Here is a 53,902-nt window from a genome sequence, read left to right on the forward strand (position 1 = left end):
TGATGTGTAGATGTTAGCCCTCAGGTAAGGGGAACGTGGGAGCTCCGAGTGGGAGCCGATATCCTCCCAGCATAGCCGCAGAATCAGTAACCAAACATAGGATTAGTCAATGTTGTTTATGCCTTGACCAAAGGGTAAAGAATAGGTATGCTCCTATTTGGCACAATATAAATTGAACTAATTCATTTTATCCATTAACTATAATTTCTTGGCAAGGAGAAGGATGCTTTCTTATATATTGAATATCACAATTAAACGTTATTTTCTATAATTAGTTATTATCCAAATTATCTACTTACTTCAATTGCCTATTAGTGACAGATAAGCAACTTGAACGTCGTTGTAGTTGAAGTATTACTTTTTATTAAATCTTAGTCCGTAGTATTCTATTTCTCCTTGTGGGATCGATATCTAAGACTCCATTAGAGCCATATATTACTTGAGCGATACGTATACTTGCGTTGACAAATTCGACTTTAACATTATTGAATATTATAACTATACATCTTTATTAAATCAAACATATATATATAAAGTCGCAGTCAAGTTTTTGGCATCGTTGCTGGAATTTAAATCTTCTAGTAGCGTCATCAAATTCTTGTAATTGTTGATTTACAAAAAAAAGTCGGTCAAATGATTGAAGAAGCGTAGGCTCAAAAGAATTCGAGAGGATTTTTGGGCAGTGGGGTGGATTTCTCAAAGTTGCCATAATAGTTTGACATCTTTGACCATGGTAATGCATGGACATGGGGGAGACATGGGAGGGGCTCTAAGCTGATTGGAGACTCCTTAGGTGAATAATACATGTTAGAGATGATTGGGTTTGACTCACCAAGGAGTGGTCCAATTTGGCTTGGGCTACATAAAATGTATGGTGACATGTGTCCTCTCCCTCAAGATGACCCTTGATGAATAGTGGCAAGCCACCAATTAAGGGTGAGTTTGGGTTGATTTGGCTTGATGAGTCACCCATGTCATGCTAGGTGGCGATTGGGCCATGGCTAACACAATAAGAATGGGTCATTGGCCATGAACTTTGGGTTGGTTAGTCCTTTGGGCTTAAGCCAAATTTCAGGCCCAAATGGAATGTCATAACCTCTTCAATTAATTAATTAAGTGAATTATGGGGGGCGATCCTATGGTGTCAATTGGGTCCTTCGTATGGTGTTGTGTCATGATGGGGATGTCGTCAATTGGTTGAAATTTGGTAAAAAATTGGGTAAGCCCAATTTGTTTTGACCATCCCAAGGTGCCACCAAATTTTGGGTTCAAAAAAGGCACATTAGGGTTTAAGATGATTTTTAGGGTTTGGTAGGGTTAGGGAAGCCTTTGGTGAGGCCAGGAATCAATTTAGGTGGACTCCTTTCCCAAGGTGGATTTGGTGATCATAGTGGTCACTAGGGTTCATGGAGAGGCTCCTAAGGTTTTGGGTTGATTTGGGTGTCCTTAGGGCTTATAGGCAAGTTCCTAGGATTTTCAGTTAATTTGGGTGACCTAAAGGTCCGTAGGCAAGTCCCTAGGGATTTGGATTGATATGGGTGCCCTAGGGCATGTCTAGCCCCTAGTGGTCAATTTGGCATCCTCACCCGGTCAAATCCCTAAACCCACTCAACCAAGGGTTGGGGGCTTACACTGGTGAGGCCAAAGAAAGGCACAACTCTAGCTTAGGGTCATGTGCAAGTAGGTGGGGTGAGTCCTTACAAAAGTGAGATCAATAAACGGACCCCCATATGCATGACGTACCATATATGTATGTTGCAAATATTGGTGTTGACCGAACTATCTAGTGAAGTCACAAAGCATTTCAATATGTCAAAAATGTTTCGGGAACGAGCCATATATATGTTGAAGTTTGTCACTGAGGATTCTGGTGCAGAAATTTTCACAAAAGATTTAGCTAGCTCGAAAGGGAATGTCGCTATTCCATGTCAGTTGGGTCTTATATTTTTACTAGAGCTTTTGGAGAAGTCATTGACAAGATCAGAGATGTGTGAAGGGGAAGAGGAGGTTGTGAGAAGCACTAAATTTAAAGTTCAAATCCCTACTTTTAGTAAACCCGGAATTTAGGGTTCAACAAAGGGGAAATGAGATTTAACATTCGATTGTATGGTTACAAGTAAGATTTAACTTAAGTAGAATAAATATTTAGAATTAATAAATATTGAGATTGTTGAATCTTGGAACTATTTGGTATGATAAATGTTAAATCTAATTAAATCCTAACAAATAGTTTGACATTTTATTTTAAGATTAAAGTTTTTTAATTCAAATATTATTTTAATATTAATCATTATTGATTGCATTTTTTGAAGTGAATGAAATTTTAAATTTTTTATTATTTCTGAAATTTTATTAAGCTACATAATTATTTTTAATTAAATGCCAACAAATAGTTTGACATTTTTTGAAGTTTGTATATTAACTAATTATTTTTTAAGCTACATAATTGTTTTAAAAATTTTACTGAAACTATTAATCATTAATCATTAATTATTAATTTATAATTCATTTATTAATAATTAATCATTTTTTACATTTAGTTTTTGTAGTTTAATATACAATTTAATCTTTAATTACCATGTTCACATCCATTAATTGATCATTAATTAGTTATTTAAAAAGTGATATAAATTGTGTTTACATTAAATAAAATTTTGTTACATTAATAGAATATATGAATTAATTGTTAATTATTATAGAAATAATTAATTAAAACTTAAATTAATTTAATTAAATTAAAATTGATTTAGTTCCTAAATTAATTAAATTTGAGAATTTTATTTACCTTATTTAAAGTTTTCTTTGATCAGACTTCTCTTTTTTTAAAAGAACTTGTGAATTAAAAGCCTATAAAAAAATATCACAACAAAAATTATGCAATAATAAATATAACTTCTTAAATTTGATTTATATTATAAAACTTATTATTTAAGCAAATTATTATTTAAAATTAAATATAATTTGTTTCTCACGAATTCATCAAACTTATCTATTTAAAGTTAAAAAATCTTGTAATCACAAAGAGGGAATTATTAATGTTCGGCTTCGACGAATATGAGATGCACTTTCAATTCTCAATTTTGATGAATGATAGAATAACCCTCAATGTGAAAAGTGATGGGGGCAGTTTCGACTAATATGTATAATTAAAACTATACGTATATTTATAACTTTATAATCCTCGTTTTTCATTTTCACAAATTCGTGTTAAGGTAACGTCTAATGCGGTGTTGGGATGTATCACATATATATTCGAGCTTGAAAAAAATTCATATATATATTTTGTTGTGTTGGAAAAATGTCGAGGCGTGTTAGTATCTCATACATCCCCGACACGAGCGCTGTAAATTTTTAGAAGTGAGGGTAGTGCATAGGTTTCACCCTATTAATGGATGAGAAGATACAACGACGAGGACGAAAAAGATTTGAAACAAGAAAATTGTGACAAGAGCTTGAGGGTAAGGTAGCCCTTGTTCTCCAAACCTCATGGGATTTCAGAATCCATATGATCTAAAGTTGTCATTTTTTATGTTTGTGAGAATTTTTGCAGGATTTTATGAACAATTAAACTTGATTCAATGCTAAATATCTGGTTGTGATTGCATCTTGAAAATTATTTGGCATAAAAGATGTTAAATCCATTTAAATTCAATAAAATTGTTTGACAATTTATTTCATGATTTAAACCTTATAGTTCGAATTTAAATTAAATATTATTTTATTAAGATTAATTTAATTTAATTTAACATTTTTATTTTAAATTATTTTAATGATTAATTATTTGTTCACTAAGTTTATTAATTGTTATTAAAAAGATTATGTAACTAATATATAAATAATTAAAACTTTAATATTATTTAATTAGTTATTGAGTAATCATTTATTATGTTAATCAATTATTAATTGAAGTTTTATTTGACTAGTTAAATATTTATATATTTTTAAAATTAATCATAAATTAATTTTATATCAAATTACATCAATCATGTATAAATTAAGTTAAAATGAATTTAAATAATGTATTAATTAATCATTAATTGATAATGAGTTAAATGAAATTGATTTAACTTTAATTATTTGAAATTGTGTTTAATAACATAGAAATTTATATGTATAGCACATATATATTACATATTTTCATATATCACAGTTAAACTTTTATATTTACCCGCATAGCCCTCGGTACTTAATTCACATTAAAAATATCACTATTATCATATTTTTAAAATAAAATAATTTTTTTCATGCATAATTTAAAATCCCAAAATGATATGTATATAAATATGGAATTTTAGGAAATTATGTAGTTACAAAAGAATTATGAGCTAGGTATGTAACTTTCCCTTAAGACGAAGATTCAACTAACAATCTTCCTCTTCCTCCTCGTGCAACTTTCCCTTAACCCTGCTCTCGCCCGCACTCCGCTCCTACGTGAGACATCTAGGTAACATTCGCCTTCCTCCCACACCCCTTCGAACGCTTCGAATTGTGCAAAACGGGGGTGAAACAAGATTTACAAGTTAGGGGTTGTATGACAACGAAAGAGATTTAAGTCAGTAAGATTTAGTAAATCCTGTAAATTTAGGTTTAGTAAATCCATAAACGGTTCAATTCGAAAAACTGTTTTGCAACAAATTTAATAAATCATGTTAAATCCTATAAAACTATCTGACAATTTTTACGAGAATTTAGAAATCTATTACGTTCATTAGACTTCAACAAATAATAAGATTTTGTAAATTTTGTGAATTACTTAAATTCAAAATTTTGAAATATTCCAAAATAACAAAACAATTTTGACACCTTAAATTCATTCAGTATTTTATTTCAAATTATGATGATTAATAATTATATATTTAATAAATAAATTAATTAGGTATACAAATTTTATTAAATTAATTATTAAATAGAAGTTTAACATTTATAAAAGAATACTAAATTTGTTATTAATTATATTAATTATTAAATACTTATATTATTGAAAGAATAAAAAAATTAGTATTTATATTTTATTAGATACTAATTAAATGATAAATATTAATTTATTTACATATAATTAATATTATAATAATTATAAAATACTCAATTAAATTAATAGAGTTAAATAAAATAAAATTAAATTAATAAAAGCCTCGCCTACAACACTCCTCTCTTCCCCAAATCCTCTAGCATGTCCCAACCCCCTCTGTATTTCGTCCCAAACCATATTCTTCGTCACGGAACCCTCGCGAAACAGTCGCAATAGGAGCTAGCTGGGAACGCAACGACGGGAACGCCGCTTACAGTGATCCGGAACTCCCATTTATCTCCTCCTTCCGCCCCTCTCCCGCCCGAAACCATCGAGGAAGGTAACTTCACGTCTTCTCTTTCGCGCGAAGCGGTCCTCCCGGATTTACTAATCCACTGATTCACGAGATTTAGTAAATTCGGGTTTATGAAATCCGAGGCTTTATTTTGTCCAAAATGACCGCCTGGCAAGATTTATAATTACTGCTTAAACCCTTCTCTAAATCCGTTACCAGAAAGGCCCTTAAAGTTGTCACTTTTGCAGTTTGGCAAGATTTAGGTTAAATCGTGCTTAACTTTCTGCTCAAGTCCTGCTACCGAACAGCCCCTAAATTTACTCCTTAGTAGAATCATGGGAAAGACGAAGCCAAGAGTCTCCAAGAAGCCCAAGCGTGGTCTGGACTTCAAAGTTTGTTTCTTTTTCCTCCCAATTTTTCTGTATTTCAAGCTTTTTAAATGCAGTTTCTTTCTAATTTCCTTATTTATGTTAGAAAATAAAACGTAAAATTGGGAGGAAGTTGCCTCCTCCTAAGAACTTCACGGATACAAGCATCAAATCCAAAGGTACAATTCGTCACCGAGTTTTGGAGTTCTGCAATTTGTCATATAATATATATTTTTGATAGCAGAGGTTCTTACTCATTTCATTTGTTCGGGCATGAACAGCAATTATTCTTCCGGAGCAGAGCGTTGCTACTGATAAAGCAAGTTTGGCTGTTAACAATAAGGGTTTGACTTTGAGAGAGCTCCTTCAGCAGACATCGCATCACAATGCTAAGATACGGAGAGGTAATTATGTTGTAGTTTTGTTAAAAGCTTAGTTTTGATTTCTTCTGTTCTTCTTGTGTTGCAAACCTTTGTGTGGACATCAAGGAGGATTAGTTTTTTGGATGCTCTGATTTTTAGTGAAAGGTATGCAAAAAAAACTGAAAAGACCTTATATATGGCTGCATATTTTAAATTAATGGTATTTTATTTAATGTTGTTCAGTTTCCTTCAATCAAAACAATGAATGTTGGTTTCAGCTTGGATTAATGGGTTCAGGGATTAGATCTCCTTTATTTTTTAATTCATCCAAAAACTATTTAAGACCATTTGGATTCCTTTTTTTTTCCTTAATCCTTTAATTTTGTAATCACTCAAACTCTTAGAGGTCAACTGAATCCTATAAGAGAGTGAGATTGAGAGGAATCAGTCAAAGCTTAAGCATATTGATTGCAAAAATATAATGTTTTGTCACCATTCCATGCACCTAAGGGAGTAGAGCCAAAAACTTTGAATTTTAAGTTGCCAAAATTAATGCTAAAAAAAATTATTATAGAAAACCATGCAGAGATTGAAAATTTCGACCTCTAAACAATTAAATCAAGTGAGGATGCGGTGATGCTAATATTCTATCCTAATCTCTGTCATGAATCTTTCATCCATTTATTGTTATAGCTCCTAACAGAGAAACATTAGCAAGTTAAATGAGAAGAAGGATTTAGATCATCATTGGGTTTACAAAGGGATCAACAGACTAGACCCTTTTAAAAGATGTAACTTTCTTTGTTAGGTTTTATATCACATCTAGGCCTTAGAATAAAAGCAAATTGTTTGAATATAAACCCTTCAAAAATTTGCTTAAAGTTTAAATGAATCTCAATTTTTACGAAAATGGGGGAAGGGGAGGGTGGGGGCATGCAAGGAAATGAAAAGAAAGAACTACAAAACTTAGGATTTATTGATTGCAAACATTTTGGATAGAAAAATCTTTTAAGATATATTGTAATCACATAGTACAAAAGTTCTCTCTCTTTGTTAATTGGAAATTTTTGGAAAACTTCTAAAGTTCTTCTTAGTGTCGTACCATAATACGGGTATCATAAATTTAGGCTGAATCAAAAGGTTTTATAATAAAAAATAACTATAGTGATATAATAACTAACTAGCTACAATGAGCACATGAATAGATATATGGATTGCTACAACAAACCATGAATCTCAATTCTCATATTTTTTCTTTGTGGTTTGAGCTAGGCTTATCTCGATTCTCTATGGAAAAAAATTGGAGTACTGGACTACTAAAAATGAAGGCTGCCGTTGATCTCCAACGTCTGGTTCAAATTAAATATTGTATTTGTATCTAAATATTATCAATAACTAGTCTTTTCTTATTATTATCTTTAGTGGCTCAATCATCAATAATGCCTTCTATCTTCAATTGATTAAGTATCTCCACTGACTCGATTATCAAGGATGCCTTCAAATTTGGTTATATGGATGTTGCCTCCTTAGTTGTTGTAGTGTTTGAATAGGAGACTAGAGAACCAAAGAATATGATAGAAGGAGAAGCTTGGAAAGGAGAAGGATTGTATTTTGGGTGAAGATGCATGGTAAAATGTGGAATTATTCAAAACAATCTTCAAATTTATAAACTAGCTTTAATTCATGACATAAAGAGGATACAAGAACAACAATAACAACAACAAAGCCCTAATCCCACTACGTGGGGTCGGCTACATGAATCCTTTTTCTCTATAGCGTCCTATTTAGTGTCATATTTTCATTTAGTTCTAGTAAATTAAGATCATTTTTTATACAATAAGCCCAAGTCTTCCTAGGTCTACCTCTGCCTTTCTTAATTAACCTTATTCTATTATTTCACAAAAGATTGGAATAAGAATTTCAAATGATCTTATCATCCAATTATACCTAATATATATGAATAATAATTTTCTTTTTGAATGACTGATTATTTATATGACAATGCAATTTTTAGTGTTGAAACTATATGATATGGGGAAATTTCTTTTTGTTGCGCAATGCAATCATGAAAATTATAAGTAAAAATTTGTCAATTACAATGGGAACCTCCTTTATTTTTGGAGAAGTAGATTCATAAACCAACTTAGTAGCTAGAATAAGGATAGTGATGATTATGTTTCTACATGGATTTGAGGGATAAATGTTGAAGAAGTCAACGACAATGGCAATCAAGCTGTGTATTAGAAATGAGAACCTTGAGATGGATTTTTAGTAAAATTAATGGTAGAATTGAAGTTGTTACATTATATAGATGATTTGAATAACATTCTTTAACCATATTACTTTTAAGATAAAATTAAGATAATGTACAAATAATGCAAGGCGATTGAATTTATATGAAATAATTTAGAAGAAAAATAGACAAACTAAAGTTTAAACAACTAGAAGTGAATAAAGACTTGTACAAACTAGGTTAAATTCTCAAATTGAAATTGGACATGAAATATTGGAGGAGTATTCATAAAGACAACAACAAATTGTTTAAATATTCTAATGATTATAATGATAATTTTCACTAATTGAAACTTTTTGTTGAGAAAAATCTGCTCGCTGATATGCTTGGGTTGATATTAGCGTCAACACTTCAAGCACATATGTTATTTTGAGGGAAGAGTAAGTTGATCTTTGGATGTCGAAGATGGAAATTTTAGGCCTTAGAAGAGTGTCGACGATGGAAATCTTAGGCCTTAGAAGAGTGTCGAAGATGGAAAATTTGGCAATTTCTATTTCAACATTTAATGTATACTCAAGATCAAGCTTTTGAAATCATATAAAATGATGGCGGATGTGGCATAGATAAGTGATTGATTTTATTTTAACTCTTTTTTGACTTTATTTATAACTTTTATTGAAATTTGATATTGTTTATGTGATCAATTTAATTCACTTCATGATTACTACATGTTTAAATGCGGCTACCGAGGAAGTATGATGTGCAGTTGTGCCAATCTTAATTTACTTCATTGTTTTGACAGGATTTCATGTGGTTTTTATTCTTTTTCTCTTGCTTTTTTATCAGCTGCTTTAATAGGTATTAAAGATTTGGTGTCAAAACATCCATCAGAGCTTAAACTTCACAAGCTTGCCCTGATAGAGAAGCTAAGGGACCGGGTTTGTGACAAAGACAAAATGGTTCGTGAAACTTTGTATCAAATTTTAAAGACAGTTATCTTTCCTTCTCTGAAAGAGGTAATTATTTAATTTGTATTCTTTCTTCATTGTCATCGACATCTATGCTATATTTATTCATGGTCCTATGATGTGATTAGCTAGATTTGTAATGTGTTTTTTGGTATATTGCTCTGAGCTGCGATGGCTATAAATTTTTGTTGCTCCCAATCATATTGCTTTTTCTTCTATCTTTCATACAACTTCATCGTAGTTTTCCTATCTAGCATGATAAACCATTTATTGAACTATTGATTTATGAATGAACAAAGAAAATCTATATTTTCTTTTTGTATGCTTTGCAAATTTCCTTATATTTTGTCAGCAATATAGGTATTTAGGTGGCTGCATTGTTATATTAGTGCATTGAGAGTTTCAGATAAAACATAAAACTGCTTATGCATTTGTGGAGCTGGTTTTATTTTGTTTCTTGTGCTTCTTGTATTTCTACAATAATTAGTTTTCCTGATTACTAATTTTTATCATTGGGAATTTATTTTCCTTAAGTCTTTGAGTTAGGCTTGGAATAATAATTTTCGAAAGCTACCAAAACATTTCCTTTTCCATTCATTGCTATTTGCAATTTTGCATTTTGACTGACATTATTTGTCTGTTTAGGATAAAGCTTTGCTCTGATTTTTTTCTTTCATTGGTTCTAATTGTTTACCTGGTTTTTTTTTTCAGGATGCAACCGGGCCTTCAATCTCTTTGTTAATGGTTTATGTATTCAGTGCGATGACACATATTGCAGTTGATATCCGTCTGATGGCTTTTAAGCTCTTCAAACTCGTTGTTCTGAACTACCCCTCTTCCTTTACCATATATACTGGTCAGGTTCGTATACAAGTGCTTTTTAGCATGGTATGTTTGTTTGATACTTATATAAATCAGATTGTAATGTTTATAAGTGTTTTGGCTTCTAATATATGCTGGCTTGATTCTTGAACTAATCAAATTATTACGTCATTAATAACATTTTTTTGTGTTATGTGGGACATGCTGTTGCTTTCTTTCTCAGTGTTCTTAAATTTTCATTTGTTTTTAAATTTCACTCTTCAAAATTGACATTGATCTTGATTTTAATTAATAATTTTATATGATAAGATATTAGCTTATGCCGCTGACTTAAGACATTTCCAAACTATCAATCAAACCTATGGGTTCTCTTTTATTTATTCCATGCTTCATGCCAGATGACCCAAATGAAATCTAGACATCTTTTTCGTCGTGTTGTAGTTTTTTTATGCTCTGTTATCCTTTGGTTAATGCCTTGGATGAACTCTTTTTTTTTGTAATTAACAAATATGTTTTGCATTAGAAGATGTTCTCCACTTTTAGAGCCTTTAGGTTAGTGAAGATGTTTGTGCGGGCTTATTGGGGATTTAATTGAGTTGTATTTCACAGTTTTTTTATTTTTCATTTTCTGAATGTATTTACATGATATTTTTAATTTCTTTATTTTCTAGGCTGGATTGCATAGCTTGCATAATATAATCTTAATTTTTAGTAGTGTGTAATGATTTTGTTGTATTTTTCTTGTTCTTTACTTCTATGCTAAAACCACTCTTATAAAAGTTTGATGTTTTTTTTTGGCTAATCGAAGAATTGCTGAAACAATTGGCCATCATAAAATGTTTGAATCACACCATTTTGTTGATTTTAGTGCTTTGATTGTGTTTTAGCTACGGTATTATTGTCGGATATGTCATTTCTTTTAATAATAAGTTTTACTTTATTTTTGATAGGTTATTGACAACTATATTGATATTCTCAGAAATCATCTAAAGTATCTACAAGAAAAGAGCAACCTCAGGAATGCTCTTGGTGGATTAGTTCATTGCCTTTCCCTGTTGGTCAGCAAGAGTGAGGAGGATGATCTCAATGGACAGGTATCGCTTGTTTTTCCTTCTATTGGTTAGGATCTCATGTAGACTATGTAGTATGTTGTTTTTTTGGTTTATTTTCATCTTAATCAATTTTTCATTTATTTTTTTGTTGGCTTTTTATGATTTAGTTTCAGTTTATTCTCTTGCATGTTCTAATGAAATTAGAATATATTGTTTTCTTCGTGAAACCTGTGCTTTTGACATACTTCTGGGCTTTGAAATAGCATTCACTGGTGATGATCGACTAGATAAAAAAATAAGAAATAAACTACTCTAGGCTTAGTTGAAGAAAAATATTTATAAAATTTTTATAAGATTTCTCCTAAATTTTATAAGAACTAAAAACAATATTTTTTATGCTGTGGTTTGAGTTTTCTATAAGAGCTAGTTCCTAAGGTCAATTATATCTCGAGCTCGTTCCTAAGGAACAATTGGGGGAACATATATAGGGTTAAGATAAAGGACATTGTCTAAGAACTCATGCTCACCCTTACTTGGGGTCGAGCTCGGAAAATATGGTACACTTTCAAAGAAGGAGACATCATCACTCACATAATTTTTGTTAATGGTAGGATCAAGACACTGATACCCTTCTTGAGTGGCGGAATACTCAAGGAAGAAATATTTTATGGATTCGAGATCAAATTTACTATGATTGGGGGTAGTTTTCCAAACAAAAGCAGTGCACCAAAAAATCTTGGGGTCTAAGGTGGAGAAGATCTGATTAGCGGGGAAGAAAGACATCAGGATAGCTAGGGGGTTCGAAACTTGTTGATTTTAGATGACTCTTTTTATGCGATATTTAGCAATGAGAATGACATCGTTTCAAAACCGTTTAGGGACATTAGATTGAAACCTAATAAAGTGGACAAAGTCATTGAGGTGATGATTTTGTCTCGTGGCTACCCATTTTATTGAGGAGCGTCAGTACATGAGCTTGGATACCCTTACTCACCAAGAATTCACCCAAAATAGAGTTGAAAAACTCACGACCATTATCGGTTCCAAAGACTTAAATAGGAATTTTGAATTGAGTTAAAATAAATGTATAGAAGTTTTGGAAGGTGACAACCTCAGATTTGTCTTTTAAAGTATAGACCCATGTCATTCGAATGTGGTCATCAATCAAAGTCAGGAACCACATTTTATTGGTGTATTTTAGAGTGCGAGAGAGTCCCCATAGGTCACAGTGAATGAGAGGAAGAAGTTGAAGATGTGTAAGTGTGGGTTGGGTAATAGACTTGATGGTGTTTGACTAACTGATGTTTCACAATTGAAATTAAAAAAAAAATTATTAGAAAACATCTAATGATACGAATTTTTTAAATATTGAAAACTCAAATGATCTGAAAGATAATGCAACAATATAATGAGACATTCAATGACTCGAGGTAAGCTAGAACTCTCGAACGACGATTATGAAAAACACAACTTTCAAAGAGAAATTAACAACACAATTAATATCATTCGACAACTTGCTGACATATAACAAATTACATTTCAACCGGGGAACATGTAACAGAGACTCCAGAGTTAGATCTCTTCTTCGTACAACCGACCATTTATCGGAAATGGAACTACAGTAGCCATCAACAATTCTTAAGGTATCATTTCCAAAGCATGGATAATAAGTCGAGAAAACTTGTGAGCATCAATTCATGTGATCTGTGACATCTGAATCAATAATCTATGGACTAGAGGCGAAATAAGTCATGAAAGCCATAGGAAGAGTATCTTGTCGGATGTAGGAGGTCAATGTACCCGTTGAGACTTGATGGGCTTCAAAAAGCTTGATCAATTGCTCAATCTGGTTTTTTTAGGGATTCAGAGGATTCTATGATGTTCTGTGTAGGAGTCGGTTGAGCCATGTGGGCTCGATCACTGCCTTGAGTCTTTAGCATAAGAGGATTTGACCGAAGGTTTGTATGATGAATCACCTTGAAAATTCCAACACTTATTCCGAGTGTGGTTAGGTTTGTGGTTTCGAGCCATAGGTGAATTCCCTTAGGATCATGACGAACAGATACAATTGCAGGAAAGAAAATCTTTGAAGGAAACACCGGCGTTGGACAACTACCAGACTCCTTGCAGAATCGGTGGCTGCGCTGGAACTGATGCACCACGGGAATTGAGGATCTTGTGGCTTATGTAATTGAGGATCCTGTGTACAAGAAAAGGCTGCTGCTTCTGGAACCCGTAAGGAGGATCAGCGACACTAGGGAGACATGGGTCGGTTGGAGTATCAGCAGCTGGAATTAGCGGCTGGAAGCAGCGGTTCAAGGAATTGTATCGGTTGGAAGCAATGGGGCAGAAGGAATAAGCGGGAAGTATTGACTAAAGAAATTGTACCGGTTGAAAGGAGCAGCATCTGAAGGGGTCATACGGGAAAACCTACGACAGAAGGAATTAGCGCTGATGCAGAGCAACAACGATTATAGTTGGAGAAAAAACGGTTGAAGGAACAGCTGGTTGAAGGAACTTGCCGAACAGATGTTGGAACCATAGGCTGAAGGAAAAAATAACATACTAGGTAGATGCTAGAAGGTGGCTGTCGGCCAACTAGGGTAGAACCTCTATGGTTAGAGTCGTGGTTCTCATACTATGTTGAATTTGTGATTAGATCAACATAATTCTTATTAATACAAAGAGGGGTATTTAAACCTTTACAATCCTTAAATAAAGGAAGAAATAAAAATACAATCAAAGAAATAAAATCAAAATAACAATTAAAAAGAAACTACATAATGGAGAATAAAAATAATTAGTAAATAATAACAACTATGGAAAACCAATAAATCTAATAAATCCAATACTTATTCATGTAAGAGTTTTTTATTGTCTTTCCTGTGAGTACTTGGTTCACAACTACAATCAAGTCGAGGGAGATCCATGGAGGGGAAGAAGCGGAGGATGGAAGAAGTCGACAGCCCTAACGAGTTGCCATGGTCGAACATGACGCTAAAATCGATGATATGAGTGATAATCTTCCTCTTTACTTCTTTGGTTCGCATTCTCGTCTCGCTTGACCCATATTCCGGCGAGGCCACACCGCCTATGTACAGGGATTGCGAGGTGCGACACCATTGGATGGATATATCACTTCATATGCCAACAAGAGAGTGGTATCACAATACAAGCAACAATAATTTTTCCTATAGGGGTCTCAATTGTCCTGCGCTCACTGCATATCAAAGCCTTGCGCCCTCCTTGTAAATTACTCGGTGCCCAACTACCTAAGCTTGATTACCTCACGCGGTTTCGAATCACATGGATCGAAGCTTCTGATGAGGCGGGCGATGCTTGTTTCAGGTTTTCTTGTCTTCCGGATTGCTATTTGTTTTACAATTGTTTACTGCAGAAAATTTGGCGGCAACGGGAGAAGGGTCTGTGCCATGGTTATCGGCTATGATTTTGCTTAATCCATTCTTGATCCTCGTTGACCATGGTCTTTTCTGGTATAATTGTATAAGCCCGGGGCTTACACTTGGGGTTATTGCTTTTCAACCTTATAATCAACCACAAGCAGATGAGCATGTACTATGCCCCTGCATTTTTCATTTATCTTCTAGTGGTTACGAAAGATGACTGTAGGTGGTCGAGGAGGTGTCTCAAGGTTGCCGAGAAGAGATTTTCTATCGACATGGATATCAAGGACGGACTTTCACTTTTCTCTATACTTGATTGGTTGAGGAGTTGTGGATTGAAGAGGGTCTATGAGAGAAAGGTGGGGGCGGTCAGAAATGTGGCGGCACTTGTGAGTGCATCAAAGGAGGCATTAAGATATGACTTATTTTTGGGGACCTTTGCTAGAACTTATTTCTGTGGATGAATTGATTGCTGCTATTTGAGGGCATAGAAGAACTGCAGGAAAAAGTTTTGGAGCTTTTCTCGTAGACGGTCCTCAACCGGAATTCTTTTCAGCAGACCCTCCTCGAGAGTCTTTTCTTGAATCAGACCCTTCTTTGGAGCTTTCTCTTACATTGGGCCCTCATCCGGAAACTTTTCTGTAGCAGACCCTCCAAAGCTTTTTTTGTAGCAAGGCCAACCTCAGGACCCTTCCCTTTTTTTGCAAGTCATACCCTATAGCTTTTTTTGTATGTTGTCTACTTTCTTACAAACTCCCCTGTAACATTACCTGTAGGAGTCTTTTGCCTACCTACATACGCTGCTGGAACTGTAGTCAAAGACAAACAAAGTTATCTATTTCCTTGCAAACTCCCCTTCAACATTACCTGTAGGAGTCTTCTGTCTATCTACAGACACTGCAGGAACTGGAGTCGATGACTTCAAATTCTACGTCACAAGACCTTCCTCGCTCATTGTTTGATGTTTTTCAAAATTCAAGTACATGATTTTCAATCACGTTTTGACTTGAGGGGGAGTGTTAGAAGTTATATTAGGAAATAATTTATTTTTGTGAGAAGTTACGAGGAATAAGTTATTTTCTTTTGTATTTTATATTTATTTTCTTGGATTAGGAGTTATTTTCTTGGATTAGGAGTTATTTTCTTTCCTATTTTATGTTATTTTATACATCTCCAAATAATTAATATGAATTGTTTATTGGTGATATTAGGTGTTATATCTTTGTTTTTTCTTGTTATTTCTTTATATTGTCGTTTCTATTCTAGGATATTCTAGGATTCATGTAAGGGTATTTATACACCCATTTCATATCAATAATATTAGCTCGCTTTCTTTCGTATTATTCTAAATTTCAACAATAATAAATAATATGTGAGGAGAAAATGTGGTGGTATTGTGGGATATGTTGTGGTTGGGTGAGGGAAGGTTTTAATTTCTCTGCCTTTAGGTAAATTTTCAGTTAAATTTGATATCAAACTAGTTGGTGCAAAATAGTAAATAATTTATTGAGAATGTTACTTCAAAGTTAGAGTCATAAGATGACGAGCTCTCCTTGATGCATATAAATAACTTACCGTCATCATTCTCAGATGCTTAAAAGTCCAATTAAACTCCTAGATTTTATATTAAAATAAAAGGATATGAAAAAATGAAAATAATGAATTGAAATTTAGAGATTATTTGGTGTTGTTATATAAGAAGCATATAAAATTGTGTGGAGATTATAATAGATAAGTGGGATGGAGCAGTAAGAGGCCTTGTTAAGAAGTTAATAAGAATTAAGGGTCTATTTGATCTCATGTCCATGACTTGCCTATCGCCATGGTCTCTTTGGCGGAGCCACTCTGTTGAGTCCATTTACCGTATCCATGTGTCTTATTTCAATTATGTAGTTTTCTCTGCTATTTTCCTTACTTTGTTGGCCTTCTCTGTTTGATTAACCTTCTGCCTTCTAAATGCCTGTAGATCTTTTCTTAGCTATAGACCTCTTGATTCACATGCATCGCTTCATGTCATTGAAAAGGAATAAATAGTTGTGATTCTTTTTGGCATTTGATTGAGATTGAGTTGGCCATCCTCCAATTTACTTCAAGATGAGTATAAATGTCTTACTTCAAATAAATTAGATGGAATTTCCTTTAGTGTTTTGAAAAATAGTTTGTTTTAAATTTTGGGAATGGTTATTTTGGGCCATGGTTAGTGATATCTATAACACGGAGTGCTCTCTAGGCGATACGACTATCCGATCTCCAAGATGCTAGGCTCCATCATAGCATATCTACTGAGCGCAACATGACCTAACAAGAAATTGTTATATAACTTGTACTTTTATTTTAATAATATTTACTTGAATCATGTTGGGCATAATGACGAATCTCTAAATTCCATCTCATTCTAAGTTTGAAATCACGCTAATTTATCATATATACATTTAAACTAAAATTTTGGCGTGCATATCTTATGGATAATATAATCTTCATCATTTTGTATTTAATCTTTATCATCGTGCATGTTTTTTTTAATGCTTTCATTTTTTGTTATTTATGTTTTCCTTTATCTTATCGAACTTAACCTTTTAATTTTAATGATTTAATAATCTAGATCTTCACCACCTTGTGAATAAGTTTTTCTAATATTATTTTCAAGAATGCATCATTATTTCTAAAATTTTTGATGCTCTATGCATCTTCCTATATCAAGTTACCATCATAAAAAATAAGCTTGTTTTCATCATTAAAACATTAGCATTTATTTTTTAAATCAAGGTAAGGCCCTTGTCTTCCTCTGGTATTCTCCTTGGCTTTAGTAGTGTTACCTGCCAGATAAATGTGCAAGGCACTATTGTCCTGACTAGGCCAATTAACCTTTAGCATTAGTTTTGACAATGTTGTACCAACACAATGGATCACCACCTCTCTTTCAACTTGTAAAATAAATAGATTTTTGCAGTATTCAGTAAAAATTTAAAATAACCTATATTTAAGATATCAAACATATTTTCTTACATATAAAAATATTATTATAAAAAGTGATTCTCAAACTGCCCCCAAAAATCTAAGATAATTGTTTCGAGCTGTAAAGAGATGTTTTCAATTTTGTTCTTACACTGGAGGATTCTCATTGATTAAATATGCTACTTTCTTGGCCTATTAAAGTATGAATACTTTATCTTTTGCATATTTCCAATTTTGCGCATTGATTGCTGATAAAATTAGTTTCTGTAGGATATATGCATAGTTTATGAACATGTTAAATATCTGTTTATTAAAACCTTGGTTGATATCTTGGAACTCACAGAAGAGCTATGGTTGTAGAGATATAGTGTTCAACTTATTATGATATATTTTATGCCTTTTCTTGAATCAGCAAATGTTTTTTTTTTTTTGCGAGCAATGTGTTAATATCTATACTAATACTGTCAATCACATCCTTTTATTTGTCATTTTTTAAGTTATTGTAAATTAAGTGTGCTTAATGTCACCTCCCAAAAGAGCCCTTATGAGTGGTGGGCAGCCCAGGACTTAAATATTGCTTTTCGGCCCTACACCTAGCCGATGTGGGACTATTTGTCCATGACATTCTACTCCACCCAATCACGTGACGTCCTCGTCACGGATCGGCTCCACCGAGGGTCCCACTGGACCATGGAGAGTCCACACACCTGGCAGGCAGTAATATGCTCTGATACCACTTGTCACCTCCCAAAAGAGCCCTTATGGGTGGTGGGCAGCCCAGGACTTAAATACTGTTTTTCGGCCCTACACCTAGCCGATGTGGGACTATTTGTCCATGACATTAAGCTCATTATGTTGAATTCTGTTGCTTGCTTTTAATGCCTGATCCTTTTTAATTGAGAATTAAATAATTGGTGGGTTTCAGCTGCTCTTGATTAGATTCTTATTTAGTTGTTAATTATAATGTTTTTTATTCATCTGAATTTTATCTTTTTTAGAGCAAGGACTCACCGAATATTTTATTTTTTTTCATTTTTAATGTATGCAGAACATCAATGAGAAAATGTGTTTACACAGTTACAAAAGTGAAGCACGCTGTGATGATGCAGGTATAAAGTTAGGGGCATTTACATACATACCGCATAATTCTTATGTATTTACGTATATAACACCTAAACATTCATTTTTACCTGTTTACCAATGAGATTTTTAACATCATCTAAAGTAGCACTATCACTAACTTTTTAAAAGTAAGGTACACCTTTTCATGCATAAGTTTGTTACACCAAGATGTTCTAAGTGTAAATATCCAACTTTGGTTGTTAGATATGTAAATATATAACAATCATGTGGTATGTATTTAAATTTACCATAAAGATATTGTCTTAAATTATGCCTGTCATATATTATTTCTTTTATTGATTAGATGCAAATTTAAGATGAGATTCTCATGATTATGGTGCCATTGCATTTTATTGTTTAGAAAATTTGTTTGAGATTCGGACAAGGCATTCAAAATATCTATATCGATCTTAAATTAAAATTGCTGATATGTATCCTTAGTTTGATAATTATTCTTATTAAGGTTGGTAGTATCACCAAGAGCAACACAAAAAGAAGATTTGGTGGATAATTACTTTAACAGTAACACTATTAATTCAAGTTCTGGCAGAACTAGCGCTTATTCTCAACGTGTATGTGGATTTGACTGAAATATATTATTTTATGATCTATAAACAAAACACTAGGGCATATAATATAGAGAAAAACAAAACCTTGAAAGTTAATGATTGTCCAATTTCTCAGAACATTTTCCTTCATTATTTTACATTCATCCTACAACATTTCTCAAAATTTACTTCTCTAAAAAATTCCAAAACCCTCTTGAAGCCTTTGGCCGAGCTAGTGATCCTCTTGACCTAGTTTTGGTTTTTTTTTCTTCATTATCTCTGAAACATCTTAAATCTCTATGATCACTTTAGATCAGATATTCATTCTCTCTCCTTACACTACACAGCTTTTTCAGCCCTTGAATACACTTTTAAGGCTCTATACTAACTCACTATTCTAAGATTAATCAAATTTGTCCAAGTTAGGCTACTTTTGGCCTATAAACCGCTTGAAATTTTATCAAATAATCCCGACCATATTTAAATATGTTACCATAATATTCCTAAGTTTATGTCTAGAATCCTCTACCATAAGAAACTTTAGATCCAAGTCCTCAACGAAGACTTAGTGTTGGCAATAAGCTTACTTAGCCGACACCCTTATTTTTCAAACACTTATGAGTGTCCTCTACATATAGGCTATTTTGTTGTTGTTCTTGTGGTTATGTCAACAATAATCAGCCATCTTATATTTTTTTTCAAATAAATCTGTTAATCTGTCTTTTTGATTTTTGTAATGCGCTTTCACTTTGTGGATGTTATTAATACATCAATTTTTGTTTTCCTAAATTTTTGTTAAGTAGTTTTGTTGGCTGTAAAGAGGTTTCAAGATCTTGTGCCAGCATTAGTCAGCTGTTTCCAAGAATCCAGTTCAGTGATCCGGTCGATGTCTACAATTGATACAGAATCTTTTGATTGCTTTTTATTTATGCTTCAGTGCATAAATCTGTCAGTCACTCTCTATGTTAAAAACATAAATAAATTTCTTGTAATGCCTGCACACTCGACTTCGCTGCCTGATGGAGGTCCTTATGACATGCTTGTACTTCTGAAAAAGTTATGGGAAATATTTCCGATAGTCAAAATGCATCGATCTACTCCAAAGGTTTGTTTTTATGTTTTTTTTTTTGTCCTTTTATCAGTGCATGTACATATCAGTGCATGTACATACATAGCACACAATTCTTTTGTATTTACATATCTCCTAAACTTTCATATTCACACGCATAGCACTTAGATATTTAATATCATATGAAAATAGCACTATTATCACTTTTTTAAAGTGAAACACACACTTTCATGCATAAGCTTAAAGCACCAAAGTGCTATGTATGTAAATGAGAAAGTTTAGTTGTGAGATATGTAAATACATAAAAATTGTGTGCTAGGTATGTAAATTTCCCTTTTTTATTATCCATTTATTTTAATTTGCCTTGCACTTATGTTCATGTCACTTGTTCTTTTATCCATTTGTTCGCCATGACATTGTAGTTGAGGTTTGAATTATGTTATATGAACTATTCATAGAAATATAAATTCTTTAAAGGCTATCCAATTTCTTTAAACTTTTAGTACTATCTAATGACTTATTTCTATTAGATGAATGTGCCGGCCTGAATTTAAGATTTACATGCTCATAAAAATTCCCTTTTATAGCTTATTCATGTAATTTTGAATATTAGGCTGCTATTATTTTAGGATCTGGCTTGGCATCTTGCAAAACAACATTGTAGAGCAGGTAGCCACTGTAATAACTGGATTTTTTATTTTATAAAAAAAAAAAACACAAGTTCTCATTTCTAAAACTGTGAAAGTTTTTCTCTTGTTGTGCATGATTATTGAAGGTTTTTGTATTTTCTCCTACATGCACGGACACTGTTGCAAACATGTCCAGTCAACACCCCCTCTCCCTCTTCCCAAATAACTGGTAGTCCTATTTTCTTTGCTCATTATTATTATTATTTTTGGACTCTTTGCAGGATGATGAGAGGTATTTGCTTTTGAATCTTAAAATTACAGAGACATTTTTGCACCTGTTTCCTTGGATCAACGACAGCCCATTTCCAATTGAGAAATTTCTAGGGTTCATTGAGAGTTCTCTTCTCGGGGAGGTTGACATTCATAACATTTTTTTTGAATTTGCCATTTGATTTATACTTAAATTATCTGATAAAGAGCATGCTTGTTTACTCTTGTTCTTGTGCTTGCTATATATTTTATTTTACTTGCTTAAGTTATCTGTGCTGTCATCTTTTATGATTATACACAACTCTAAATTCTTCACGATTGCTAATAAAGTTAGTGCCTGTTTAATAGTTTTTTTTTTTTCGATTTTTTTTGCCGCTCATTCATTATTATTTCCAGAATCCATCTTTTATGATTATACAGAATTAGCTGATTGACGACATACTTAGTGTCATGTCCAAGTCATGATCAAATCTGACGTTTTTGGTGGTGTGGCTAAGAAAATCCAATGACCGGTTGATATCGGGGTTAACCAAACACCAATGACGCACAAATATTATTTTTGAATTCAAATAGGAAATTACAACTTAACATAAATATGAAATTGCTACAAACACAACACATGATACTAAATAGGGGTGGATCGAGAGTGGAGGGGTGTTGGCTAGGGGTTTTAACCTCCAAAGAGGTTGCTAAAGGCCGGTTAGGGGCTGGAAGGATGGGTGACAACAAGGGGATGATGGTGGACTGCAGAAACAACAAAAAGGTGGTTGTCTTGGGTGGCGTCAACAAAGAAAGGCGGCTGGACTAGCAAGGGAGTGAGGCGCGGCGCGCCGCGATGCTAGATTGATGGGGGAGAGGTAGAGGAAGGATAATCACTACCTCGAAAGCGAAATACATCTGGAGCACTAGAAGGGAAAAGAGAGATGCTGATGGGTGTCCCAAATCAAACAGACGAAAAACTTAACCCTAAACCAACAGGAACTTTCTCTAATGTGATAGCCTTGACAATAAGTTGTCGGTCATGATATATATTTGCATGCATTACCCAAGTTTGGCTTATCCCTCTCTGAAGTGAAGGTAGACTGAACTTTCTCTAATGGTGATTGCCTTGACAGTAAGTTGTCGGTCGTGATATCCTAAAACTCTCTTTGTAATAGCTGCCCTGTGTCTGATATCGTCTCATATGTCTCATTAACCTTGAACATCACCAAAATTGATCTCACTGGATTGCTTTGGCAGTAAGTTGTCGGTTAAGATCCTGAAACTCTCTTTGTATTAGCTGTCCTATGTCTGATATTGGCTCATCAATCTCATTACCCTATAACATCACCAAAACTGATCTCACCGACGTCTCTCTCATGATATGAGAACCTACAGCCGCAAACTCCATAGAAAGTAGGAGAACTATGCGCTTTTCACCCTTGACAAATGAGTAGGTGCTCTTGAACCCGCATGCCACATTTGATGATCAAACTGTCACTTTCTTCTCAACATAATATGGTAGGCATCCTTGGGCACAACACCACATCACACGTGATCCTACAGTTGATTCCCAATTAAAAATTCCACAAGGCATCTATTGTCAATGCTAATCCTATTCTCCTTTTTCAACCAAGTCAGGGAATATGACTGAGAATGTCTCTGAGTGGTGAGACTAAACTTATCTACAAGCTGTGTAGACGCCGCATTCTTTCTACTATGTTCATCAATGATAAGGCTGCACACATTTTTCTTCATAGTCAACGGGCATGAAAGATGCGGTGAAACCACATCTGCTCTCTTCTAGCCTCATTCTGAAGGACTGTCAACCACCAACATCTAACTCTTATCACCTAGAAGTTGGTACTCCTACACATTCTCACTCTCCCGTCTCCAGTACCACTGTCCAATTCTTCTACTACTCTCTGCTCAATGAAGAAATCACATATGGTAGTGTGCTTATGAAATCTATAACACTTTATTGCGGGCATTGTGCTAGGTGTATTATTCTTTCGGACTTCTTTCCACTTTGATCAACTCTATTATCTTTATGGATTGTTTCACACTATTCTTAGGTGTACTGCTGGCTCCTTCTCTTGTAGGTGGCAGTCTGAATGAAGACGGGGTCATGACCTGTTTAAGCTATTTCTCTACCTTCAATGCTAAGGTTTGAACATCATCCAATGACCAGTACGACTTTAGTTGGACAATATTGCTGATGGAGGGCTTCTGGTCTTTCAAATATTTGGTTGTACTGTCTTCCTCTGGCTCTGTTATCTCACACTTCAACATAAAATGCTCAATTGCTACTGTAAACTCTTCCACCATCAACTCTCTCTAATGTAGGTGCTTGAGCTTCAAGAACATGTTCTACCGGCAGTGCAAAGGTAGGTATTCCTTTGCATGATCTTCATCTTCTCCCACATAGTCATCTTATTCCAATCTTTTCTTTTTCTTTCTGCAGATTCTCCCACTATAAAGAGACGCTCATCTACACTTTTATGGCAACAAGCTTCACTCTTCTATCAGCTGACACTTCCTCATACTCAAAAATCATCTTTGCAGCCACTCAGTGAAGTTATCAGGATTTATTCTCCCCTTGAAAATAAGTTTACCTTCGCTCCAAGGTCTTTGTCCTTCAACTGTTACTTCATCCCTCGATCTCCTTTAATACTGAATTCCAAAATGTTGTGGCCTACCATCCTCTTCACTTACCATCCTCATCACTGGAATAATTCTGTTATGATAGCTCCTAAGGGTAATTTAGTCTGTATTAGCGTGAGAGTAATTTTTTCATTTAACATTTATTATTGTCTAGTATACATAATGCTAATTTTTTTCGGGTTATGCATGAGATTGTGGCTGTGAGTCTTAGAGTTAAGGTTTGTGAGAGATTTTCTACCTCTCGAATGGTAGAATTTGAGAGAGATCACCTTCCTCTCGAATTACAGGCGTTTATCTTATGTATTCGTATTGAGTTGTCTGATGCTCTTACAATAAAATATTTGTTTGCCCAGATTCCTATCAAATGGTATCAGAGCATTTCGATTATGAGAAGCAATGATGGAATTGTCTTCATGACCTAATATGGTGGTACAGTCTCGCAAGCGAATTGAAAGCAACTTCGGGATCACGATACCATCGCTTGAGAAGCGAATGAATCAGATGGATTGAGCCTGAAAGCCAGTAAAAGTATCTGAAAAGTTTGCATCAAGCTTGGGAAGAGGGATTGTGGCGTACATAACACTCGATTTGATGATCTGGAAGCAACTGTATCACGACTTACAGTAGCACGATACAATCACATTTTGTCCCTGGGAAGAGAGATCGCGACTTACAATGACATGATATTGTCACGATTTACGCCGTATGGGGAGTCGACGAAATTGCGACATACAGTGATGTTATACTGCTGCGATTTCAACTTTCTGGGCAACCGACAGGGTTGCGGAGTACAATCTCCATCTTGTCATCTGATTGAACCATGCTATATAGTCACATTTTGAGGGAGCAGATAGGATTGCAACATTCAGAATTGTGAACTAATCACACGACCCTTTTTTATTACTGAACCGCGCAAGTAAATGATTAGATTTCAGGGTACATAAATTTTGCCTTTGTGCTTGAAAGTTTTCCTTGGAGTAATGATGGCTAAGAAAGTGGATGTTGTGTAGACAAAATATAGAAAAAAAGGTGTGCCAAGTCAGATTAAAAATGGAGAAGCATTTCTCGTTCATTGAGTGACAGTTCACAACCCTAGAAGAAATGATAAAGAATTTCATGAAGTTTCAAACAATATCACCTTTGCATGCCGCAGAATCGAGCGAATGCATCAGGAATTGACGCGTGCAATAATAACCCAAAAAATTTGCGTGACATTAGGGTAGCATAGTTGCTTTAGGTTTAATGGGAGCTGCAATATCAAACAAAGGAATCAAGAGTTGACTCAAGTGACAACACTCGAAAGAAATCGTGCAACATTTGGATAGTTAGAACAAATGGAAGCAGACATTATCAAGTGAAGGAGTCAGGAGCGGATTTGAGCGGTAGCCTCTAGAGGGCATTGCACGACATTGTGAGGTTTGAAACAGGTGACAATAGGTAAAATGAGATTACATGCGATTTGGGGCTGGAGAAGAAAGCTTCGAAGAATTTTGGCTGGAAACGGGAATCATGTTGAGTTTGACCCTGGTGGAGGGCTGCATCCAAATTTACCAGTGTCTTTTGTGGCAGCAACCTTCCGAGCGGAAGACGATTCAAAAGCAATGATTTTGGGACTGTAGGGTATTCAAGAGGGAGATAAGATGGTGTTGCTTCGCGATGATCATAATTTGTGCAAGACGTTGGTGACGTTGAAGACTATGATTCGTGATCGAGTTGCATATCATGAAAAACACGCTTGATACGAAGTTAATAGAGATTTTAGGGTTCGATAAGCTACTGGATAAGTTGTTTGGGGCGGCAATATTCTTTAGGATTGACTTGAAGTTAAGGTTTCTGCAGATTCGGATTTGACCGAAGGATGTCTACAAGAATGCATTTCGAGTCAGTGAGGGTCACTACGAGCTTCAGATTAAATGAAAATTATTGTCAGATGATGATGCCACATGGGAGTCATACGATCTGATCCAACGACAATTCTTTTCACCTTGAGGACAATGTGTCTTTTTGGGAGGGGAGGACTGTTATGACGAAGTCTAATGGTAGTTTAATCTTTTATTAGCCTAAGGGCAATCTGATTGTTTGTCATTTATTGTTGTTTAGTATATAAGGCTAATACGTTTAGAGTTAGGTTTATGCGGAGATTGTGGTTGTGTCTTAGGGTTAGAGTTTGTGATAGATTTTTTACCCCTCGAATTGTAGGATTTGATAGAGATTGTCTACCCCTCGAATTATAGGTGCATATCTTATGTATTTGTATTTAGTTGTTTGATGTTCTTATAACAAAATATTTATTTGCCATAATTTCTAATTTTTGCCAAGAATCCTATCACATTCCTACTGAATGGGTTCAAAATTTTCTCCCAATCTCCTCTTCGACTCTTTCTGTCATGATCAATGGTGATCTCTCCATGAGTCATTTCTTCAAATTTATGGTTTTATAGGACATTTAATGTAAAATTAGTCATCCAAATATATTTATAATATTGAAATCTGAATATTCTAAAGGATAATTCTATTATTTGTTAGAATTTTTTTTAATTTATTTGAAAAAAATGACTAATTATGCACATGGTTTGGCATTCTTGGACTTGTCGAAGGGTTGGCATAGCTTGGGGATGGGTTGGCAATGGAGCACAAACTCATGAATTCACTTCCTTTCTCATTTTCTCTCCTTCTAATCATACCATAATAAAGGAAGAGCCTACAATCTAAGGATGTTGACGATAAAATATTAGATTTGCGCTTGATGATGTTTGTAGTGGCATGAGGGCGTAATAGTATGGGTAGGCTTAGATGACTTTTTTTTCGAAGCCGGGTGGCTCTAAGCCTTTTGCTTAAAGACATTTATGAAGAGCTGCACTTAGCTGGCACTAAGCAGCACAACCGAGTTGAAGCTAAGATGGAGACTTGTAACAAAAAAAGGTAAGGAAAACCCCATTGGATTAAATCTTCATTAAATAGTGCAGCATTAAGGTCTTATGGGTGCTTGAGGATGAAGGGAGGAGAGAGGCTCATCGTGGGTGATTCTTTAATGTTTTGGGAGAGTGCTGGAGCAATTGGAGATTATATCCTTTAAAGACCTTTCGTAGATGAGAAGTTGATATTTGCCTCTTTTTAAAGCTTCACTATAAATTGAATGGTTTTTGTTAGGCTTGAGGAAACAGCAAAAGAACTGGTTGCATATCCGATTATTCATGATTATAGCAATGCTTGTTGATCTGACTTGCAGGACCTACTTTATTGCTATTTGGCTCTTGTTGGTTGCTTGCACATTCGGATTTTCACAGTTGCGTGCTAGAGAAGGTACATAAAGGGTTATGATGACATGACCAGGCATGCCTCATCACATGTTAAATGTTAGCTGGCTGAGAAGATGAATAATAGAAGATGTGTGCACCTCCCATCAACATGTTCACGTGAGTCACAACCTTGGCATACCATTGCTTAGGTAGGTAATTGGTGAGATATAAAAATACCAAATTAAAAGTGTGGAATGAGAGATGAAGATAACGAGGTCAAACTACTTAAATAAGATGTGAATCATGAGAGTAAGACTAATTAAAGAATTTATATTTAATTAAATTTTAATAAAATATTATATGAATTGTTACTGAGTTTAATATCATGTTTTTAACTAGTTACATGCTGAACAACAAAAAAGCTTATTCATGAATGTAATTAAATGAGTTGGATTGCATCTATACCTTTTTTATTTAGTCTTCAAGTTTATAAGAAGCGTTTAAACTTGTTTAACTACTAACTTGAATGATTATTAAATGAATTGACTTTAAATTCATTGAGCGCATTGATTAACTTATAACCCTAACCCACATGAGACCTGAACACAGAATAATGCATTATCAAACATTGATTTCTAAATTAATCAATAATTTTTTTTAGATTATTCAACATTGAATCATTCCATGTCCGTGTGATTTTGGTTGATTGAATGTCTTTCAATTGCCTGTGGCTACATTTTGGTTAGATGTATACTGTTATTGTTTTCCTCCATAGATAGTTCTCATGTTCCTTCAAGCTATAAAAATGAAGGTCATTTATGTCACTTATGACAGACGAAGTAATAGTAATAGCGATTATTATAAGAAGAACAAAGTTCTTGTGTTGGTTGCATGACTCACTCGTTATTTCTCAAGTTTCCATTTTAACTTCGGTTCTTCCAAGTGTGCAAACTGTTTGCAATTCTTCTGTTCGGATCAACCCCACCTTTTTTTTTATTTGAGCTTTTGTGCATTTTTAAATGCACCACTATTCTTTTGTGCCTGGATGGATAACTTTTAATGATAATGATGAAAATTTAAATGATTCTATGATTATCTTGCGTGAAAAGCTGATGTGCTGGAATTCATCCTGCAGGTTGTTTGCAGTTCCTCCTGTAACAAAGCATTATTGGAAAAGCATTTATGCCCAATTTTGCCGTTTATTCCAAGTCTTATATCGCAAGCTACGAGCAGCTGGAGGTCTTCCCTTTTAAAGGTTCATTTTTCCATATTTCAAAGAATAACTTGCTTCTTTCATGATCATTTACCATGCAATTCATCGGGACTTATGCTGAGAGGGAAAGTCCTATTGTCTATACTTAGGCAAAAATTTGTACTTATCATCATTTTGTCATCATGAACTTCAATATAGAATACTTTTATCTTTTACATATTTATTTAAGTTGCTAACTTATGTATTGTTCTTGGAAATAGCTGAAGGATGGTTCAGATGATATTTTATTTGAAAATCAGTTGACCCAAATGATTCCGTAGCTAACCAAGAACAACGGGAAAACAAAATATTATTGCTTGACCAAATAGGAAATTATAATAAGACAACTGAAATAGGAAATAAAAGCAAACAAGACACATGAAATCTGAAATTGCAACAAATGACAATACAAAATCAAGTAGTGTGGTGTGGTTGTGGTGATCGGCGAGGGTTTGAAAGGTGGTGGGATGGTGGACAAGGTGCTTGGCAAGTAGAAACAATAAGGAAATGTTTTATCGGGTTCATGACAGCAAGCACACAGCATATGTCAACGTGGAATGACTGCTCGGTTTGATGGCAGTAAAGGGAGATAGCTGGAAAGCAGCGGCAGTGAAGATGAAAGGCTGGAATGGCGATGGAAGCAAGGATGGAAGGCTGTTTAGGGGTGTTGGCAACAAGGAGAAGGGGTAAATGTGGTTCTTGGAAGGCTTTCACAATTCGGAAGGGAGGAGTGTAGGGTTTGGAATGCGGCGGCAAGGTGGACTACTAAAAATACAACCAAGAAGGGCTGCTTTTGGGCTGTTGCAGGTACGGCGACAGTGACATCATAGAGAAGTGTGCAGAGGAAGGAAAAGCCGAGAATAGTCACCACCTTGGAACGAGATATAGTCAGAACTCCATTTGCCCTTTGTATTAAACTCTAAAAGCAGATTTGCCCTTTGGATTAAACTGTAGAAGCAGAAACAGGAGATGTCGAAAGATTGTCCTGACAGAAAACACACCAAACAATTGAAAACCTAAAACCTGAAAAACAAAATATAAGCCGAGTATTTAGGAATGGGCCCTCTCTCACAAGGAGGCCGTAATCACACATAAGATGGTTGATGAGCCCCTCATGCTTCAATTTTTAGCCGATCCATGCCGCCATAGGCTCTCGCTTTCGGTCCAGAACATTGACTTTGGAGACGCTGCAATTGTCGTGCCTCTTTTGACGCTCTTTATCAATCTCCTGGGGTCGGCCTCTTTTTACACTCTGTATCAATCTTCTGGTGTTAGGGGAGCTTTGACCTCATATGTTGAAGCTTTTGTCTCTTCGTGGCATGACATCATGTTGGCCGCGTTGAAGGTAACAAAAATGTTGTAAGCTTTAGGTAAATCAATCTTGTAGGTGGCCTCATTCCAAAACACACATTGATAGAATAAAAATCCATTCTCTTTTGGCACCACCGAATCTAGTGCTATATCTCGGGCAATTTAATCTATAGTTTGCTTTTTTTCACTACTCGTACTCAACTTAGTATAACAGATAAATAAGTTTGTCAGGATGAATCAACTCTGAAATGAAATCTATGGCAAGCTAGACCATATTGAAGTGTAACCACTCAGGAGAGGCCAAGAACCTGAATCCCATTTTAGGATGTTTTTTTTCGCAAAAATCTTAAGGCGATTTCTAGCTCTACGAGTCATCCCTCCTACCTGATCATCTATCCGTGGGCATATTACTAAACTGAATTTAATACCCAAATGACTCCATATGGTTTTCTAGAAGTAGTTAATTTTTTTTTTTTGGATACGTTAGACATCCCTCAACAAAGGATCTGAAAATTTTTGAATTTTTGAATTTCTTACTTGAGGTTTCCTTGTGTCTCATATCGGCTCCTCGATCTCATGACCCCTCTAAATATCCAATGTCAATCCTCTTGATGCTTTTCTTAACGTTTGCAAAAGATAGTTCAAGACACTATAACTTCATGCTTTGCATGAACACCTATTACCTCAGACTTACTATCTTTTTTAACTATTTTTAACCTCGATGTGATATCTCTCAAGGGCTCCACTTGGATTACATGCATCTCTCCTTCATCAGTTGGAAGCCGGTTCTCCTTTGGGCCCTCACCTTCTTTAGTGTCTACTATTTCCTCGTCCATTTCTTCAACTACTCCTGCTCAGTGAAATATTTCATACTTTTATTCGGGTAAATGTACTATGCCCAAAGTTGTGGCACTTGACTCACTTTCTGGCTGGGACGGATTTGAGAATGTTGGTTGGCTCTACATGTTCTCCACTATGAATTAGTTTCTCCTCAGACATGGTGGACTTTGATGTTCTACTGGATGTACTCTTGTTGTTTGATCCTGGAATTTAACTCTGTCAGTAAGATGTTGCGGTCACTCGGTGATATTGCCTCGAGAACATGTCATGTATTATAATGAACTGACAGGTTCTTGCTCTACATCTCTCGTTTTTTCTCGGACTGAATAGTGCTTTTGTTTTTCTTTTCCCGCTGGCGAGATGCTTCAAAATTTCCAACTACGACAACATACTTTTTTTTTTATTTGGTAGCTGCTAGCTTTACCATTATGTTAGGTGGTTCATCCTCGTGCTCAATGACACATTCAAATGCCTGGAGTCATTCAATGAATTCATTTGGATCCATGAGTCGTCAAAATATGGCAAGTCTCCCTGCACTCCAAAATTTTGGCTTCTTCTCTAATATGTTGTCATATCTCCTGGGTATTAGTTTTTCATCACTGGAAATTGCTCTGTAGAAGGGAGTCACTTAATCCCTTCAATTTGATAAATCGTTCGGATTGTCTCCTCTCAAAGGTGACAAACCTCTGTTGCAATTGGAGGATTTTTCTAGAAAGTTCCTTTGTTTGCGCATTTCTCATAAGTGACATTATTTTGTATCCTCTCGATCAAGCTTTCGACAATTGTCTCCTCGGTGGAGGTAACCCTAAGTTAGGACTAGGGTTAAACTAGCTCTAATGTTAACTTATACCAGAGTTAACCAACAACAACAATAAATCAAATATTATTGCTTAACCAAGTAGGAAATTACAACCATACAACTGAAATAGGAAATAACAACAAACACCGCACACAGTAAATCTGAAACTGCAACAACTGATGACACAAACCCAACAAGTTTGGATCTTGGGGTAGTGGTGGTAATTGGCGATGGTTTGGAATGTGGTGGGATGGTGAACGAGGGGCTTGGCTAGCAGAAAACATCAAGACAACAATTTCCTAGGTTCTAGATAGAAAGGATGCAGTAGGTTTTAACGTTGAACGACTGTTCGGGATGATGACAACAAAGGGGGATGACTGCAAAGCAGTGACAATGAAGATGGAGGGTTGGAATGGTGTTGGAAGCGAGGATGGAGAGCTGCTTAGGGGTTTTGGCAGGAAGCATAAGGGGGTAAATGCTGTTCTTGGAAGGTGGTCAGAAGCCGGAAGGGAGGAGTGTGGTGTTTGGAATACAGTGCCAAGGTGAACTCCTGAAAAACAGCCAAGGAGGGCTCTTCCGGGCAGCTACAGCTGGTACGGTAACGACAACAATGCTGGGAAGGATGCAAATGAAGGGAAAGTCAAGGATAATTACCACATCAGAATGAGATATAGCCACTTGCCTTGGGATATAGCTTTAGAAGGGGGAATCGGAGACGTCGACGGCTGTCCCAACAGAAACACACCAAAAAAAAATAGAAAACCTAAAACACTAAAAGCAAATATATAAGCCCAGAGTACTTAGGAGTGGGCCCTTCTCATTAAGGAGACGGTAATCCCATGTAGAAAGTTGATTGGTCCCTCAGTCTTTGGTTTTGTGTTGATCCATGCCACTAGAGGCTCTCACATCTGGCATCCAGTCTAGAGCAGGGTCTAGAACGTTGACTCTGGAGATGCGGGAATTGCCGCACCTCTTTTGACGCCGCTTATCACCCATTCAGTGGAAATATGCTTAGTTAATATAATTAAATTTAGCACCTGAAACTTTTCTTTACAGATGAAATAGTTCAATTTTCCGGATTGGTGCTATTTTCATAAATATTCAGTTTTGGCTGGCATTTGCTTATTTTTTTTTCCTTGCATATATTGCAGGCTGTTGTGCTCGCCGCATGTTTATCATGAAAATTTCGCATCCCCTTTCTTGACTCTATATGCCGGACATTTATCTTCTTTTTTTTTCCTTTCTGTTTTAGCAATGTTTGGTGCCTTTTAAATTGGAAAATTGACTAAAACAATTTGGATGTGAGTGCAGGCCTTTACTGTTGCTTTTAAAGATTGCAAAGTGGATTCTCAGATTTGCCTGTTGTATTTAGGCGCAATAAAAGAAATGCTCCTTCCTGTAAGTTTCTTTTTTTAAGCAGCCTTCTGCATTGATTTTCTTATGATTTATCTTTTTTTTTTAGTTGGATGTTTTTTCGAAGTGGAGAAATTTTGGAGCTTTGTTATCCGTTACATTTCTTAATTTAAACAAAATTCTTAGTCGGTATCAATCTTCCAATAGCCCTCTAAATGAAATCTATTTCTTTTTCTTGAAACATTTACATAGATACCAGCCAATTTCTATGTATTTACATATTTAACACCTAAACTTCCATTTTTACATATATGCCACCTTAGCTTTGCATGAAAATGTGTTTTTCATTTTTTAAAAGTTAAAATAGTGGTCTTTTTAGTGTGATGAGAATGATTTGGGTGGTTTAATTGTAAAACGTAGAGTTTAGGTGTTATATATGTAACTACATAGGAAATGGGTGGTATGTTTGTAAATGCTTCTTTTTTCTTTTCTTTTGCTAGACAACAAGTTGCAGTCTGCAGTTTTGCAATTATCCGGAATTGGTAGGCTTTCAGGTTGATTGGCTTCATGAGCTTCCCAGTGTCCTTTGTCGTGTTGGTGACAGGCACGCGAATATTTCCAAAGTATGTGTTCTGCATGCGCTATATTTCTTTTATTCTTTCACCTTTGTGCTCGGCTTGATAATATTTTTCATTATTTTTACAACCGGAAAATTCTGATAATAGTGATGGCTCTGTCATTAAAGTCTGAAGTTTTCTTGTTTTCAAAGTATGTATTGCATGCTTTCATTGGCTGTTTATGGGTTGCTAGATTTATGACATGTATCCCATGTTTTCTGCTACACCTTTATGGTGGATTTAATAATGTTTGGTAGTATTTTTTTTTGCGTTATGATGTGGCTTTCTAAATTAGAATGCCGTTGTTGATGCCGTTAGGTAAATTATGGTTATTTTGAAAGGTTCCACTTATACAAGTGTTAGGATATCTGTCATATGAAGTGGCAAATATACATTAACTTTCTTGATAATTTGAAAGGGCTACATTTTTAAAGATTAATAGTATATCATTAAGATCCTATGATTTTTGTTGATTTTTGTGACTCATGGAATTTTTACAATTTCCTAAAGATGGTCATTGTTGTTGTCTGATATATAAATCTCACGAGTCTTACATTTTTTTCTTGGAGGGGACAAGTTTAGGTTCAACATTCTTTGTACTTTCCTTGGTTGGTTACTTCTCTTACAGTTTATGAAAGTGAAAATTATGTGAACAATGCTAATGAAGTTAATATTTTCCTCTTTTCTAAGAGATTAGTGAGCATGCTAATGAAGTTAATATTTTCCTCTTTTCCGAGAGATAAGCGTGTTTTTTGAAATCCACAGATTTTGTATGTGTGTGTGTGCGCACGCTCAATTATTTGAAATCCACAGATGCTGTATGTAGAGATTTGTTCTAAGCATAGGCCACTATTTTTCCTAGATACTACATATATATATTCTTAAATTTGATTAGAAGATGGTATAAATGTAATTTTTTCAACAAAAAGAATGAACTAATACTACAACAATAACAACAACAAGCTTTTATCCCACAAAGTGGGGTCAGTTAAATGAATTCTTTTTTCTCCATTGTCCTATTGAGTATAATATTTTCATTTAATTCTAATAAATTAATATCATTTTTATACATTATGCCCCCAAGTCTTTTTAAGTCTATCTCTACCTTTCTTAACCTAAGTAGAATCTAAGACATCTATTCTCCTAGTTGGATCATCATATGGTGGACGTTTAATTTGAACATATCATCTAAGATGACTCTCTCGAATTCTGCCATTAGAGCTGCACCAACCCTTTCACGGATTTATTCGTTTCAGATTTTGTCTCTGAGTGTCTAGTCACTTATCTACCTAAGCATTCTCATCTCAACAACACTTAACTTAGTTTTATGCTTCTCTTTTAAATGCCAACATATTTAGTATGTAGGGCTATGAGAGAGTTTGTAGTGATATTGGAATGAGAGAGAGAGAGAGCATTTATACTTGATGTAGCTATAATCAATGATTTCATGATGGCAAACACGTAAGTTGAGAAATGAAAGTAATATTTGAATACTTTTACCAAATTACAAATGTTTATTTTATACTCGGAAGAAAAAATATATCACCCAGCAAAGATTACATGTTGATTCTGGGAGAAAGCTTGATCATACCACATAAGGTAATATTTTCTGTTATATATATATATATATAAGTATATATACAATGACTGATTTTATTGAAATAGAAAATATACATAAATGTTGTAGGAGAGGGCTCAATAGAGGCACCCTACCCATACGATACCGAGTACAGTAATACCCCTACACAAAGAAAAGATACAGATAGAGTCAAAATTTAAGACATGCAGAGAACAAGTAGCTAGGGGCTATCCTGATTTTTGTTCCGAACATTATCCCTTATAATATGGTCAGGAAATGGGTTCCCAAGGGCAGACAACAACTCCTTTTTTGTATTGATTTCCTCTTCAGGTTGGCTGTCATCAGGTTTGTTGGGAGCGCATTCAGTCACGTGGGGTGCACCAACATCATGTTTCTGCTTTTGACTATTGGTTCTCAACTGTGGGTGCAATCTGAAACATTTCTCTTGCGGGTGTCCCAACATCCTGCAGTGCTTGCAGTAGTAAGATTTTTGTTCCACAATGATTTTTTGCCAATAACCATTGTGAGCATAGCCAAGTCAGACTTCTTCTACATCTGGTAGTGTAATATCCATTTCAATCAAAATTCTTGCAGCCTTGAGAAATGAACAATATGTTTACCTGCAAAGATTTTTCAAGGATAGTTCCAATTGCATATAAGATAAGTAGGTCAAAAAATTGAAGTTTGAATTCAAGTAATGAAAACCAGATACGTGCAATTGGCGGTTCTTGACTGGGATCAAACAGGGGTCCATTTAAGCAATTTCATATGATTGTCCTCGATTGTGATGAATTTCTTTGAGAAAATTTTTGTGTAATCTTCCTCTATGCTCAGCTATATCATAACATGTCTTCCATCGAAAAAACCTAACTGTCAAGCCCCAACTAGTTTGAAATCTTCAAAAACCTTTTTGATAATCTCCATCTTAAGGCGACCAAATTGGAACTTTCCAACTAGTGTAGTATTTGTGTAAATTTGTATTTTTCTGCACGAGTAGAAATTTCAGCGTCAGAGAAAAATATTTTTGGTTTATCCACTTTTTTCTCTACTTTTTTTATGATATTGCAATCACTATGTTTTGCAACAGAATCATGGTACATCTGCGGGAATATCGAACTATCTGTGAGGTGGAAAGATGAGTTATGTTCGTAAGCATAGGAAGGTTTGCCCACCTCCGGAGTAGGTTCAGTCCCAAGAGAGGAAGGAATAGCTGCCATGAAGAAAGACAGTCAAGACACTGCAAGGAAGCAGCAGACGACTGGGGTAGACCTTGCTTAGCTGTCGAGCAGAGCAGTGTCGAGCTGACGCTAGAGAAACGAACGCGAAGTGCGAAAGCGAACAGTTCTGCCGCCAGACCGCAACACGGCGAGAAGACAGTTCTTCCGACATAAACACGGCAACGCGACGACGCGAGAGATCCGTAGCAGACGCTAGGGTTCGTCATGAGGCGAAACCCTAGCAGAGCGGAATGACGACATCCGCGATATTGGCTTTATTTTTCGATATATATATCTATATGATAAGATGGTGAAATTTGGCACAGGTTATTAGGAGGGGCAAATTATTATTTTTTGTTGAGCTAAACTTGTGGGATAAAATAGCTAGTTCCATTTGCAGCTTGTTTTAGAAGTTTAACGAGATTCTAGAAATAGGTAGTATATTGATAAAGTACACTTTGCGTTTGAATAAGGAGGTATGAAGGGTTATTGAAGAAAAAATGTGTTTTTAAAAAATGGCTAAAATCAAGTGCTAAAGGCCTCTAATGATTATAAGAAAGCCAATAGCTTTTCAAAGAATGTAATGAGTAAAACAAAGGCTCTTTATGATTTATATAATTGATTTGGTAGAAAGGAGAAAATTGAGATTTATAAAATTTTAAGACGTAAGAAATCTAGAAATTTTTATTGAGTTTGATGATAACAGTTGATGTTTGTAAAATTTGTGTAACTTAAACTTTGCAAGACTGAATATTGCCGAGAAAACTGAAGAAACTTTTGACAATGAGAGATAGTTTATACGACATCACAGAAGGTTTGACAAGAATAATTGACTTCAAGGACTTCTTGCTAGAATAACTGTTTCAGAAATTCTGTTGATAGCCCTCTGTCCTTCCGCAGGAAGCAAGATCCTAGTACTACCACGGTAGTTGTGCCTATCCCAGCATTAATTGTCCTTCAAGTTCCGGAGAAATAGGTCATATGGAGTTTTAATGGTAAAATTTCTTAAATTGTAATTAGGCTGACAATGTTGTATGGATCTAAATATTGGTTATGTAAAAATGTCGTTGATATTTAAGTTGGGTATGACAAAATGACTATGTTATATGCATGATAAAATTGAGAATGATAAATATAGGAATGATTATATTGGAATTTGGATGACATATTGGAGTGACATCTGTTGAAGATAAGGTGATTACAAATTAATTTAGATGGATTTGGTGTATTCAATGAAGGATATAAATTGCCTGTTAGACAAGTTAATAACATTAATGTTAAGGGGTTAGAAAGAAAAATAATTGGACTAAATATTACATGGATATGACTTGTTTAAAAAGATTTTCAAAAAATAGATTACAACAACAACAACAACAACAACAACAACAAAGCCTTAATCCCACTACGTGGGGTCGGCTACATGAATCCTTTTTCTCCATTGCATCCTATTTAGTGTCATATTTTTATTTAGTTCTAGTAAATTATATCATTTTTTATAAAATAAGCCCAAGTCTTCCTATGTCTATCTCTGTCTCTCTTAACACAAGTTGAATCTAAAACATTTACTCTTCTAATCGGATCATCAGATGGTCGACGTTTAATGTGAACAAACCATCTAAGATGACTTTCTCTAATTTTGTTCGTCACAGGAGCTACACCAACCCTATCACGGATATATTCATTTCGCATTTTGTCTCTAAGTGTAAAGTCACTCTTCCACCTAATCATTCTCATCTCGGCAACACTTAACTTATTATTATGCTTCTCTTTTAAAGGCTAACATTCAGCGCCATAGAGCATTGCAGGTTTCACCACTTTCTTATAAATTTTTTTCTTTCAGTCTAAGCAGTATTTTTCTATCACACAAAAGGCCCGAAGCATTCCTCCACTTCAACCAACCAACTTGAATTCTACCATTAACATCCCTATCTATATCACCATCGCTTTGAACAACGGACCCAAGGTATCTAAATCGATCACACTTTTTAATAATTTGATCACCCAAAGTCACACTTCTATCACTAGAGCTATTACTCTAAAATTACATTTCATGTATTCAGTTTTAGTTCTACTTAAATGAAGGCCTTTAGACTCCAATGTAGACCTCCATAATTCAAGTTTTTCTTGGGCTTTTTCTCTCGTTTTTTTCCTGGTTCTTTGAGATTAGAAAATTGTGCACACACCAAGGTCATCCTCCTGTAGATGTCCATTAAGACCATCCATAGATAAAGCAAAAAGATTATACAAATCTATTTTTGGCAGCATGAACAGGAGAGAGATTGTAGAGTTAAGTGCTTGCATTTTTAATATTCTATTAATAAGATCACTTTTTATTTATCAATAGACAACTGGTATAAGTCTGGGCATGGTTATGTGCAGCGTCTTTCTTTAAAATTTTCTAGAATACTTATATTTTTTATTCCATAACTTTGTCAATATTCACTGCTTGGCAAGAAAAGCAATGATGGATATAAGTAGTTGCATTAATCATAATTCTACTTAAACAGTGTTTTTTCTGCAAAGGCTGTGTATACTTCCTTATAGTAGATATGCATTTGTCTAATCTAGATTTGTTTTGTAGGCTATTTTGAATTTAATTTTATCTATTGGGCAATCTTCTGTACCGAACTCATTTCTTGCTGTGGAGTATGATCGCTTGCAGTCGGTTTTGACAGGCTTTTATGGAAGAAGTAAGTTTTCCATTAGGACGCGCTGTAATTGATTCTGTGGTTATTAACCTCATGAATTTTTATTATTGATTTTTAGGTATTGATGATGCCAAAATGCATGGACCTTTTATAAAGCTTCCCATTGATTGCCAAGAGCTTGCCATCAGCTGTCTCTATTATTTTTCAAGCGTAAGCATTGACTTGCTGGAGTCACTGGCTTTGTGCTGCTTAGGTAAGCTACTTCGTATTCCTTATTTTTGTGCAACCAGGAGGACTTGATAGCTTGGCACTCATGTTCTAAGAATTCTTTAGCCTTAAAATATGTCAGTTCTTGTAAATCATTAATATGCTTGTGTATGTTTGAATAGTCTTTGATACTAGGAGCAGAAAATTTATAATTCTGGGTACAGATGCTAATGCATTTCGTTTGGGGTGGCTTCTGAGTATGGGGTTAAAAATTGTGTTATTTAGCTTGATATGAACTATAACATTAGTCTTTTGTTTTTTCATTGACTTATTGGTGGTTTCATATATCTTATTCATTGCTATTTTTTATGAATTTAATTGTTACAGTTGCACTTTAGCTTCAATTTTTAATATTTCATGTCATGCTTTGTGGTTTATTATTTAGTAGTGACATTTGACTTTGCTCATGCTACAACTTATCTCGAAATTTGATTGCTATTTGATTACTTTTTTTTTTTGGTGAATTGGTAGTTCCAGATGTTTGAGATAGTGATTGGAAATGTGAGATTTAATCATGCATATTTTTTTGTTTTTTCCGAACAGGTAATTGCAATAACATGTTTTGTTGGCCTGATTTTTGTTTCTTTGAATAATATTCCAAGTTGAGGTTGTTGTTGGGCATAATGACTAAAATGCCATGTCAAATTGTTTCAGTTTTTGCTTTTGTTTTGGCCTGTTGGTTTGTTGCATAGATTACTGCATAGAAAATTGCGTACTCTTTTTCAATTTTTTATTCTTTTTTGTGACGTTTGGTTAGTATTTGGATGAACCTTCGTTATTTCATGCTCCATGATGACTCCTTCCCAAAATGGCACGGGACATGATAGAGACGGGTGTAATGACTGAATATGCCTTCAGCACCCATTTTGGTTATCTTATTCACTAGGATAGAGTGAGAGAAAACTCAATTACTTTATTTCACCCGGAACAATTATTGTTCCCGCTTAATTCTTAGAGTGGAGTTTATTCTTGTAAATGTTAATGAACAACATGCTCTGTTTTCTTTACTTGAGGAGGATAGGCTTCATTTTGTTTTTCCCTAATGATGCATTTCTGTACATCTATTGTAACTTTTTGAGAGGAACAACACATAACACCGAGGAGTTTTTGTGTTTGTTTCGGGTCAAATTTTGAGATGCTGGTGGATATTTGTATTGTGGGATCTGAAATTCTGATTCTCCTGAGAGAAGTTTTGTGTTGTTCCGGGTCAAGTTTTCAAAGGTGGATTGGATTTTTAGAGAAGACACTGTTGAGGTTTTTTGCCCTTGTTTAGTGAGGGTTTTATGATATTCTATCTTTAGATTTTTCATAGGCACAAACCTTTATGATTAAGTACTTCTTGGAGACAATTTAGGCTAATATTTAATGTGTTTATTGCTCTGCATATGGTTGCATCAAATTTAATCTTAAATATCAAAATAGTTTATCTTTATTTTTAATTTTAAATGGGATCACATTACCTTCAATTGTCTACTTAAGTTGCTTCTTGGGGCCACAACCCATTATTGCTTTTTGGTGTCACGCAAAAAAAGCTAAAAAGTTAGCATCATTTAAATTTTGGAGCTTCTGTCAATCTTGAAAGTCAAATGATTGTTATAATTAAGCAAGAGCATGGCTCATTGCACTCATGTCTAGCATACTCACATTATTACAGGTGGGAATAACCAAATGCTTTTTGTTTAGGACTTAGATTGCCAGTCACACTATATTTTCCATTATGAGGAAGGATGATTATTTTATGTACTCTTATACTTCTTTCTTAAATCAAATCTTATAAGTGTCCCAGAAAGTCATTTTTTGGCAACTAGTTTATTTATATTCTTTTTTTATTTGTTAGCTGATATATACTTTTATACAATGCAGATCCTACTCTGGATATAGTTGTAGTTGTTCGTATTGCTGAGGTTCTTAATTCAGCTTACAGAGCTGGTCATGTTTATATCTCTCATTTTATTGGGTTCTTGTTCACACTAGTGGCTCGCTTTAAAGCTAATCCAAGTAAATTCCTATTCTTTCTTTTCTTGCGTGCTTTTCAATTTTTTTTCTTATTTTCGTTAGTTTTTATTCTATATGTCTAAGTAGTTAAGTTTCCATGTCTTAGATGCTCTGTAAAGGTTTTCTAAGATTTAAATATTCTGTTCAATTTCATGATTATTACTTTATTGTTACAGTACTCCGACAACCTCATCCAAAAAATGATGAACTTTTGTGATGACGATGACCATCATCATTATTTTCCTTTCACTTTATCACTATTATTTGCGGTTGACATTACAATTTATTATTTCCATTCATTACCATTGAGTTCTACATGATATTTGAATTTTGGTTGTAGCTAGTTTTTTTGTTGAATTCCTTGTCACTTAATTACTTGCATCCAAAAAATCAAATATAGTTAGTTTGATTTTAATTTCACAACTTTCATCTATTATTTTATGAATTGCACTTCTGACTTATTATAAACAAAAGTTGTTTTCTCAAGCCTTTGCTAATTTTATGTTAATTATCTACCCAACCTGCTTGTGTCAATATTAGGGCTGATAATTTTGTTTGAAATTAAAAAAATGTTCAATAATTGCTCAAATTTTAATCGTTTTGAAATTGAAATCAGTTTGCTTTAATTCAAAATTTCTTGCTTGAAATTAATTTGGTTTAGCCGGAAATCAACTCATTAAATGTAAAAATACAAATTTTTGTATAAAGCCACACACACACACACAGTTTTTCAGTTTTTCCATAATGATAAAATAGGATTTTATCCAAAAGTTGTGATGGTTATCTTGAATTTTATGCTGGCATGATTTTTTTGATAAAACCTTGCTGACTATTCCCTGTTTCCCTGTTTGATTGACTTTCTATTATATGCCATTTGAATATTTGCACACTTATTTCTTCATCATACTTTTGGAATTCTATAACTGCTTTGTTTTTTTTCTTTTGGAGATTTTTGTCACTCTTTAGAAAATGGTAAGAAAGATTTTTCATTTCTTTGTTCCATTTAAATGTGATTGTAGTTGTTGTTGTTGATACTCAATAGGACACAAATGGAGAAAAAGGATTAATGTAGCCGACCTCACTTAGTGGGATAAACGCTTGTTGTTGTTGTTGTTATTGTTTTTGTTGTAGTAGTATTTAAATATGGTTGTTTCTGCTTTTTTACATTTCAGATTGGTTCTGTATAGAGTTGAAAGATGGAAATTTCTCAAGTCGGGGATCTTTCAAGTTCCTTGTCGATTATGTCTCTTCATGCCTTTCTCTGATGGGCGACAATTCTTTGGTTTTGAAGTTGCTGTACAAAAACTTTTTTAATGAAATTGTAAGTCCAATAAAAAAAACTTTCTGTGTTTCCTTAAGGTTTGTTTCAGATCATGTTTATTATTATATTTTTTATTTTTAAAAATAATGGATTAGAAGATGATAAAATGTTAACTTTTTCTAAAATACTTGCACATTTGTATTTTTTGTCTTAATTACGCAACATGTTTTATTGTTTGAAAAAAGATTTAGAAGATAATGAGTTTGATAACATGTTTTTTTTAAATTTTAATAAAAAATTTTAGCACATGCTTTTATGTTATGTAGGAGAATAAAGCTGTTAGAAAACTTCACTGATAGTCTGTTCTTAGGATGAACCAACGTAAATTCTTTTTTGTGCTCTATGTTCTAAACGCACAATGTCATTTGTTTTTGTTTTTTTGGGTCAAAATTCTTCAGGTTGTCTAGTAATTCTTTATATATTTATCACATTGTGTTACATCTGGAGCCCAATATAGCTTTGCGGTTAAAAGAATCAATCTTCATTCATTTAATGGTCAGAATGGTTAAAATGTCATTCTGAACCCAAAAAAATCAATAGAAGCTCTAAAAAATGAAGCAAGAACAAAACTAATCGAACACACACACACACACACACACACACAATAAACTAAAATGGAAATGATCTCAAATGGCCCCTTGGCTTTTTTTATTTTCCGTTTTAAATGAAACAATAGAAGCTCTAAAAAAATGAAGCAAGAACAAAACTAATCGAACACACACACACACACACACACACACACACACAATAAACTAAAATGGAAATGATCTCAAATGGCCCCTTGGCTTTTTTTATTTTCCGTTTTAAATGAAACACAATTTTTTATTTATCCCTCTGATTCCAATTATCACACATCTTTTTTTATTAACAATATTAGTATATACTTAATTATTAAACTTCGTTTACTCTTCTTTTCTGCAGTCACAAAAGCCATCTCTAGACAATACACATGGTATGCTGAATATGATCATCACACTGGATAAAAACACCTGCATACTTTCAGACGAGAGTGTCATTACTTTAAGCAAGTGCCTTGCTGGATACATTACTGATGCTGCTTCTGTATGTATTATCATCTGCATATATGTAGTTTATTTTGGTGTGCAATTTAGCATCTTTTTTTTTACAATGATCAGTTTTCAAGTAAATTGTATTCTCATTTATTAAACACTTATTAATTTTCAGTTTTTCACTTTTCGGAGATTTGCATCCATACTGCTAACATCCTATTATTGTTTTGCATTTTTATTAATTTTATACTATTTGTTCAAAAATTCTAATAGTGGGAACTGAAGAGACATCCATTGATTGGTCATCCGTTTGTGTTTCATCTGTATTGTTGACATTTTTATTTTTAATTTATAATATTAAATAATTTTCTTGTAAAATTCTAGTTGTGTGAATTAAAGAGAACCTGTATGTGCTGTTTATCTGTCAGCTAAATTTGCATGCCATTCTTGACAATTGATTTTCTTATTTAAAGAGTATTCTTCACTAAGTGAAATTCATTAAAATGTTATGATTTTTGTTGGTTTGTTGCACAGCATTTGTATTGTTAATTGGGGATTATCTTATACTCGAATCACCTCTTTTTGTATTCATCCGTGCTTAAAATCATGCTTCACGTGCAAAGCGAAGCGCTTGATGCCCGCTTCTCCTCATTGAAGTGTGTTTTGAACCATTGAAATCAGTTGGCCCATTTATGGTCTAACCTGAGTAAATAAAAGCTTCGGTATGGTGTTCGATAGAGCGCAAGGTACAGTTGTGTTCGAGAGTTCGAGGAGCACAAGAGCTGATGATCATTTTCGACTTTGGCCTAGATTTTGAAGATTGCTTCGAACACTGCGGTCTTACTTCGACTTTGGCCTAGATTTCAATTTAACCGATCATGACTCAATTATTATATATTTGCATATCTAACACCTAAACTTCAATTTTTACATATTATATTTAGGTGTTAGATGTGTAAATAGATAGAAATTGGCTGTTCTATTTGTAAATATCCCTTTTTTGGGTCATGTGAGTGAATAGAAAAGACAATATTTTAGAGCAAATTTTAATTAATATCAAAATATTTGTAAATACCCCTCCTTGATCCCACTCGACCCCTTGGAGGAGAATCGCCACCTCGGAACGAAATATAGTCGGAGCACTACTCGCCTTTGACTACAGACATAGAAGGGAAAACTTGGAGACACGACAATTGTCCGGACAGCAAAATCACCCAAAACTGCCCTAGAAACACGAAAACAACATACATGCATACATATATATATTATCTAGCATGTGTGTGTGTGTGTGTGTGTGTGTGTGTGTGTGTGTGTGTGTGTGTGTGTGTGTGTGTGTGTGTGTGTGTGTGTGTGTGTGTGTGTGTGTGTGTGTGTGTGTGTGTGTGTGTGTGTGTGTGTGTGTATATATACACTCCTAAGACGCAGCAACTTATTCTGGGCGGCAACCCTAAAACCAAGGAGGCCTGCCGACCCCTCTACTTTCCCACTGAACCGGTCTAGGCAGCGGCTTATTCTGCGTCCTCAGCATCCACTCTATGATGGGAGTCATGCCTGCATCACCTGATTTTCTATATCCTGTGTTTAACACGAAGCTTCATTGTTGTAATGTGAATACAATTATGTAACTAATTTTAGTGCTTCTATGAATTAAATGGAAGATGTTTATGGGTTTATAGAGTGTTGTTGTGGAGTTTAGTTGGATTGTTTGGCTAGAACACGCCCATGTCTCACATTAAAAAAATAAAATTAAATAAAATTTTTATTAATAATATTAAATAACTTTGGCTACAATGTTTTTAGGTTACAAAATTCCGAAGCCATAAGCGTTTGGATCCTATGTCCTAAATTTACATTAAAATCAGAAGAAACGAAGGGAAGCTATATTTGGTTGGAATTTCAAAGGAAACTTTGTTCTTGGTGTTGCAGATATAGTGGACACCGTTCCTCTGAATTAAGTTCCAAGTTTCCTAAGAAATAAAAAATTTATTCCTATTTTGATTTCCATGGAGTCGATAATCACACCATGATGTCTAGTTTTCAGCTCTCAAATTTTGTATTTTGATTTACTTTACATAATTTAGTTGTAATTCTCACTAGGCGTCTGACTTTCCATCTTCTTCTATTCATGAGCATTATTGATTCAAACTATTCCCAGAAATTGATTCATAAAGCTGGTGTTGAGCTACATGAACAGATCAACCTTGAGCATAATTAATTTGAACCATTTGATTTTACTCTCCTTCAATAACGATATTGCATCTCGCATTTGTAAACATTTTGTTATTCTTGATTTGTGATTTTATCTACTTGGCTTAATTAGGCTGTATTTATTTTATTGAATATTTTTTTAGATGAACTAGATTTAATTAACTTTTTGGCTTCTTAAGCTAACACATTATTTTTTGTGATTTCAAATAGTATATTCCGGAAGAAATTAAGGCTGATTTTCAATCTGATAAGTTCAGAATTTTTAAGTACTATGTCCGGCCTTGCATTATATTGTTCTACAGAAATGACAAGCTGCTGTTTCATGTGTTGGAGTTATTTGCCTCAGCACTAACAGAAAACAACTTCTCAGTTCAGTCCCTATCTGATTTTAATTTTTGGCTGGAGCTTTCATGTAAGATTCATGCAGTATCATCCATCCTTATATTAATGCATAACGAAGAGAGATGCCGTGGAAGCCTTTCTTTAAGTAAAGATGTTATAAAAGATGTGGTGCAGAACATAGGGAATCTACGGGTGAGTCTTTTCATGACTAAGAATTCACTTCATATTTGTATTTATTTAAGCAGTAATCGAGAGTTTTTTAGTTTCAGCTCTCATAAAATCATTGTGCACATCCTGCTGAGCTGAATTTGATACTGTTTTTAACAGAATTGCTGAAACATTATTGAAGTTTAATTGTAATTTGAATTAAAAAAAATCTCTTTTTGCATGCCTTTTATTTCAGTTTGTCTGTTTTTCTTCCTAATTCTTCAACCTGAAATTTATCTACCATTTTGATTAAATAAATATTTTTTCCTGAGGTTGAAGCCTAATTTCTTTAGATAGTTAGTTTTTTGCATAAACCGTTTTTTATTATTTTAGAAAAGATTTTTGCGACGAAACTTGAGATTATTGTATCATAGTATCTTACTATGTGGACTATTCACCGAAGAAATCTTTAGGTAGTTCAACAACCAATTGATCTTATGGTTCTTTAAATTTTTGGCGCACATGTAGTTTAAATAGTAGGTAAACAACTAATATTTTTTATTCATATTTTTTGTTAAATTAAGGATCATAGTTTCTACTGAAGCAGACAAAGGTTAACTATTTATCATCATATTTACATTTATGTGATACTTGAATTCTAGGGTAGAAGTTCTGAACACACTTTTAGCCTATTCATATTGTCATATGATATTGAAAAAACTTGCATTTATCGCAAAAGAAATCTCGTTCAAATTACTTTGAATTTCAACTAATGCGTCATCTTCTATGTATTTTTTTATTTCTAATTCATTTTTTGACGCCTTATATAATTCTCAAGTCATCTTTCATGCGTGTATACGTTTTCTTTTAAAAGTTTGCAATTTCATTTGAGATAACATTAGAATCACTAATGATTAGCTTTATTGAATGAATTAGAGTATTTTTACTTTTGATAACAACATGATACATGAAAACAGGCAGAAAAAACCAAAATACAACAATTTTGCAGTGAATTCAATGATAGAACATAAAGAAAAATTGTTATCATTTCAAAGAAATTGCATTCCAGAAGCATGAACTATTCATTGATTCCAATTAATTTCACTTTGCGCTTACAATTATTCATTACTCCACATTTTATACTTTTAAAATAACCTTTATTCTTATGTGATACCGTAAATTTAGGCAGCAACTTTTCTTATATGCCTTTATTTTTCATGAAAGGCAAGGGCTTCAAACTCGGTTTAATTGCTGTTCATCAGTTAGAATAGTTTTTTCCATCACTCCATGAAATGTAAAATTACTGCATATGTTTACTATCTCAATAAATATTTTCAAATATGCTTTAAAAGCATGTTCCCTTTTTTTCACCCTGCTTTTTAAAAAATGGTAAATTAATCTATCAATTATATGATTCATGCAGGTAACAACTACATTTAGCATGACTTATGAAGAAAAACACAAGCTACAAATAATTTATGACAGACTAAATGCGAAATTTTAGCATGCAGTTTTGGAATGATGCTGATCATAGAGGACTCCTGAAATGAAATATTACACATGTGGGTGAATTATTTTGTTCCATTGTACGTGCATCCAAATTTTTTTGCTCATCACACTGCCATTTGGATGACAAATTCTTTGGCGTAATTGTTAGTGGGCAGTAGATTAATTTTATTTGTGTTTGATTTGTTGAGATCTTTTGTCTACTTTTGCTCGTTCACACATTCATCAGCATAATTATTTGCAACAAATACATAAATTTTGCTTTTATTTAATTTGTTATTGTATTTTGCTCCTGTTTCTTTTCAACTTATTCTTTTTGATAAGAGATTATCACTATACATCATTATCCCCAGTTCAAATGCACGCTTTGCTCCGATCATTGTTTTTTTTTTAATTTGCCACTTTAAAAAATAACCTTAATTGCAATGAAAATACTGTAATTCAATATCGCTCCTATCCATAACTGTTTATCGTATTTGATTGTTCACAATTTTTTTGTCTCTTCTATGCACGATCATTATCCACCTGATTCGTTATTTACTTTATCGCGCTGCCATTTGGTTATCTACTACACCAGAATTATTTGGTGGAATGTTATATATGATCATGAGAATGTATAGGAATTATTTGGTGGTAAATGAAATCTCTAAAAAATCAAGATTTGGAAATGACTGGGACATGGTACAAATGTAAATACATATAAATGAATAAATGAAATTATTTCAAAGTTGATTTCGAATGTTTGTTAGTTTTTGATCTACAACCAAGGGGGGTGTGGTATGAGTACCTATGCTTTCAATGAGATTGTGTGTCATAATCACATGAAGTATTTACCCAGAATAGTTTGGGAGCCTAAGTTGTAAGTTTTTCACTTGGCCTGACCTATTCGAGTTACATTGTTCTCATATAGGCAGTTTTTACAAATTTCATTTTTATACTTTTAGAATTGAATAATATGTAAGTTTTTTTTTTTTTTTTTTGCATAAACTGATTCAGTTCTTATCTTATGTGGATACGTAAAAGTTTTTCATCTGCATGTGAATCTATATCCCATGTTCTGCCATCACATAGCTTAGTCGTAGAGACATTTACTCGCTCTCTACATTTGAACAGATTTTGTATGCTAAAAGGTCTTTTGAAGTAAACAAATGTTGATAGGAACCATGGAAGTAAAATGTATGTACAATTTTAAATATCAATCCTAAATTTCTGAAATAATTTGTTATTGCTTTTGAAGATATTATTTTCATCTAATTTTCTTCAGCTCTTTAAGATTTGAAATTATTGTGACTCGAGGAACATCTTTTTTTTTTCTTCTTTTTCATATTTTCCAGTCCAACAATGTTTTTTTTTAATTTTAAAATACTGATTTCCTTTGGTAATTTTGCCTCCAGCAATGCAACTGTCAATCCCACAAACAATTTGACGTTGAAATTTTATGTGCGATGAAGAGTTGCTCAAACAAGCTGTACATGGTGACTGACCCTAAGGTAAGATCAGATCCTTAGCAGAGATATTGATCCAATGGATGCGAGGATATATTTACAATTTTAATGAATTACTGCTTAGGTTTTCTATGTGAAATAGTGTACTATTTTAACTTTTCGAATAATTGCATATTGTCTTTATTCATGCTTCTAAATTTCTTAGAATGTTTTCTAATTGCTTAAAACTTTCCTTTGATTCTGATAACCAGTAACTAACATGGCAGAAGTTTTTTTGGAAGTAAAGCTGGGATTGCTTCTCTCACCAACCAGCCGAGATGATGCTGAAATTTTGTAATTTAATCATCCAACACTATTTGTTCTTACAATCTTTACCTATGTTGAACATTCATATAGTGTTTCAAATATATGTTTTAAAATGACATTTGCTTCTTGTATGCATTTCTATCTTGGCTCCTACTAGTTAAACGTGAAGCTTGGGATTGTACTGAACAGTTAATTCTTTTGGTTGGAGAAATGAGAAGTGTAGATTCCACTCAGGTACTAAAAAGTTGCCGATATGTTGCAATGAGATGCATTTCAATGAACTCTTACCTTAATATATTTTTTTTCAAAATATAACCCAATGAAAATAAAACTTTCATAAATAGTCAAGTTTTAAAGAGTCGCATTAGCCACCATACTATTTTAATTGGGGCTAAATAGAATCTTGCATTAGGACTATTTCAACGCATATTAAAAGGCTTTGGACTTGAATTGATATTTTTATAGACTTTGAGATTAAAATGATCTGATGCAAAATGTTAGTGGATCATTTTGATAATTTTCTCAGCGGTTATTATGCTATGATCTTAATAGATTCCCCAAGCTTTGTCTATAACATTCCTACCAATCACTAATGGTAGCAGCTATTGTTGTTCTCCTTCACTTTTAGAAATTCAACAACAGGGCATATACAAGTATGAAAAAACATGCTTGCAATGAAGATTTTTGGAGTCAGCTGAGTTTAAAAATTTTGTACAATATTGTTTCGTTTATTGGTGTTATCTGTATGGATTCAGTTATTGTACTCAGATCTAAGAGAGGAAGTTTGGGTCTGTTTTGGGATAATTGTAACTTTTTAAAGAAACAACCGTTAAGTTGCTGACAAGAAACTCCGCTGTGAAGTTGCTGCTAGGAGAAGCAACAACATTCTGTTTGGATAGTTTTGTTGTGAATCTGCTTTACTATTGCTGTTTCTGAAATAAAAATTATTATGCTCTTGCATTGTTAGTGTACGTTTCAAACAATGGTTCAAACAAAACACTAGAAATAAACATTAAAATATTACCAAAAATCACAAGTTTAAAATATGATATTATAAGTGACATAATGAATTACATAAAATTTGTATTAAAATAAGAACTTGCAAAATTATTATAATAGTGATCTTTATGTCTAAATGATCAAACTTATGGGAGAATTTCTTTTTCAAAACTACTTTCTAGATATTATTTTTGTCTAATGTGTGGACTTCTCATGGTTAGCTCATCTAAAGTAGTCATGGTTAGCTCATTGAAAGTAAGTCACAGTTATCAGGCGTTTTGTTTCTTGGACACCTATAAAATCTTCTCCTAAAATTGGTTTATCGTCAAGATGTGTATATAGGGCTGTCAAAATAGTTCGTTGTTCGTGAACAACCCGTTTACAACTCGTTAAGTAGCTTGTATTCGATTTGTACGTCAGTTTGCGCTCGATATATGAACACGTGAGGTAGGAATAAAGATTTGTTTGTTCTTGTTCGACTCATTTTGGCTCGAAATAATTAAATTAAATTTTATATATATTATAAAGATTGACCAGAGGCTATTAGACGAGTCTCTTGACCAACCTTTTTCAGACAGGATGAGGAACAGTTCAGCCATCTCTTTTTCACTTGCAGATTTGCTTTGGATATTTGGAATATTGTGGCTGCTAACTATGGTTTTTTTTACCTGAAAAGGATTATAATTCCATTGAAAAGTGTAAGCACTATTGGCATCTTAATAATGATAACTAAACAAGTTTATTACAATTGATTTCTTATATAATATGTTGGTTTTTATGGCTGAAAAGAAATAAGAGGAAACATCATGATTTGATCCTTCCAGCCGAAATAGTTTTGGTTCATATAAAGTCTCTTATTAAAAAAGACTGTTGATTTTAATAATGTTGCTGTTATGAATAGAAAGACCAAAAATTAGCCCAACGGCTATATATATAATTGATGAGTATTATTTTTAAATAATCTAAATGACTATAGGGCTACAAAAAATTTTCATCAATGAAAATTATTAATCAATAAAATTAGAATAAAAATATATTAAATTATATTTAAAAGAATATAATGATATAAACAATAAGATTTAAATCACCCCTACTTTTAACACTTTACGGTTCGTGGCTAGGGTTGTCAAACATGCTCGTTGTTGGTGAACAGCTTAGGTTCAAGCTTTTAAGCAAACAAGCAGAGCACGAACAAAACTTTTGCGCTCGATATATAAGCGAACCGAAAACTAACAACGGTATTTTTTAACGGCCTGAGCCTAAGCTCGCTCCAGCTCAGCTTGTTTACACCCCTATTTGTATAGAAAGCATTGCAAATAACATTGTGTGAGCATTGAACGACATACTAGCATATGTAGTAACTAATTGTAAAATTTATTCATTTAAAAATGCAGTGTCAGTTTTCTTCTTCTTTTTGGGTTGTTGGTTTTGTGGTGCATTGCATTTGGATTGACTGGATTCAACGCATGAGTACTCAGGAATTTCAATTGAATGAGCAAATTCAGGCTTTATCCAAATTCTGAGGACTTTTCTGTGTTGTAGCCCACACATTTGAACTCGTAGTTACAATACCAATCAACATCAAATCAATATATCTTCCAGATCACGGTCCATGCCACAATACTTAAATTTCTTTGTGTTGGTTGCAGAACATCTCAGGAATAAAGTCAAAATATTGAATTATTTTTATAAAAGGATTTTCTACTTACCAACAGATCCTCTCTCCGCCGTTCCTCCAATGCATCAATTTTTTTCTTAATATGATTCCAACCTAATCTTATAGTTCCTCTCTTCAACTTTTTCCACAATTTTCAATCCTTTTTTATTTGATTTTATTTGTTTTTCAGCTTAGTTTTTTATTATATGCTCTTTCTGTTTCTACATGAAATTTTTTTGTTATGTTTTGTCTACCTTCTTTATTAAAATGTATAGTTAATTTATTGCCTAATCTAACTTTTAAACATAAATCACAAAAAAGTAATCTTGCTCCCTCTCTCCCAAGTGGTCGATATACATCCTTCTTTTCCTAAAATCAACATGTATATATGAAATAGACATGACGAACATTAATAGGTACGTGAATGCATAAGAATTGTGTCATGTGTAAGTAAATATTCCTACAATATATTAAAATAGATCAATCCCACCAAATCCATGACAAGTCCATAATATTTACAAACAAAGCACATAGCTCTTATGTGCTTGCATACATAGCACACAATTCTTTTGTTCACAAATTTTTAATATCACCACAAAGAGAGCACTCATGCACTTATGTTAGGTTTCATGTATGTAGAAATGCATATTTACTTGTTAGATATGTAAATGCACGAGAATTTAGTCGCGTCTAAGCAAATCTTCCAAATATATGTTGAAGTATCACTCTCCTATCTAAACAAAGCAATCCCACCAACTCTTATGTATTTAGAAAGAACATTTCTTATGTATTCCACACAAAAACCCAATTTGTTATGCTTTTCAAATAAAGCTCACAACTCGCACATAACTTCTTATGTACATACATACATAATACATGATCCTTATGTATTCCAAATAAAAGCACATTCTTATGTACTTGCTCACATAACACAAATTTGTTATGTGTTTAAAAACCTCACACCTAAACTTTCATCATTACGCACACCGAATGAATAACATAGCCCACCATAAGGCATTAGAATTGCGTCGTATGTAAGTACACACCACGAAATGCCACTGAATGCATAGCAAGCCAACCTACAACTTCAACCAGAACAAGAGCAATCCCACCACCACATGCATACTAAGCCTGTAATGTTTTGAAACCAAAATCTCACAGAGCTTCTGTATTTACATGCATAGCACACGTTTGTTATGTATTTACATATAAAGCACATAATTCTTATGTATTTATAAAGCTCGCACATTCTGGAAACTATGGCTTCATTAATCAAATTTGTAAAATAATTTTCTCTCTTAAAAGCCTTTGTTTTTCTTTTTTATTCGACGGACAAACTAAAGCTTCATCAATAGAAGTTGTAAAACAATTTTATTTCTTTCATCTAGAATTTCCAATCTGTTCACTATATATATATATATATATAATGGTACAAATAAAGCAAGTAAATACGCTAAACAATGAAAAGCATACTGCCCACACATCAATTTCTCATGCACTTTTTAGCCCCATGATGAGAGCTCGCGTCATGTGCCTAAAATTCCAGAGCCCCGCACCACGGTGGAATCGAACCCTTGATCTGAGGGGAGTTACAGTGACCTCTCCACCAACAGGCCATTGCTTGTGGCGCGCGCGCGCGCATAAACACACATACAGTAATTATATTTTTCGTATATAAAACATTAAGTATACATTATAATAGTTCCACTCCCAAATCCTAAGCAAAAGTCAATGTATACTCTTACAAAAATCTCATAATATCAAATATTATATGTACATGCTCTTTCTCATAAATTAATACCAATATTGAGGGTAATGCCAAGTGAATACACTTTAAATTGACTAATAAGATACATAAAGATGTTTTTTTATGTATTATATAGTAGTTTACTCAATACTGTTTTAATTTCTTTCACCAAAATAGTTTTTTTATTCATTCTTTTTTTGGAATTTTTCTTAAAAAATCAAATAATGTAGACACTAACAAATACCATGCACTTAGTAATTTTATTAGTATTATCTGAAATATTGATTGCACTCGAATTATATTAATTTTTAGACACTTCATTAAAATGTCTATGATATATATATATATA

The 53,902-nt window shown here is 33.9% G+C and overlaps 1 protein-coding gene across 3 annotated transcripts; it reads left to right on the forward strand.

The window, feature by feature from the left end:
• Positions 1-5,147: 5,147 nt before the first annotated feature.
• On the forward strand, positions 5,148-49,383 carry LOC110031630 (testis-expressed protein 10 homolog). 3 transcript variants are annotated; one of them, XM_020734941.1, is made up of 22 exons: positions 5,148-5,348; positions 5,552-5,695; positions 5,778-5,850; positions 5,953-6,075; positions 9,113-9,282; positions 9,946-10,095; positions 11,007-11,150; positions 18,516-18,576; positions 19,941-20,242; positions 21,117-21,248; positions 28,123-28,242; positions 32,501-32,587; positions 33,043-33,165; positions 38,537-38,645; positions 38,722-38,856; positions 40,734-40,868; positions 42,038-42,186; positions 43,108-43,248; positions 45,615-45,938; positions 47,317-47,455; positions 48,794-48,889; positions 49,096-49,383. In XM_020734941.1, exons 2-20 carry the CDS (start codon positions 5,639-5,641, stop codon positions 47,395-47,397), a joined length of 2,616 nt encoding a protein of 871 aa, XP_020590600.1. In that variant the 5' UTR covers positions 5,148-5,348; positions 5,552-5,638; the 3' UTR covers positions 47,398-47,455; positions 48,794-48,889; positions 49,096-49,383. The 3 variants fall into 3 exon arrangements, with proteins under 3 accessions (XP_020590600.1, XP_020590599.1, XP_020590601.1); XM_020734940.1 differs by having other exon boundaries at positions 49,111-49,383; XM_020734942.1 differs by having other exon boundaries at positions 49,114-49,383.
• Positions 49,384-53,902: the final 4,519 nt, after the last annotated feature.

This window comes from Phalaenopsis equestris, unplaced genomic scaffold (assembly GCF_001263595.1).
Source record: "Phalaenopsis equestris unplaced genomic scaffold, ASM126359v1 Scaffold000840, whole genome shotgun sequence".
In the NCBI taxonomy this organism is placed as follows: Eukaryota; Viridiplantae; Streptophyta; class Magnoliopsida; order Asparagales; family Orchidaceae; genus Phalaenopsis; species Phalaenopsis equestris.

Coding starts and splice junctions, on each gene's coding strand:
- LOC110031630 (XM_020734941.1), top strand. CDS start 5,639: ATGGGAAAGACGAAGCCAAGAGTCTCCAAGAAGCCCAAGCGTGGTCTG. Junction 32,588..33,042: donor TAAAAGAAATGCTCCTTCCT/GTAAGTTTCTTT, acceptor TTCTTTTGCTAG/ACAACAAGTTGCAGTCTGCA. Junction 38,646..38,721: donor GACAGGCTTTTATGGAAGAA/GTAAGTTTTCCA, acceptor ATTGATTTTTAG/GTATTGATGATGCCAAAATG.